The sequence below is a fragment of the Mercenaria mercenaria genome, chromosome 8, assembly GCF_021730395.1.
Source record: "Mercenaria mercenaria strain notata chromosome 8, MADL_Memer_1, whole genome shotgun sequence".
Lineage (NCBI taxonomy): Eukaryota > Metazoa > Mollusca > Bivalvia > Venerida > Veneridae > Mercenaria > Mercenaria mercenaria.
The window spans coordinates 56,695,591-56,767,679 of record NC_069368.1 but is presented as its reverse complement, the minus strand read 5'-3'; the positions used below and the strand labels follow the sequence as shown (position 1 = coordinate 56,767,679).

The 72,089-nt window shown below is 35.5% G+C and overlaps 1 pseudogene; it reads right to left on the bottom strand.

The window, feature by feature from the left end:
- Positions 1–24,289: 24,289 nt before the first annotated feature.
- On the bottom strand, positions 24,290–52,856 carry LOC123565329 (uncharacterized; annotated as a pseudogene).
- Positions 52,857–72,089: the final 19,233 nt, after the last annotated feature.

Here is a 72,089-nt window from a genome sequence, read left to right as displayed (position 1 = left end):
GAGATCCATGTTTGCTCTCCAAAAGATAATAGGTAAGGGTAGATTTCTCGGAAGCAGACCGCCGACTTAGCTCAATAGCGAGAGCGCAGATCTACGGATCACGTGAGTTGAGCCCTGAGCGAGGCGTATGTTCTCCATGACGGTTTGATAAAAGACATTGTGTCTGAAATCATTCGTCCTCCACCTCTGATTCGTGTGGGGAAGTTTGCAGTTACTTGCGGAGAACAGGTTTGTACAGGTACAGAATCCAGGAACACTGGTTGATAACTGCCCGCCGTTACGAAATACTGTTTTAAAACGGCGTTAAAACTAAAACAAACAAACAAAAACAAATTTCTCGGAAGCACAGAGCACCACAAACACAGCCTCAGAGCTGAAGTAATATTTTGTTGTAGCTGTTTACTCTAACAGCATTCACCTTCCTGTTCAGAAATATCTGTTTTCCTGTGACTGTTTACATTATTGCGGAATATATTCATCGTAGAATAGAAAAAGTGGAAACTCCACAGGTCGCTCAACACGACAAAAACGAAAATATTGTAGGCTTGGTTTGATTGAGCCTGTTCAAGGACGGTAGTGGAAATGCGTGCTACCATCCACGCCCTCTAGCCGCGGGTTGAGCAGAACTCAACATTTACACATGCTACAAGTACAAAAACAATTTAGAGACATCCGCAGATGTATTCATACGGCGATGCACATGGAACCTTCAATGATGCACTAGCGTGTAATTCCATGAAAAGCGGCTTTAGGTCATCTCGAATGAAGTCAGCATTTCTTCAAAAGAGAAAGAAGAATCTTTCTTTATGTTGTTGAGAAATTTGGCAATCTTTTTCCAATTCCGTTCATGATTTTCTCTTTCATCAATATGACCATTTTGTGTCAATTCGCCGTAAAACCCAACTCACTCACTTTCATCACTTGGAATGTCATCATGTAGTTGTAAAAATATTTCGGTTTCCAGTAAAGGAGGAATTGGAAAGTTGAATCTGCATATTTCTTTGTGTTTCTTTTTACATGTTCTGCTATGTGGCTGCATGTTCCTGCTTTTTTACCAGCCTTTCAATGTCTTGGTCCCGAAATGTTAAAACCTGATTGACAAGTTATTACTTCTGTCTGATTTTCACAGTTTTCATCAAGCTTTGGTGCATCTTCAAAAAACACAAGGACATATATCAAAGAGGGAACACCATATTCCAAAAACAACCCATAAAAGCTTGTGAATATGAGGTGATACACTCATCTGGAATTCTACCTTTAAGTTATAAAATACCGCATGTGGTTCTGGGACGATCTGTGTATGAAAAGAATTGGAACCTCTGCCTTACCCTTGCATGATCGTAAGAGGCGACTAATAGGGTCTTAACACTTGGTTTTGCTGTAACTCTGTGATTCCAGCATGTATGCAAATTTTGATTCCATACCTCATGTTTTTATTTCGATGTAAATGAGATGTGAAACCAAAATTTTAGTCCTGTTTGGCGCCATATAACCTATATTGTGTTGGTGCGCCGTAATACCCAAATAAATAAATAAATAAGTTGTAGAAATAGTCTTTAACTTTTCCAATAGGGCAAATTGAACTCAACAAAACGCCACTGATAATTTTTTGCACTGGCCGTTGAAAGTATCTAGCACAAGTAACATGGTCCATTCTAATTAAATTACATGTTTCAAACCAGTTGAGACTGTTTAATTCTTCTGCTGTCAAATTTGTTCCATTCACTGTGCTTGAAAGTATTTGCATAAGATGCACCCATCTTGTTTCTGCTGACGAGAATGAGGCAAATCATGTCTGGTTTCCTAAAGAACGGATAATAGCAAAGCAGTCCTTTTTCGTCTTCTCCCAATATGGAAGTGATCCTCTGAGTTCCTTAAAAACTCTGTAACCTTTATCTAAATGACAAATCTTTTCTACATTGTTCTCATTCTTTATATAAGCAGCTGTAAGGTTAGCAACATCTTTTGTCTTGCGCATACAAAGGCTTGCTTTATCTGAGATATGTTGAGCTTGTAATTTCTTAACTTTAAAAAACAAGTTAGGAATGTTTGAAGCTAATCTCTTGTCTGGACGACGAACTTCATAGTTGCATATCTGAAAAAGATAATGGGATCTCACGTTCATTATTGGATGGGCGCTTATGACCACAAAAAATAGTTGGAAATTAAAGTTCCTCAGTGTATTTGTCAAGAAATATATTTATAGGCGACTTTCCTTCTGCATGTGCAAATAACAACAACTGACTTGCATCAGCGCTAATATCTACTGGCTGCATCATGGTATTCAAATTTCCATCAGCTTGATCTTCAACTGAAGTTTCATCCCATTGATCTTGTACAAGTGACAAAGCAGAATCTGTTGGTACTTTGACTCACTGGACTGTGAAAGTTGAACATCTTCAGTGTTGTCTTTATAACTTACTGACTTTTTAATGGTTGCTTCACATAACTTTTATACATTTCTTGTAAAGTTATTAAACAAGTTTTATAATAATGTGAAAGAACTTAATGCTGTGAAGGTTAATTAAGTAAAAGATGTAATCATGTGAATGTACAACATTCTTTAAAGAACGTATTTTAATGAATTGTTATTTTTATAAGATGAATAATACATACTTACAAACCTTGATACTGTATACCTCTGAATTGTTTTTATTTAATTAGCAAAACTGAATTTATAAAGAATAGAGTTATCTATCATTATTCTAAATGTATATGTATGATGTAACAACAGTATGAATGAAACATGAAGACCTTTGAATCAAAATATGTAATTTAAATAACTTATAACAAATCTCTAAATATCTTCTATATCAGAACTGTCAAGCTTGCAAGCTGAAGACTCTGACAATAAAGCTTTTTCTAAAATGTCTGTTTCGTTTTTAATATGTCACTTTCAACTTTCAGTTCCTTATGTTCAACTTTCAGTTCAATATTTTCATTCTTTAACAAAACATTTTCTTTTCGCAGAGTTTGGCAGTTGTTTTCAATGTCAGTAGTTTGTTTTTTTCACAATTTTTTGTCTTTGCATTGAACAGTAGTTTTTCGGTGAAAGCGCAGCCACATCCATATTTGTTTTGTTGATTACTAGACCCATCTTCTTGCTGAAAGCCGTGTTCAGACGCAGCACCTTTTCCACTATTTCATTTCCTTTTTACATATCTTTTTTAGAAAAATCATTTAGAGATTACTTTAAATTGGTTTCAACTGTGCCTTTATGTAAGGAGCAAGCTTCTTGTAAGTCAGCAAGTTTCCTTTTTGCAGGGTTTTCTTCTGCTGAGCGTATCCCTTTTCGTGTTGATTGAGAAAACTGTTAAATTTTAGATGAAGTAGGTGAAGAAATTGCTTTGTTACATGAAGAGGCTGCTATCATAGATGTAGAGGCTGATGTCATAGATGTAGAGTCTGTAGATATGGAGGCTACAATTGCAGATGTTGAGGAACTCATAGTTGTCAGAGATGTATATGTGAAGGAAGGTGTTGTATCTAATCTTTGAACGCCCGCCCGCTTAGCTCAGTAGGGAGAGCGTTGGTCTACGGATCGCAGGGTCGTGAGTTCGATCCCCGGGCGGGGCTTATGTTCTCCGTGACGATTTGATAAAAGACATTTGTGTCTGCAATCTTCGTCCTCCACCTCTGACTCATGTGGGGAAGTTGGCATTTACTTGCGGAGAACAGGTTTGTACTGGTACAGATCCCAGGAACACTGGTTAGGTTAACTGCCCGCCGTTACATGACTGAAATACTGTTGAAAAACGGCGTTAAACCCAAAACAAACAAACAAATCTAATCTTTGAGAAAATAGTGAAGAGTCTGCTGAGGTCTCTATTGTATTGTCAATTGATCTGAAAGTAAATGGAAAAAAGCTGTTACTGAAAGATAACATTATGAGGATCAAAAAAGGCCCTCGATCACTAACCTGAGATAATTCAAAACATTAGTTAAAGGTAGAATGTCAACTGTCTTCTTTATGTGAAAATTACATTTGTAGATGAGTGAAATGATTGGCATATTTGTAATAACAATTATTCCAGATATTAAAATAAATAATCCACAAACTGTGTTTTTATTGATACTGCCATAGCTGAAGAGGCAAAAACAAATACCCTACAGGTAAGGAAAATAAAAGCTTATCTAAGGTTGCTGTCAGAAATACCTTTTTTAATAATCCAATATGAATTACAAGATAGATATAGATTCTAAAACGATGATACATACCTATAAGATACAGCATTTGATACATAAATAATAAAACCAAAAAAAACGCGACAGTATGCAAAACGATTAGCAAAAGGTTAAAAGAATATAAACATTTTTACGTGATATTTTCGGTAAAAGGTGCATAATTGACGAAACAGTATTGCAAGAGTAATGGATGTTGAGTGGTATAATGTGGATGATGATTTGAAAAAAATGAGTGAAAGTGCATCAAAACTTTAAACTGAAATTCTAAGTAAAAAGGGGGAATAATTCATGAAAAAAATGGTGCAAGAGTTATTGCCCTTGTGTCAAATGATGTTGGTAATCATGAGGAATGACTGTTATAGGTTTGAACCAAATCCATTTGGTAATAACAGAGACAGAGTGAAAGCGCATCAAAACTTTAACCTGAAATTGTAAGTCAAAAGGGGGAATACTTAATGAAAAATTGGTGCAAGAGTTATGGCCCTTGTGCCATATGATGTGGGTGATGATGTGGAACAATTGTTTTAAATTTGAATCAAATCCATGTAGTAATAACTGAGATAGAGTGAAAGTACACCAACGCTTGAACCTGAAATTCTAAGTAAAAAGGAGGGATAATTTGTGAAATATTGGTGTGAGAGTTATAACCCTTATGCCAGATAACGTAGGTGATGATGAGGAATAACTATTTTAAGTTTAAAGCAAATCCATCAAGTAATTACAGAGATAAGGAGAAAAAAAAGAGAAAATGTAAAAAAAAAATTAACCAAGGTGGGGACGCGGCAAGACGCCGACGCCGGGGTGAGTTGGATAGCTCTCCATATACTTCGTATAGTCGAGCTAATGATAAAAATTGAAATTAGTTATTCGTTTTTGTTGGATATAAGATATAATAAAATTTCAAATGTGGTGTGAAAAGGTGTAAGAGGTCGCCACATAAAGAATGGAAGTCAGATTTATTGGACCTTATACATGACATTCTCTTATGATCTTTACAACCTGTTGCATCCCTTGATTTGAGGGATCTTTACTAAATCAACAATTCTTCTTTAATTTCCTTGTTAAAAAAAGGGTATTGCTTTGTTGAAATAAAAGGTGGATTATGGACTGGGATTATACGATCATAAATGTTTTCATAAAGTTTCAATTAAATGCTTAAAACTATTTTAAAGATATTACATGTAAAGTTTATGCCACTTTCAATGTAAAAGATGCAAATAACTTTGTCAAGACTAAAGTCAGGAGTCATTTGACCTGATATGTAAACTTGACTTCCCTCAACCTATTTTGAAGTTCAAGTTCAACACTGTCATTTGTTACGGAGATGTTCAAAGAAAACGCCCATTTTTTCACACTATTTTGTCAAAGAGGGGACAATTTAGGCATTTATAGAACTTTGTTTACACTATTATCTCGATTGTTTATTTTTGATTAAACTTCAATTAAATGCATAAAAAGAGTTCAGAAATGTCGAAAGTAATGTCAATTTTGGGAAATTGTCCAAGTTCAAAGAGCAGTCAAAACAAAATTAAGAGTAGTTATGGGATTGTTTTTGAATTTAACTTATGATTCTACAAATATATTCTAAGTTTCAATATGATATCTTTAATAGTTCCCTAGAAGGGACGTGACGTGATGGACAAAGTAATAACCAAACAGTTTTTCCGCCCCTTCATAAAAGAATGAAACAAAACAGTAGAAAAACAAGTTTTGTGTGGGTATAACAAGCACATTTATTATAACTAGCACATTAAATACGTGAGTATGGTGTAGAAAAAAAGCAGAAATAGACAGTGTTTCTCATTCCAGCGTACTGCGTTTGAGAGGAGCATTAAAGCGGTAACCTTGCGTCATGTTTCGGAAAATAGTTTGGCAATGTTTGCACATACAATAGCAGACAAATGTGATGTAAGATGTTGATTAACTACAAGATTTAGCTTTGGTACTAAAATCAATATTATAAGTCATACTTTATGAAGATAAATGCATTTCTCCCTTTCTGATGCGTTCAAGCCATTCATTTTATGGAACTTCATTCAAGCATTGTACTTATATTGCGTCTATACTTAAGCATTCTAGCTTAAATGCAAACAGTTTTATCAAACATTTTGAGTTACTTAAGCCGCGCATTTCTAAATGGATATGGTTAGAATTATTTAGATTTTTTTTCTGTTTCATCCCGTACTTCTGATTGTGCTTGTTACCATAAACTGACAAGACTCATATCAAGTTGCTGTGCCCCCAGTATGAGTGGTGTGGGCATATAGATTTGGTCTTGTCCGTGCATCCGAAACAAGTTCGTGACGCGCCTAGTATTCGACATAAACCTTGCACCCTGAGTCTTAATCATGATATAAACTTGTGCACCTCCTATTTTTCGTCTGGCTTCTCCCCTATTTCCAGTTATGGCCCATGAAATAGTAAAAAAAGCACAGTTCCACCTTGAAACGCGCCTAACTAAAAAGTATTTTATATAAATAAATGAAATCTTGCATGAGTCTTAATCATGATATGAACTCGCGCAGAATCTATTTTCGTCTGACTCCGCCCCCTATTTCCAGAGTTATGGCCCCTGAAATAGTCAAAAATGCACATTTACGTTGTGACGCGCCTAGCTAAAAACGTATTTCATATAAATTGATACAACCTTGCGTGAGTCTTTATCATGACATGAACTTGCGCACTTCCTATTTTTTGTCTGGCTCCGCTCACTATTTCCACAGTTATGGCCCCTGAAATAGTCAAAAATGGACATTTTCATTTAGTGACGTGCATAGCGAAAAAAGTATTTGATGTAAATTCATTAAACCTTGCATGAGTCGTTATCATAATATAAACTTGCACACTTAGAATTCTTTTTGAGATTTTAGCGCTAATTACAGAGATACGGCCCTTGAAATAGCCAACATAGTGGATTTTTGTTTGGTATGCTCATAGCTCAAAACTATATGGCCTAGAATAACGAATCCTATATATAAAATGTTTGTTGAGGCTATACCCCGCTAAGACTGCAAACATTTGAATTATTGTCCCTTATTTGTGACAAATGTACCAGTGGGGGCACACCCTGTGTCCTACATACACATTCCAGTTTTATTCAGCGATGTCTATCTGTTTAAACCAAACTCAACAGTCGGATCTAATGAATAGAACATATTACGTGTGGTATAATACATTAAACTATAAATTACATGTTAAATAAAAAATATTTCATAGACCCTAACTGCTTTCTTTGACAAGATGACTAACTGTTCGGCATTTAAAACTGGTATGCATGACTAATTTTATGACAAACAACATGTTTTTGAGTGTTTAGTTATTTCACGGCTGAACGTTTAACTTCCCTTTGTTTGTCTGACGGGATAGAATATGTTTTTAGCAATTTCCATATTCTACCCATCAACAATATCTGTAATCAAACCCTTTATAATTTGTAGAAGACCTTCTGTTTACTATAACAATAATTTAAAAGACTGGGGTTTTAACATTAGGTGCCAGCGTCATCAATGAAAGGTAGACAATTGAGGTAATAAACACTATTTAGCTTTTTGTCGTAATGTTGACATCCACTTTTCCTATTGTAATTGGAGATTAAGAAACAGGACGAACTGCATTTTAAATCTTAATTTCTGTACAATAAATATTGATTGTATACTTTTAGGAAGTTTGTAAAGGAATAAAATAATATCTACTTAATTGCCTTCTCTCACTGAATAATTTGAAAGTATTATCTGTTCAAGTGACTAGAATGCCTGATATGAGGAACATCGGAAAAAGATGTTTTACAAATGTTTGGCACTTGATTATTACATCACGTATGATACAATTTGATACTTATTTAGTTCTATAGTTTAGTCGATTATGCTAAAAATAATCAGTAAATTCAATATCAAAATGGACATTATTTCACGTTTTATGGTTTTGATGTCACAGGCGCATAAATGAGTTTTTATCTTTCCGTCTACTGGCGCCATAAATACATTTAATATTTATCACAGTCAGTATCGAAATTGTTTGTCTAGGTTCTCGATTACATGAGAGTTTTCCAGACATCTTGTCTAAAAAAGTGTATATTATATATAAAACGTGCAGTACAGCTGCCATTAAGAGATCATCTAATGGAAGGGTGAAAAAAGGTTCTCTTAACACACTTTGTTTCTTAATCGTCACGTAACAGCTACAAAGGGAACTGGAAGAGTAGTCTCTTCATGCAAGTGATCACCTTATAGAGGAGGTCTGTCGGGCAAATTTAGCTATAATAAAACCAGTTTACTTTTTATCAAAGTTATTAGATGCCAAAAGTATCATTGCATTCTTTCGCAATGTGCCAAGACCAAGTCAGCAAAGGACTTGTGTAGCAGAGGATTCTAGATATTTCAATAGAGTTATCTTGAACCTGTGAAAGAAAATCGATATGTAATTGTTTTGCAACATAAAACCAAACATTTTTCTGATACATTTTTGAAAACAGATAAACTAAATACAAATGATGTACAGACTGAACTAAAACGCTGCGTTATAAAAATCATCTATGCATTAATAAGAGCCAGTGTTAAAATGAACTTTAGTGTTACTATATTGTAGATCGTTAACATCGAGATTTTTAAGGATAAATCATTTCTAAACATAAAGAAAGCAAACAAATGTGCATCATTTGCGAAAATTATACAGTTATTCTTATACGAAGCTGTAGAGCGCATACTTGTGCATATTAACCGTAAGATTGACTACACGTGTTTGAGATTCGTTGAATACTACATAATGGACGGTAGTTTAGTTTCAAGTCTTATGCATTGTTTGTCGCAAGTTTTTGTTTCGCACATAATTAAATACTTACTTATATCGTAGGAATTAATGGTACCAGAATTTACAAATGATTCAAACAGATAATGCCTAGATTTGTGTCATATCATGCAAATTGTTTTAATATTTTTAAATTACTACTAAATTTCATTGAGAGTGTGTGAGTTGGGTTTTACGGCAAATCGACAGAAAATTGTCATATATCGCCGAGAAGAAATTATATTGGAAACGCCAACTGTAAATAAAATCTGGAAAGTAGATCCCTCGGAAGCACCGATAACAAGGCAAACAGTGAAAATTGCAGACTCGGTTTGATTGAGCCTGTTCTTGAGCAGTAATGGAAAATGCAACACTGCCCACGCCCTCTAGCACCGGTTTAAGCAGTATTCAATCTTCAAATCTAAATGAGTTGAAATCAATGATCCCGAAGGACCAGAAAATATAACAACACTGAGATGAAGTCGAGGCGACATTTTACGGCCGCAACACAACACTTAACACTCGCTGTTGTGAAGTAAATAAAATCTGGAAAGTAGATCCCTCGGAAGCACCGATAACAAGGCAAACAGTGAAAATTGCAGACTCGGTTTGATCGAGACTGTTCATGAGCAGTAATGGAAAATGCGACACTGCCCACTCCCCCTAGCACCTGCATACCTTAAATCATTTCTAAAAATGTAAAGCATACCTAAAATCATTTATATAAACATGTAAAGCATAAATGTAAAGCATATCTAAAATTATGTAAAACTGTACGTATGTGTTAAAATATCAGCTACAAACATAATAATATAGCAAAAGATGAGAATAAAAATATGAAATGTTCAGATTTCTTGATAAATTCCTATCTGCTTTGAAAACGATAAAATATTTCCGACTGAAACTTTTTCAAATAACTCTATCAAAGATTGAACGTCATAGTATGTACTGCGTTGTGGAGCAAAGTCCACACAGTCGATTAAAACATGTTTAATAGTTAGCGATGTTTGACATTCGGGTTGATCTTCTTTTAAATTATTCAAAAGATAAGAATGAGTCAAACGGGTATGACCTATTCGAGAACGAGACAGAACAACTTCCTCCCTGCGAACAGATCTGTTCCCTTGGTGCCATTCCCCTAGAGAATGTTTAATATCATGAAGTTAATTGAATGAAGCATTGTTCCATGACGATTGCCATTTGGATAAAATGTATTTGCTTATATTTGAACTAAAATCGGTATGTGGTAATTTCAAATTAGATTGTGATAATGAAAGGTATTTCTTTGCTGCAGTATCAGCATCCTCATGTCCATGAATACCAGCATGACTGGGAATCCAACAAAATGTGATAGACTTTTTTAAAGATAGTTTATGAACCCTGAGAAGAATATTTTACTTCAAACTTTTAGGTAACCCGTTGGTGTCGACAGACCGCCTCGGTAGCCTAGTGGTAGAGCGTCCGCTTCGAGTGCGGGAGGTCGTGGGTTCGATCCCCGGCCGCGTCATACCAAAGACGTAAAAATGATACTAGTAGCTTTCTCGCCCGGCGCTCAGCATTAAGAGGATAGTGCTAGGACTGGTCAGCCCGGTGTCAGTATAATGTGACTGGGTGGGGTGTCATGCCACGTGTCTACGGCGTGATATTCCAGTGAGGCAGCGCTATAAAGATGGGCATTGTGCTCACTGCTACAAGTAGACATCGTCGTTTATATGACTGAAAATTGTTGAAAAAACGTTAAGGAGGTAGGTTACCTTAATATTTGTATGTGTGCAAGTTCAACCGGAAGCTAACGTGACGATTTACGACGACGTTTACGACAAACTAAATGTGTTTATATATCCATTCGTCTGAAAAACAAATCAAGAACCTGTCTCCGATCTGATGCTTTATGGTTTAATAATGCAGAAATAATGAATGAATTGCCGGAGAAACGCTTCAAAACAATTTTGCCTTAAAATGACGTCATGACGTTACGTGTCAGTTATCGCGCAAAATTAATAGCTTTTATAAAGAAAGTACGTAATTCTTTGCATTTCCTTTATTTGAACTATTTTCAAACAGCCATTATTTGCTGAAATATTTTTTTAGTCTTTTGCACTGAATAATAATCAATATTTGCTTCTTTCATGTAGTTATATTGAAATGTTCTTCGGAATGTAAGAAAATGGATAATGGAAACCAATGTTATTTGGATTATAGTTTGGTGAAATGTTACTTGTAATGGCCATTTTCAAATAGAAAAAAAACTAGCAGTTTTCTTTGTAATGCCTATTTTTTCAGTTTCCGTTGATAATTAATAACTTATATACTAAAACTAAAATCTAAAATTGTTCAAATTTCAGTAGAAAATTGTGGTTTCTTGAATTGAATTGATGTTACCATGGAAACGAAGCCCGTGACCTATATATCTAAATGTAAAATTCAAAAGCGTTGACACTGGTCTATTTAAGGAACACAGCTTCGGCTTTTTATTTTCATTTCAACAATATCCACGAGAATAATAGCAGCATGCTGAACGATTTTTTCCATGAAAAATGATAGACGAAGGGTACTGCTGTAAGTATTTTAAGCTGTGAAATTTGTTTGAATGAATGCAGATAACACGAAAATATAACTTACGTTAGAAATAATATGTTTTAAAGCTACATTAGCAAGAAAGATAATTCTATTCAATATATTTTTTATAACAAATTACGACAAAAAGCAAGATATAAGCTGTTTTAAATATCTCTGTTGCCATGGTTACTTTAAACTTTAAGAAAAATAGGGTACCATGTAAAGTGCTTGGTATTTTGCTAATAATATTACCCAAATATTCCATGATAGGCATTAACAGAATGGTACTGAAACCGCCGAAAACCCCGTTTTTTATACCTATTTGTTTAAAAATGAGAGAAAATGCGTCACCTTTGAAACACGAGCCCCGCGACATATACAAAGCTCACGCGTATACTAGTAAAATTACTAATATATTTCTACGGATATCAATGAAACTAAAATACACTGAAAAGTGTTAAAAATCCGTATTTTCCTTCTTTCAATATAAAATACCTTAGGAGGGTCATGTTCTTCAAACCTGGATAAAAATTGAACTTTAAGGGACAGAGATAAACGAAATTGAGATTGTAGCAGTTAAAACATCATATTACACGAAATACAGAAAAATGCTGCGGTTCAACTAATTTGAATTTAGTAACAAGGTAGCCTACCTCCTTAAAATAGAAAAAGTGGAAACTCCACAGGTCGCTCAACACAGCAAAAATGAAAATGTTGCAGGCTCGGTTTGATTGAGCCTGTTATGGAAGGTAGTGGAAATGCATTCTACCGTCCACGCCCTCTAGCCCCGAAAACGCGAGCACACACACACACGCACACACACACACACACACACACACACACGGTAGGTGTCTTGTATTTACTGGAACTAGCAAAGGGATTTGAACTTCAGTTTAGTTCTTCTAAACTAAGTATATAAATAGCATGTCAGTGTTCAAATGAGATTTTCAAAATGTTCTTAATATATAAGCTATCAATTAGTGTCCTTCGGTACTGCAAGAGCCGAAATGTTACGTAACTGCAGGGCTCTGAACTTCCTATTGTCTCAATGAAAAGGACTCAAAGGAAAGTTACCGGTTGTGTATCGCTAAAACAATGGCCTAGATAGTCTGACATCCGGAAATAAATCACCGGTGTCATCTGTATTAAGCATATCTTGTCAATAATAATTAGAAAACGAGCAGCACGACAGAAATAAGCTTTACTTTCCAATGCCTCAATGCCTTCCAGGTAAACGTTTGAAATGAACTGGTTCAAATGAGGGATCAGACAGATAATCAGCTTAGTTTGCAATAAATTATGTTTTACAGACAGGTACGGCTATAGAATAAGAATCGGCTTCTGTGTTTTAGCCATTACATTAGAGGATTATTTTATTACATTAACAGTCTTACGTTTAAATCTGATGAATATTGTGTGTTCCAAGAGCATAAATGAAGAAAATGTTTGTCTAAGTATGTTTAAATCTTTATCTAGTAGTGACACATATGGCTCCAGTAAGAGTTACTGTCTATAAAATAAAAATGTCTAATTTGATTTAGGGGTAGACTAAGGACAGTTTTGTAATTCCAGGACCATATCTAAAAGCTGATCCATTGGATTAATATAACGCAAGAAAGCCAAATATAAGCAGAAATTGTTTTCACCGAGCTTGTTCGTGAGAGGCTATTCAGTGCGTAGCTACCATCTAAGTGGGTGCTTTAGATTCATAGAACAAAAAGTAGAACAAAACCAAGAAACATTTGATAGAATCGATTTGATACACAAGAGACAGTCACTTAGTTCTTGGACAGTTGACAAACGAAATAAAACAGAAAACGCTAGAGAACCTAGACACGTATACATACCTTCAATTTGTCTGGAATAAGTGCGTTATATCGATTTAAGGTATTAGATCACTAACAGTAATGTTTACAAAATGGCCTTTGCTTGGTATATTCTGAAAGGTAGCCGTGTTTTGCACTATTCTACAATTTTTAAACAACTTTTACCGTGCCGTTTTTTATAAATTTTGTATAATTATGATATCTCTTCAAGCTCAAGTAGAGACAAATTTCAAAGTGATAGCCACTATCCAAAACGTTTGCAGAGAACTCGTTTTACCAATAATTTTAATTAAAGAAACATCAAACTATTGGTAAACAATTATAAAACACAAAATAAAAATGTCAATATCATTTTTTTCTATGGTGCCTCAAGTAAACGGATTTAATGAGACAGAATTCATACTTCAACATTGACAAAATAAGGTCGAATGCTGTTTCTGTTTTGAATTTTGCTTACTCCATTTAAAATTAACCTTAGGGCAGACGTAAAACCTACCTAAATTTCTTCCACAATATAAAATCTAAGAGTGAAAGCAGATTAGAGACCTTTCACCGCATGTAACTCAATATTTTTAAAGATGTGTAACTCTACCTTTCTGTTTTAGTAGTAAATTCACTTTGAACACCAAGAAAACGCTTATAAGATTCATATTTTTCTATTTTTGTACAAGAAATTAATAATTGGTCTTGAAAGAAGTAAAAACTTACTAGAAAAAAGGAAAATAAGAAGAAAAAATTTTGGTCCCAGTAGGGCTTGAACCTACGCCCCCCCTCCCCCCACCCCCACTAAGAATTGCCGTAAAAGTAGGTTTATGGTAGGAGTTGAATACTCTTCAAAAAGGAGGTTCTCTATTAGCGATCTAATACCTTAATGCAAAGATGATAGTGTTACGGAGCTCTTTGTAAAATAAATTCTATAATTTGTTGGCTTTTTAATTTCGATAATATTTTAATGGCGTTAAAATGTCAAAAATATTTCTGGTGAAGTAAATTAAATACATTTACAGTCAATGTCAAACGGAAAGTGTAACATTTTACACTGAAAAAAAATGTAATTTAGTAGTAAGTATTTGAAACTGTTGCTTATCCTAAACAAGCTCACGTCGAAACGCACGGAGCAGCATGCCTTCATTACGGTCTGTGTTTTGGTAGTAGCAGCACAGACAAACATGATCTACCATCATGCATCAATATACGAGGAGTGTTCGAAAAGTATTCTGTATTTTGGTGACACGCCAATTCAACGAGGAATTTCACGTCGATGTTTATACAGCTGATTACCTCTATTCAATATCTACACAATGGTATATACATGACATTGTATCCATTCTATAGCCGTTTTACCGAGTTGTCGCTATTTCAGTTAGGACAGTCGTTGACCACTCTAGCAAAAATGGTTGGAAAACGAATTCAATTTTCAAGGACTATTGTGCAATTTACACAGACGGTTCAAAAGATGAATCAAAGGTTGGGTGTGCTGCTGTCAGCCACCTTCATCAATCAAAATTACGTTTGCCAAATAATGCAACAATATTTTCAGCCGAGGCAAAAGCTATTGATTTAGCCCTAAATTTTAAATCAAACTATAGTGAAGAAAAATTTATTATCTTTTCCAACTCGCTTTCTGTTTTACAGTGAATTCATAACCGAAATATGGAAAATCCTTTCATTCAAAATATTCTTCTCAGGGTTCATGAACTGTCTTTAAAAGTCTATCATATTTTGGTGGATTCCCAGTCATGCTGGTATTCATGGAAACGAGGATGCTGATACTGCAGCAAATAAATTCCTTTCATTATTTCAATCTAATTTGAAATTACCACGTACCAATTTTAGGCCCAATATAAACAAATACATTTTATCAAAATGGCAATCGTCATGGAACAATGCTTCATTCAATAAACTTCATGATATTAAACTTACTCTAGGGGAATGGCACCAAGGGAACAGGTCTGTTTGCAGGGAGGAAGTTGTTCTGTCTCGTTCTCGAATAGGTCATACCCGTTTGACTCATTCTTATCTTTTGAATAAAGAAGATCAACCCGAATGTGTACCATGTCAAACACCGTTAACTATTAAACTTGTTTTAATCGACTGTATGGACTTTGCTCCACAACGCAGTACATACTATGACGTTCAATCTTTGAAAGAGTTATTTGAAAACGTTTCAGCCGGAAATATTTTATCGTTTTTAAAGCAGATAGGAATTTATCAAAACATCTGACATTCCATATTTTTATTCACACCTTTTGCAATATTATGTTTGCAGCTGATATTTTAACACATACGTATATACATTTTTACATAAATGATTTTAGATATGCTTAACATTTTTACATAAATGAATTAAGATATGCTTTACATTTTTACATAATGTGCTTTACATTTTTACATAAATGAATTTAGATATGCTTTACAATTTTACATAAATGATTTATGGTATTCTTTACAATTGGCGTTTTCAGTAAAACTTCTTATCGGCGATATATGACCATTTTGTGTCGATTCGCTGTAAAACCCAGCTTCACTCACTCACTCACGAATAACAAATACTGAAGAAATTCGGTCATATATAAAAAGTTCGCAGTCAACTCGGTTGTCCTCGAAATAGCTTTTTGTCGAAATAACCCGTGTTTATGGGTCTAGTAAGATGTCTTATGAGAGGGTTCGCAGGTGGAAAAAGAGATCTGATTGTGGTGTAGTCTGTTGAAAATGCCCCAAAACCGGGTCGGCCAAAGACAGCAACGTGTGACCAAAATATTTGAAAATCACAGAAATTCTTCAAAATAATGCTCGATATACTGTACGCGATATTGCACGCATTGTTGGCATTTGACTGTCAACAGTTCATTTTATTTTAAAGAAAATCTTGAAGTTAGAAAGATTTCTGCTAGGTGGGTACCCCATCTTTTGACTCACGACCAAAAAAAGTCTACGTGTTGAAACTGGCAAAAGATTGCTAAAAAAGGTTCCCAAAATACGACAAACAGGTTTTTGCAAATGTTGTTACAGGTGATGAAACCTGGGTGCATTATTTTGTACCTGTCAGAAAGGTTGGGAACAAAATATGGGCCACCAAACATGGCCAAAGGACAATAATTGCAAAACGCACTTTGAGTGCAAAGAAAGTTTTTATGCAATATTTTTCTCCAGCGAAGGTATAGCAGTACAGATTCCAGTAAAAAAGGGTAGAAGTTTGTCTAGTTGGTACTACTGTGACGTTATCTTGGAAAAGTTAAAGAAGTACTACAAGAAACGTCGCCCAGTCACAGGTTTCAAGCATGTTCGACTCTTGCATGACGATGCTCCAGCGCACACCTCTAGTACAGTAACACAGTTTTTGAAGTCGGAGAGAGTTACTGTGCTACCACATCCACCTTATTCCCAAGATCTGGCGCCATGCGACTTCTTTCTGTTTCCAAAACTGAAAAAAACTTCCTTTCTGGTCATAGATATATTGATCGCGACCTGCTCTCGGTTCTGCTGTCCATCAGTACCTCCGTAATATACCAAAATCCGCCTACCCTGACGCTTTACGGAAATGGATCCATATACTAAAATTATGCACATCTCACCACGGGGAATATTTTGAGGGTATGAAATGACAACATGCAAGTTTCCATCAGTTTTCAAGGTTTCAGACCACAATACACAATACTTTCCGAACACTCCTCGTATTGTGTTGAGTACATATTGATGATAACTCATTTTTTAGTTTTAGGATTATAGCGTTTCAATCAGTGCATATAGTTCAGGGCCTATAGACTTACTATATTTCCAAGCCTGAACGCTGATATCTGTGTTCGAATCGTTGCAAAGCTCACGACGCCTGTAGTGTGTAGGTGGGGCACAACATAGTACAGTTTGTTTTATGGTAACTGTGGTCAAGCACCACATACATTGTAAAATTAATGTACATAAGTAAAATGGAATAGTTAGAAAAAGTGACTAAACATGTATTCTATTCGTGACTTACTATTTAAATAAAATTTGATTTGGATACCTTTAGTTACTTAACTTTTACAGTCATCTTGTGTAATTAACAGAAACAGTCCGAATTAAGATATTATTTCAAATAAATGCATTCAGAAGTGTCCCTGTAATTATACTGTTTTACTGAATACTGAAATACTGAAAATGATAAAACGATATCAGATCATCGAACACCAGTAATACGTAAGGAAGGCTGTAAGAATTATTCCATTACCGTCAAACTGTTACGGAATGAAATACAATTAAAGAAGTGTATTAAGCATATAATTACATGTAATTGTAATTCAGATAGACCAATATGTTTGGCCTTTGTACCATAGTGATTCCAAAGCTATTTCTTTGTTAAGAAGGGGCAATATTGGTCACAAATAGCCAATTGTAGAAAACAGTAACACTGACTGTTGTCAATCTGAGGGTTGCATTTTAAGTTAGTTCCTTTCAAATAATTCCTAAATGCCGATTTGATTTTTTTGTTATATTTGTTTCGGTCTGAAAAGAAGCACAGATTTAAGTGGGTTAATACATATCTTTTTTCAGGAAACATATCTGTTTGTTTGTTTCAATTTGAATATTTAAGGGCGCTTAATAGATAGGATCTATGTTTTATAATACTGAAATCCTAGCAGGAATTTAAGATTAATCTAGAATTGAACACCTACACAAGATTTTTTAATGCTTTCTCCCCAAACTTTCATTTTTAGCTCGACTATTCATAGAATAGTAGAGCTATTGGACTCGCCCATGCGTCGGCGTCCGCGTCCGCGTCCCGATTTGGTTAAGTTTTTGTATGTTAGCTGGTATCTCAGCAACCACTTGTGGGAATGGATTGAAACTTCACACACTTATTCACTGTGATAAACTGACTTATATTGCACAGGTTCCATAACTCTGTTTTGCTTTTTTACAAAATTATGCCCCATTTTTGACTTAGAAATTTTTGGTTAAGGTTTTGTATGTAAGCTGGTATCTCTATCTCAGCAACCACTTGTGGGAATGGATTGAAACTTTACACACTTATTCACTGTGATAAACTGACTTACATTGCACAGGTTCCATAACTCTATTTTGCTTTTTTACAAAATTATGCCCCTTTTTTGACTTAGAAATTTTTGGTTAAGGTTTTGTATGTAAGCTTGTGTCTCAGTAACCACTTGTGGGAATGGATTGAAACTTCACACACTTATTAACTGTGATAAACTGACTTACATTGCACAGGTTCCATAACTCTATTTTGCTTTTTTACAAAATTATGCCCCTTTGTCGACTTAGAATTGTTTGGTTAAGGTTTTGTATGTAAGCTGGTATCTCAGTACTCACTAATGGGAATGGATTGAAACTTCACACACTTGTTCACTGTCATGATCTGACATGCATAAAGTAGATCCCATAACTCTATTTTGCTTTTTTACAAAATTATGCCCCTTTTTCAACATAGAAAATTTTGGTTAAGTTTTTGTATGTAAGCTGATATCTCAGTATCCACTAATGGAAAAGGATTGAAACTTCACACACTTGTTCACTGTCATGATATGACATGACAGCTCTTGTTCTTATAGCACTAGTATCATATGAAAAAACAACAAAATACACATATTCACACAATATGGTTTCAAATACATTAATAACAATTGGAAGTTTGTAATGTTCCCGGTGATGTGAAACATAAATTCAAAATATTCATGAAAGATTTCTTATTTTAGTGTTAATAACATGGTAATGAAATGCTTTTTAGTTTGTTTATATAATATTGAATGTGCTAAAGGCGTGTTTATTCTTGTATATTAGTATTTTCTGTCCTGATCATCTACACTTGTTCTTACATGGTATTTATAAAATGTTCTTATTCAATTTACCTTTAGCAAACTATGTATCTTTAAGTCTTTTAAATTACATATCATGAAAGTTTATTGTTTTTTTCGGCTGCATACGTAAAAATGAAGATAAAAAAGAGTAGCCAGATTTTAAGAACACTGCCTCCCTGAATAAAATCCGACAGCAGCGTATGTATGGATGTATAGACGATAGACAATTTCACAACAGTACATTGAAGTAAACAAGGGGACAAACGAATAAAGGTGCACCACAGGGCACTGCTTTTGAACGGTCAGTGGGATGTCATTTCATCATAGATATTGATTCTGTAGCGCATGCAGCGTTCGTCAGTTATCTCTGCTATATATATTTTTAACCTGATTTTCAAAAACCTGGTAATCAGATTAGTGGATGTCGTTGTACGTGTGCCTGTGCGGCGTCAAACTTTGGTCACTTTCACTAAAATAAAAAAAAACAAACTTTCCACTTGATGAGTTCAGTTGGATTGATGTATTCAAATAAACTTGGCCTATAGGTAGCTAAAAGACGGTTAGGTTTGTATAAGGTTTCAGTGGGGTCAAGTTCAGGGTAATCATAGCTTAATTAATCTGCTGTACGCTTTGTGATGTAGAACGGAGGTGTCGCGATTCAGGTTTTTATTAAAGACCTTTTTTGTTGCCATAGGGCCAACGTCAGTTACTGAAAAAGGTGTTATTTTGTCATCACAAAAGTGGTTTCTGTTTTATTATGTTTTATTATTTTAGTTAGGATTTACAAATTATATGAACAACTGCCTTCGGCTCATTAAATAAAAATAGAAAAAATGGTTCCCGCTTATTTAATTGCATATTTAGCTTGGATAAACCTTTTGTCAGCACACTTTGTATGTTAATAGTTTTTATTAAAGACAGAGTTTAGGAATGGTTTTTGGATCACTTGGGTAAACGTCAATTTCACTATTACAAAAAATAGGAAATGGTTTCAGCTCAATACCTTTAGTTAGGAATTAGATAAGTTAATTAATAAAAGTACGGGTCCTAGTAAAACATCATAAGCCCCTTTATAAATGCGTTTATGTCATCAGAAAAAAAGAGGTTATGTGCTGGAACGAATATCCGGGTATTCGTTCAGATGGTTGACCGAATATTCAGATATCAGTTTTGGTATTCGTACACAGGCAATGTCGCCAGATATGAAACCGATATGATAATCATATGATTTTCATATGAGACCTTTCATATGCTAATCATAAAAAAAGAGCCGCATATGATAAGAATATGATATCAGTTTATGATTCTCATATGAATATTATATCAGTTTCATACGAAATGATATGCATATGATTTTCATATGCAAATTGAAAGGCCTAGCGTATGATATGGGTATGAGACCGATATCAAGTTCATATGTTGCCTCCTTTTATATGCTACTTATATGGATTTATCATATGCTGTTCATATGAAATCTCTGCATATGCTATTCATATGCTGCTCTTTTCATAAGCTACTCATATGCCGCTCTTTTCTGAAGATACCCATATGCCGCTCTTTACATGTGCTGTTCATATGTATTTTTCCATATGAAAGTCATATGTAAATTCCTTTCACTAATCACTTCAATGGAATATCCTGTTTGCTATCTCATTATTAGTCAACGGTTGTATCTGGAAAAAGACAACTGCATTGCACTGAAGCAAATTCATCTATATGAAAACAAACACAAGAGAGTGTTCATATACATATTTATTGTAATTTTGAGGTACATTAAAATAGTAATTTGTTCCATTTATTTCTATAAATCAACTTTTTGGTTTAATGTGACTTGTCTATACATTTAATAACACACAGCTTAACATTTGTTTGAGGTATACCAAACGCTTAATTTCATCTTTCTGTAAATCATATGTAGATTACAAAATTGGAACCAGAAGCACAAAGAATGGGTAAATGTAATATGAAAACTGAATGAAAGTTAGTGTTTGTGTTTACTGATACAAGTAGATGTAGCAATGATACTTCCTATATAAAGACAACGCATTCTAAGAGATAGTAATATCCATTCCCCGCCACTGTTACTCATTAATAGTGGAATGGTTGATGGCATTAGGTGGAAGCACTGACACTGCTAAGTGTATTTTATAAATTTTATAATCCATGCACAAGATTCAAAGAAATCCTTCTAGTGGTTTAGCAGAAAAGGAGTGCGACAGGGAATTGAAGGCTCAAACTTTTAAGCTGTGACCTTGACCTTCGGCTGGCATGGGCAAGTTTGGAGTTATGCACATCGTCTTGGTAAGGTGAATATTAAAGGGAAGTAATATTAAAATCCTTCAAGAGATTTAATAGATACACAGCGGATACAAATTGGAAAGCTCAAACCTTTACTTGTGACCTTGGCCTTGAGTCAACATGGCTGATTCATGAGTTTTGCACATTTTCTGGTTGAGGCGATCATTTATTCCAAGTTTTATGGAAATCCTTAAAGGGTGTCGGAGATACAGAGGGGACACCAAATGGAAGGGGCAAACTTTTGACGTAAAATCCTTCAAGTGGTTTAGGAGATACAGAGAAGAAATAAAATTGAAGGCCCCAAATCTTAAGCAGACATGGTCGATTCATACAACGTCTTGATCATTTCACCAAGGTGTTAAGAAAATCCTTCAAAGGGTTTAGGAGACTCAGTGCATACACAGAATGCAAGGCTCAAACTTGTAACCTTCAAATGCGATCTTGTGTTCTGAACATCGTCTTGATGAGGTGATTATTTAACCAAAGTTTCATGAAAATCCTTCAAGGAGACACAATTGTTACAGACTGACAAACAGAGACCATTACTTGTAGTGGGGCATTAATGAATATTACAATTTCAAAGTGTGAACATGGTTCAAATAATACATAACCAAACCATGAAGTAATATCAAATTTCACATTTAATGAAAATTTAAGACATGGAAGTTTGACCATGTCCCAGGTGCATATGGTGATGATACAGATGTGTTGAAAGTTTCAAGGCTTTATCCCGAAAGACTTGTCAAAATGGGGACTGTTACGAAAACCTTAACCAAGGTGTGACGCCGACGCTGACGCCGTGGTGAGTATGATAGCTTTACTTATTCTTCAAACAGTCCTGCTAAAATGCGATGACCTACCATGCATTTTATCAAATTTATTCAACAAGTTGAACAAAGTCAAAGGAGAAAGTGACAAATATAATATTATTTTTATTACATGTAAGCTTTTTCTGCCAAAACATCAAAATTCTACTTTCTTTAACTATTATAAACAAGTCAATCTGACAGTCCCCTATACTTTAAACGACATCAACATCAAGGCTGTATTATAGTGTTTTATCAGTTTTATGTAATGACTTTATTTCACTCTTGCAACATCAAACATATCATCAGTATTTACTCTGAAATCATTAAAGCAGCATGCCTTCAGATTGTTCGACAACAAAAAGAAAAAAAAAATTTTTTTTGATATCTTGAAATGAATGCTATATTTCTTAAGAAGGCTGTAAAACTTTTAAAATTACTGACAAACTTTAAGTTATGGAAACATGAGAATTTGCTGTTTTTACTACTTTTTACGATGAAAATCGAAAAGCATTTGTCAGGCTTTTACTCCAAGTAAACTGTCTCGATTATAAAAATTTATATTTTGAAGTCATTAATGACTACTTCAGCTATAGCGCTATTGGTTAAGTTGACGGGAAAATATCTTTATTGCCGCGGCGGTCCGGGGTTCGATTCCAGGCGCGGTCATCTTTTTTTCTTGATTTGGAACTTTTAAAATATTTAAGAAAAAAAAAAATCATATTTTAATGTTCATTATATGACCAAACTTCAGTTTGAAAGAAAGAATATTTTTTTAGGCAAATCTGGAGGCATGCTGCTTTAATATTCCTTGGGACCTATTTTTTGTATATTTCGTGGTCGAGTCAATCAAAAAAATTTAATCCCAATGAACAAGTAACATTCCCATTCATGTTACGCTCAAAAATTGAAATCCACCAATTTATATCCCCTGGAAATTGCTGTTTTTATCAAAACTACGAAATTCCATGCTCGTGAAATTAAATGATTTTACAGTATTAGGAATTTAATTATTTAAATAATTTTCCTATCAGTAATCTGTCAAATTTGAGAACAGATATGTTTTCCCTAGTTCTGCGGATTTAAACTAGTAGTTCATGAGATATTCTATTTAAATGTATCATTCAAAAATTAACAAGCAAAGCACATTACATTTATCGGAATATCAATGTGATAATTCTCCTGCATCTGTTTTATAGTGGTAGAGATATAAGCAGTGCGATTTACATTGCCAAAAAGTCCAAGTTACAAATATATGCATAAGTCACATAATTTTGATTATGAAACAATTTTCTTTTACTGCATCATTGTCTTTATACTGCGTGAAAATTAATTAGACTCTTTGGTGAAATTATCTGACATATTAGAAAATGTTTATTAGCTGCAGTTTATGTTCATACACAGAGATATTCTGAACATTATCATGCGGAAGTGAATGCACCATAAGAAAAGGCAATATTCTTTAATATAACAATGTAGAACTGTATTTAGACAAATGCCGTGCAATACAATGGCACCTAATTTCTCTACTGCAGTATAAGATATCTGTCACTGATGCATAGACAAGGTTGTACTATAAATGCAACATGTTATAATAAAACACTTTCATTTAAATTTGCATTTACAGAAACCTTCAGTTGTTGTTTCATAACATCTATAAATAACAAGAGTGCCATAATATCACAATGCATGCCCTTCCTAGAAAATGTCTATACACTAGCACCTGTATTTTTCCCAATAGATTTTTTTTGACCAATTATTTATAGTAACAACAAAGGGAAGGTAATCCTAAAAGAAAATCTATATAATGTATGTGCACACAAAACACTTTACCAGGTAGAGATAGATCAAAATACACATAAATATTTGATCACATGCAGAATAATGTTACGATGATGTTTCATAGTACAATGTCAAATTCTTTTTGAAATATCTGCTACACAAACTGTTTTTGCCCTTTCATACATTTCTTTTTTACTGAGAGTACCCATCCCCCCTAAGTCACACATTTTTTTTAAACAATTATTAATGAATTAATTTAATTCTTAGACACTGTTTGGTGAATAGCGATGTACACGTCTTTCATCTTTTTCCTTGAGACGGAGCCACTTGTCTTGTCTGGTGTCTTCTTTGATTTCCTTGTACATTTTCCTAAAGTCTTCCAAAAAGTTTTTATAAGTTGCTTGTTTGTAACATCCTTTCTTGCTGCAAAACGTTCTCTGGAATATAAATATATATATACATGTCATAACCTTTTAGTCGCCTCTTACGATCATGCTATGGTAAGGCAGTGGTTCCAATTCTTTTCATACACAGATCGTCACAGAACCACATGGGGCTTAAAATGGCTAAGTGGTTTAAAAATGTAACACATAATTGTCCTAATTGCTTTTTTAATCCCCCATCACAAGTGTTTGGGGGTTACAGGAATGGTCTCCGTCCGTCCTTCTGTCCTTCCGTCCGTCCATCCTTCAGTCTGTCCGTAACACGTTCTTGTCTGCTCCATATCTCCCCTTGAAGGATTTAGTCAAATGATCACCTCATCAAGACGATGTGCAGAACTTCTGAGGCAGCCTTGTCGGCTCAAGGTCAAGGTCACAATTCGAGGTCAAAGGTTTTAGCCTCCATTTTGTGTCGCTCTATATCTCCTTAACCCCTTGAAGGAATTTTATATAACTTGGGTCAAATAATCACTGTGTCAAGAGAAAGTGCAGAACTCATGAGTCAGCCATGCCGGCTCAAGGTCAAGGTCACAACTTAGGATCAGACGTTTGGGCCTTCCATTTTTTGTTTCCACTCTGTATCTCATAAACCCCTTGAATGATTTTCATCAAACTTGGGTCAAATGATCACCTCATCAAGAGCTCATGTATCAGCCATGTCAACTCAAGGTCAAGGTCACAACCTAAGGTCAAAGGTTTGAGCTATGTATCTCCTAAACCCCTAGAAGGATTTTCATGAAACTTGGGTCAAATGATCAGCTCATCAAGACATTGTGCAGAATTCACGAGTCAGCCATATGAGTTCAAGGTCAAGGTTACAACTAAAGGTCAAAGGTTTACCCTTTTACTACCATAACAGTGGCGGGGGATTTTCTACCATAACAGTGGCATATGTCACCATTAAAGATTTTGCATCAGATAAAATTTAATTTTAAAATGTTATACTGTCTGTTTCGGCATTTTGATGAAATTAAGAGGAATTACTTTAGAGATAGCATTTCAACTTAAGGTTATTAGACTTTACCTAGACTCTTTGTAAATGCATGTTCAATAGAAGTATTGTTATCTACAAAGAATAATACTATATTGAATGGACAGATACTCCAAGTATTAGATATAAATTTGATTAATACAAGTGCTATAACTCAATGTTATATATATAGGTGGTATATAGGTGGTTGCTAATTTGATCTAGATTTTATGTTTATTAACATTAAGTACAATTTTGGTAAGGAGAAAATTTATTGTATTTACTGAACAGACATCAGTAGTTTTTAGAGTAAATCTGTTGATATTATTCAGAACTGACTGGTTATTGTGCTTTAACTAGAGTTTATAGTAATATTTGCACTGATGTACAATTGTTGTCAAAGAAAAATTACAATAGTTATTGGCAACTATCAGTATTGGAAATGTATAAATAGAAGAAACTTAAGTCTGGAAATTCTGGTCCCAACTTGCTGCTTATCGAATTTGACCTCGACTTTGTAGAGGTATTAGTTCTGAGAAATATACTCTAGTTAACTAGTGGACATTGTTTATGAAATAATACATCTCATTTAGTGATTTGTCGCTGAATAAATCATTGTTTGGAGTTCAGAAAAAAAAATTGTCATCAATAGCAGAGAAAGAAAGGTAAAGAACAATATCTACTCCCTTGTGTAGTGTGTCATATCAAGCTTTACAGACAAGCAACAGAAGGTGGTGCTCTTCTTGACAATTTGTAGCACAGTCTTTTTTAGTAACAGCTAATCTCAATGAGTTGACATTCTATTCACTCAGAGCAGCTGTGGTGTTTCAGATTTTGTATTTCAGATCTGCATAACTTGATTAATTCAATATTGCATGTAGTTTCATGACAGCCATACATTGTTTACATTTCAATGGATGTATTCTGTGTACATTTATGTATTCTCAATTCTGATGTTTCTGTTTTAGTTATAAGTTGTCTTTTTCTGTATCATTGCAGTACATGTACTTTATCAGGAATGGCTTGTTGTATTTGTTTTTCGGCGCTATATGACCATTTTGTGTCTATTCGCCGTAAAACCCAACTTACTCACTCACTCACTCACTCACTTACTTGTATTTTGCGTTTGGACGATTTTTAGCTCAAAGAATAGGTAGAACTATTCACACACTTGATCACTGTCAGGATAATACATATAATGCACAGGTGACATAACTCGCCCTTGCATTTTTAGCTCACCAAAGCCAAAGGCTCAGAGTGAGCTATTAGGATCACTCACTGTCCGGCGTCCGTCGTCCGTTGTACGTCGTCCGTAAACTTTTACTTTAAACGACATCTCCTCATAAACCGCTAGGCCACTTTCACCCAAACTTCACAAGAATGATCCTTGGGTGGCCCCCTTTCAAAGTTATTCAAAGAATTGAATTCCATGCAGAACTCTGGTTGCCATGGCAACCGAAAGGAAAAACTTTAAAAATCTTCTTCTCAAAAACAGAAGCCCTAGAGCTTAGATATTTGGTGTGAAGCATTGCCTAGAGGACCTCTACCAAATTTGTTCAAATCATGACCCCGGGGTCAAAATTGACCTCGCCCCAGGGGTGACTCGATTTTACAAAGGAAAATCTTAAAAACTCTTCTTCTCAAAAACCAGAAGCCCTAGAGCTTAGATATTTGACATGCAGCATTGCCTAGTGGATCACTACTAAAATTGTTCAAATCATGACCCCGGGGTCAAAATTGACCCCGCCCCAGGGGTCACTTGATTTTACATAGATTTCTATAGGAAAATCTTCATTTAAAAAAAAATAAACCAGAAGGCCTATAGCTTAGAATTTGTGAAACATTGTAACATTGTCAATAGTGGAAACCTCATTACATAAATCTAATTTTCAAATCAATGCAACACGCCAGTGGTCCAAATTATTAACCCCCCCATTGGGGTAACTGGATTGTACATAGAAAAATCTTCAAAAAATTTCTAAAAATAAACCAGAAGGCCTAGAGCTTAGATATTTGATATGTAGCATTGCCTAGTGGACCTCTACAAACTTTGTTCAAATCTTGACCCCCAGAGTCAAATTGACTCAGCTCTAGGGGTTACTTGATTGTACATAGAAAAATCTTCAAATTTAAAAAAAAACCCCAGAAGGTCTAGATCTCAGGTATTGACATGTAGCATTGCCTAGTGGACCTCTACAAAATTTATTCAAATCTTGACCCCCCCACGGTCAAATTGACCCAGCCCCAGAGGTTACTTGATTGTACATGGGGAAAACTTCATAAATTTGCTAAAAATAAACCAGAAGACCTAGAGTTTAGATATTTAATATGTAACATTGCCTAGTAGACTTCTACAAACTTTGTTGAAATCATGACCCCGGGGTAAAATTGGCCCAGCCCCAGGGGTTACTTGTACATCGGAAAATCTTCCAAAAAATTTCTAAAAACATGTAGCTCATATTTCTCAGGTGAACGATCCAGGGTCATCATGACCCTCTTGTTACAAAATTATCTCCCTTTTTGACTAAGTAGTTTCTGGTCAAGTTTTTCTGTGTAAGCTGGTATCTAACTACCCAATTATGGGAATTGATAAACTTAATACACTTGACCATTGTTATGAACTTAAATGAATTTTACAGGTTCCCCTACCTTGCTTTGCAATTTTACAAAATTATTCTCCCTTTTCAACTTACAGTTTCATTCAACTGACAAGGTTGTTGAATAGTCAAACATTGCTATCCTGTGACATCTCTTGTTTAGGCAAATATAGTTAATATCAACATTACTCCACCACAGTTGTTAGCTCGCTGTTGTATTAAAACTAGTTTCTAGTTTGTAGGACTGTAGGATTAAAGATTAACAGGTTTTGATTCCATGTCCGGTATGTAACTCAACCATTCATAACAGAATATTATAACTATTTCTTGCATAAAGTAGTGTAATGGTCATTGCCCCATTCTGGTCAAAGGCTGACATGATACTAAGAGGAGCTTTTTTTCACATTTAGTGCATTTCTCTGCCACCCATTAGAGAATTATAACATTACTTGACCCAAATGTGAAAATGTATCATGTGCAACACCTAGACACCTTTATTATAGGTCAAGGTCACATTTTGAAGTTATCTTAACAGGTTCTATTTTCCTGTCCTCAATGACCTAACAATTCATCAATGTATTTCAATATAATATTATTCAGTTGTTCCCTGTTATGACTGGACTTGTCATGTACAAAACATTGAAATCATACATATATGTTTTTAGATATTCAATATTACAGATGGATAACTGTCAAAAAAGATTTATTTTCTTGTTAAGTCAGTAACTAGACAGTCCATTAAAAGATTTTAATTTCACATGGCATTATTGTTTCTAATAATGAGAGAATATGTCAAACACAACTTGGAGACGCCACCTTTAAGGTCAGGGTCACACTCAGCTCAGTGGTTAACATAGTATTTACAGGGTCTGTTTTGTGTCTTGTTCATAAATCTGCCATCCATCGTGGGATTACAATATTACTTGATACAAATGTACCCATTAGAGAACACATGATGAACAATAACTCAGACCAAGAACTGAAGGGTCAAGATCACACTTTATCTGTTCTGTTCATTGACTAAACCATTTATCTATGGATGTTAATATTACCTTGCAGAAATATTCCCCTAAAAAGCTGACTTGTTTTGTGCAACATTGAGATTCCTATTACAACAGTCAAGATGGCAGATGTAGGTCGAAGGGTACTCTATTTTAGCTCATCTGAACAGAAGGTTCATGGTGAGCTATTAGTAAAGGCTTGATGGTGCAGCATTCGTAATGTGTTGCACAACATCCACAAATTTTATTATAACATCTTCTCCTCTGAAACTACTGGTCAGAGTAATATCAGATTTGGTCTGTAGCATCCTGATGACGTCCTCTATCAAATTTGTTCAAATGGGGGCATTTAACCCCTTTTATGGGCTGATATAGCTAAAAATAGAAAAACTTTTAAACAACTTCTTCTCATGAACCGCTTGATGGGTCTTCATCAGACTTGGTCTTTAGCATCATATAAAGGTCCTCTTTTAAATTTGTTCAAATGGGGGCACTTTGGCCCCTATTAGAGCCGCTAGAGCTAAAGATAGAAAAACTTTAAAGAACTTCTCCAGAACTGCTTGAAGGATTTCCATCAAACTTGGTCTGAAGCATCATTATTAGCCCTCTTTTAAGTTTGATCAAATTGGGGCATGTGTCCCCTTTCAGGGGCCGCTAGAGCTTGAGCTAGAGCTTTACATATAAAAAGCTTTAAACGACTATTTCAAATGAATCGCTTAATGGATCTTCATTAGACTTCGTCTAGCATTGTTATATGGTCCTTTCCCAAGTTTATTCAAATAGGGGCACTTGGGGCTGAGCTTAAAATAGAAATACCTTAAAACGAGCTCTGCTCATGAACCGCTTAATGGATCTTCATCAAACTTGGTCTGTAGCATCATTATGAGGTCCTCCTTCAATTTTGTTCAAATTAGGGCACTTGGCACCTTTTAGGGGCTGCTATGGCTAAAAATAGAAATACCTTTAAACAACTTCTTATCTTGAAGCGCTTGATTGATCTTTATCAAACTTGGTCTGTAGCATCATTATATGGTCCTCTTCAAATTTTCTTCGAATAGGGGCTGCTAGAGCAATAGAATAGACATACTTTTAAACAACTTCTTCTCATGGACTGTTTTTCATCAAACTTGGTCTGTATCATCATTTAAAGGTCCTGTCTCAATTTCAGTCAAATGGGGGAACTTAGCCCCTTTAAGGAGATGTTAAGGCTAAAAATAGAAATACCTTGAAACAACTTCCCATGAACTGCTTGATGGATCTTCATCAGACTTGGTATGTTACATAGTTATATGGTCCTTTCCCAATTCTGTTCAAATGGGGACACTTAGCCTCTTTTAGGGACCACTTCAGCTAAAAATAGAAATACTTTTAAAAGTCTCTTACTTTAGATCTTTTTATTTTTTAAAAAAAAATTTAATAATTGTCACATGCAAGATCTATTTAGGCCAAAGTCGGCCTCGGGACAGTGACTTAGGCCCACTTGGACCTCTTATTATGCAATATGTTTTATGTCACTGGTAAAATGTCTTTTACCAAAGAAGTATTTATAGAATAACTGTGTTTTAACGTTATTTATATGTAGGAAGAGAATTGTGGATAACACATTTTCCATATTTGGCTTACCAGAACATGAAGTGCTCAAGGTGAGATATTGTTACTGGTCAGTGTCTGGGAGTGTATGTCGTCCATCAAGATTTGCATTATTAACACTCTAGAGGCCACATTTGTGACTCCTCTTTATGAAACGTGGTCAAAATGTTTGTTTTGATGATCTCTAGGTCAAGTTTGAAATTGGGTCATTTTGGGTCTAAAACTAGGCGACTAGGCCGGATCAAAGGAAATCTTGCCAACACAGTTTAAGTTTGAAATTCATGAGAATTCTCCAGAATGTTTGTTGACCTCAAGGTCAAGTTCGAATCTGGGTCATGTAGGATCTAAAACTAAAACCAGTCAGATCAAAGGAAAGCTTGTTAACACTCCAGAGGCCACATTTATGACCCTATCTTCAGGAAGCTCGATCAGAATGTTTCTCCTCATGATGTATAGGTTAAGTTCAAAACTGGGTCATGTGGGATCAAATTTTAGGTCAATAGGCCAGATCAAAGGAAAGTCTTTTTAACACTCTAGAAACCTCATTTTACTATAGGGTTGCTGAAATCTTTATTACACTGCATCTGGTGATTATTATGCCCCCACCAAACATGTTTGGAGGTTGAGGGATGGGGACAGGAGTCAGTTTTGTCGTGTCGCATCCCTTCCAGATATCTATATGCAAGGAAGGGTTTTAATATGACTTTACATTATTATTCCTCAAGACCAGATGACGTGTTGAACACATCACTTATGCCTTATGGTCAATGGTCAAGGTCACAATTCAAGGTCAAAGGTTAGATATTTGGTTATTGCTTCAACCTTCTATGTGCCTGGAAGGGTTTTATTACTAGATGGATTTGATTCAAACTTATAATAAATGTTCAACATCAACATCATATGACAAAGGGGCCATAACTCTTGCACCAATTTTCATAAAAATGCCCCCTTTTACTTAGAATTTGAGGTTAAAGATTTGAAACACTTTCACTATATCTCACTTAAAATAGTTTGTTCCACCTTATCACCCACATCATGTGACACAAGGTGCATAAGTCGACAACAATTTTTCATGAAACATGCCCCCTTTTACTTAGAATTTAAAGGTTTTTTGATGTATTTGAATAAATCTCAGTTATTACGAAATGCATTTGTTTCAAACTTGAAGTAGTTGTTCCACATATGACACAAGGTGTATAGGTGTATAACTCTTGCACCAATATCTCCTGAATTATGCCCTGTTTGCTTAGAATTATACTTATATAGTGTTTTGATAAACTTACCTGTACTTCTCTTATTATTTGACATCTTTTAACACAGACTCAATCTATTGTGCAATATTCATCCACCATTGGAGTCATTAAACACTCAAGTGACAGTTCTTGACAGATTTTAGTGTTTTGGTCAACAGGTGTAACATCATAAAATACAAGTCAAGTTCAAGATTTAAATTCACCTTCTTGTTGCCATGTCTTTCTTATGGTTGCCATTCTTCTGATACAAGACATTATTGTGGGGTATTCGTCACTGCTGTGACATTTCTAGTTTGGATATAAGATGATTCTCCATGGGGACAAACATAGACAGTATATTGTATGGAAATTGTCGATTAAATGATTGTTTTGCAGCAAATAAAATAATTGAGTGAAATTTTTATATATTTTGTTGTTTTTTATATTACACAATCAGTATCAGCTCAATTCGAACTGCTTATAAGAACTAAGAGCGAAGATCTACGGATCGCGGTGTCATGATTTTGATCACCAGGCCAGGCACATATTTTCCGTCACAGTTTGATAAAAGACAATATGTCTGAAATCATTCGTCCTCCGTTCTTGAGAACAGGTTTGTACTGGTACAGAATCCAGTAACGCTTGTTAGGTTAAATGCCAGCCATACAAAACTTAAACATTGATGAAAAACAGCGTTAAACCCAAAACGAGCAATCTTAAATCCTAATCTATAAATATGAGCAAATGAATAAGAAACAAACAAAGACCTGTATTATACAACACTGTCCTGCAAGAAGCATTCTCAAAATGCTTAATAGAGTGACCTTTAAGTTGCATGGCAGGACATGCACTCAAATCCACTTTTACAGAAAACAGTACAAAAGTTCATCCATTAACTTTTACACAATACGGTGAGTCTTTTTTGATTCTTCATTTAATACAAATAAATGTTTTACGTAATCCTTACAGTGCAAAAAACAACGATTTTCAAAACTTGGCCAATGCAGAAATAAACATATTAAGAAATATGCATCAGATCCTCAAAAGCAGTGATTTTCGCAATAGTATTTCCTTTACACATGGATGTTACTATTTCCATATGTAAATCATATGCTCAACAATGAACAATTTTTCATATGTATTTCATATGTTTATTGTGTCATATGAGTATCTTATGAATCCCTTCATATGAATATCATATGAAAGATTACATATGAAAAGCATATGATCGTATATCGATAACATCATAAAGTCTATTATGATTTTCATTATGATACAATAAATTTTTCATTTGTGAAACACATGTGCAAATTGGCTATAGTTTAGAATACCCATAATATAAGCAATTTTAATGTATTTCCTAACATTTACCTAATCCGTTTTTAAGATCAAGCTCATATGAACAATTTCATATTTTTCTTGTTTGGTCAATAGTATATATGGGAAAATACATATGAAGATAGGACTGATCAGATGCCACACAATAAGATGCGTGAAGGTTGCAGAAACTAATTTAAGGGCTTATATCCATAGTTACAAACATTTGGCTTTCATAACCGGGCCCTGTTGTGAAAACCAATTTATCGTAAATATGAGTTGTGTTTTATACTCCCAATATAAAATCAATATAGCGCTGTCTTTTGAATATGCTTAATTGTGATTTCATAATCAAGGCCTGAATGAATAACTGTCTCTGTCAAAATACCTAACTTCAATGCGTCGGTTTATTTATGCTTGGACTCCTTTTATAATACTAACAATACCTGGATGACATTTGGCAGTATATCATGATTGGAACTGGGTATTTACAATTTCAGATAAGCATGTATTTTCCTGATAAGTATTACTTTCTATTTTCCATTGTTCTAATAATAGCCAATTAGTGAGTATGTAATATTTCATTTTGTTGCTGATAAATGGTGTTTAACTTCATTACTGAAACTTCTGAATACGCTATAGCAAAAAATAAAACATTGCTATTGTATGCTTCAGTGAGAGTTATCGAAAAGTCCCTGGTTGGGGTATCCTTACACTTTCAACTTGTAGGCTCCATATACCTAAGTTCAGTATAACCATACGTTTAAGAACATGTTCATTGATTAATTGTCTTCCCTTTCATTTAATGCTTATATCAAGGTATGAAATACAAAATTATCTAGGTTAGTGACAAAAAAATGAGATACCCCTCTCGCATGCGACAGTGTATGTTAAATATCGTACAACTAAGTATATGGATATATGTTTGTTTTACGAGACAGGCAAATATTCTCTCATAGCTATTTTGTCCCCCCTTTGTACATTTACAAATATGCAGATCCTACAAATTAACATGTAGCAACAAAATGTTTTATCAAGCGTACGCTTTTGTCCAAAATCGAAGCATATAATGACAAGCAAAATAGTCAAAACTTTTATCAAATGTATTTATTTTTGTATCAAAAAGGTAGGTACTTTTCGTTCTCTATGATAAAAACCCTACGAAACAGCGCAACCATGACCAGTTCAGCGTATATGTAGAAGAGATCATAGAAACAACGGACGGATTGTTGGACATATATCTTCCAGAATCTCTAAAATTAAATTTGACTGATATTTATCCTTGTTTTTAATGATTTGTTCGATTTAACTAGATTGTGTATTGAACATGTTCTCATACAGACGATTCATGATATAAATTATATGGGATCATTCTTGTAGCGCTGGTCTAGATAGTCTGCATTTCTTTTATTTTCTTTACCAGTACAATAAACTTACCTGATACAGTATAAAATTTCCAATGAATCAGGGATTAGTCGTGCTGGATCAATATGGTTGTTTAACAGTGTAATGCGATTATACCCCATATATGATGCTAATAGTCGCATTCATTCTTAAAAGCATTCGAATTCTAAACGTTCACTCTTAAAGTTTTTTTAGATGAACCAGTGAGGTAGTAAAACGGATTGTAATTGAACTTAAGCGCTGAGCATTATATATAGTTGAAATTACCCGCTTAAGCATAAATTTCCGTTTGACATTGAAATAGAAACCTATAATTATTTATGGCTTACACATTAGGTACCATATCGAAATTTCAATGCAACACGGCCAGTTTAAATGGATTAATATTTCGAATGATAACACAGAGTAATGTTACGAAATCAGTCGGAAAAGGAGCAGAAAGGACAAAAACCTACATATTCGCATCGCTGACCAGGCAACCCTATAAAAATATAAGCCATTGGAAACGACAATGAATCTGTGAAATGTCAACCTGTGAGAATTTTAAATTGTAAGTTCTATTTCTATTAATTGTTTAAGCTACACACTGTCAAATAGTGAAAAAGGGTCACTTTTATGTTGAATACCACGCCTTCTTATTCCATATTATGCGCCTCGTTCGCGTGACGTTCATAAATCAATTGTCTTGTCTGCAAATGATGAAGTGATTTCATGTATTGATTTTTGCACAATTTTAACCAAAACAAGCACAAAACTTTATTGCTAATTTCCTATAAGAATGTCGGTTATCATTTCTTGAAACTGGCCAGACACCATTATCGGTTTTCCAGAGTTTTTAGGCCACCTGAAAGTGACCAAATAGCTATTTGTGTCCTCTCGTCTGCAACAATTTTGCACAGGGTTCATTTATTTATTTATTTTAACCAAACTTGCACACAACTTGTACACCGTAAGATTTGGTTCCTTTCTTGAACTAGGCCAGATCCCATTATGGGTTTCCAGAGTTTTGGCCCCTGAAAGGACCAAATTAGCTATTTTGACCTTGTCTGCACAATAGCAGCTTCATTTATGATTTGAATTTAATCAAACTTGCACAAAACTTGTGTCACCATAAGATCTCGGTTTCTTTCTTGAACTGGCCAGATCCCGTAATGGAGTCCAGAGTTATGGCCCCTGAATGGGCCAAAATTAGCTATTTTGACCTTGTCTGTACAATAGCAGCTTCATTTATGATTTGATTTTAACCAAACTTGCACACAACTTGTATCACCACAAGATCTTGCTTCCTTTCTTGAACTGGCCAGATTCCTTCTTGGGTTCAAGAGTTATGGACCCTTTAAGGTCCAAAATCGGCTATTTTGGCTTTTGCAGCCATATTCTTTATTCTTTATTCTTCTATCTTCACCCCCTTCGTAGGGGTACCGAACTTGGGTTCGTAGGTAAATCCAATTGAATAACTTTTAAGTCCACCACCAGAATATCGATTGTATAAACACTATACAGTACATTTATTACAGGTCACTGTTTGTTTATCAATAGCCGCCCACTGAAAGCACTTAAACTTTACTTTTTGCTTACATTAGTGTGCTTGGCGTGTTGTTGCTGCCGCCCCGTTCTGTGTAGCAAGAGTAACTTAAGAATAGATCTGTTTTTTTTGTTATCCATGATTAAAGCATTTATTTGCTCATAATAAATCTGTCAAAGAAATGGGATATATTGATTTATACTCATGTCAGTCTAAGACATTTACATTTTGATTGAAATGTTTAGTTGAAAGATCAGTCACAATCGGCATTGATAGCCCAGTAACGTTGCAAATGACAGCATTAAGCGGGACAAACGTTTGTATTCCACTTTGTTATGAAAATGTTCCGTGAAATGTCCAAGGAAAGTGAACATCTGAAATTAAAATGATCATAACAAGCAGATAAACATACTGGGTTTTATTTTCCTCTTAAGGCACGCAGTTTATATGTCTGCCCTTTCTTGTTAACGATTTAGTAGATATCTTGAGGACATTTTCTATTTTTTTTTCTATGGACAGATTTCATTTTTTAAATTTTAAACATATTTACTTAATGTGACTCCTGTCATATTTAGCAATCGTAAGCGTATGCCACCATGTTTGTTTTTCATGTTGATGAGTGCATGTCCGGTTTGAAAAAAAAAATGAAAAAAGTACTAAAATATTTGAACCAATAACTGAGGCAAACTAAACAAATTTCATGACAAATTGGTTTCACCTACTTAAATTTTCACTTCGTTACTTAGCATATTAAGTAATTGACACAAGTGATTAGAAACTGGTATAAATTCCAAAATTTACATGATAAAAAATGTTTTCTTTAATTTCGTTATTTAGAAAGTTTCTATGTCACAGAAATTTCAAATTCTTTATCATATATTTTTCACCGGGTAATATTTTTCTCTCTCCTATATAAGTAACTTATGTCATATACGAATTCTTCTGAATATAAAAATATTTTTCTTCAGTCTTGGATTTCGGCGAGGCATACCCACAGTTCCTTGGTTCACCTATTTTCATCGGCTCTCCAATCCTTTTTTTGTTTTTGAAGCCTTCCTCTTTGAAAATCGGTGTTTCAGCACCTTTTGGTCTGGCCGGAAGCGCCGATATCGACAGTTCGACCGTATTAGATGGAGAAAATGTTCCAAAAACAATGAAATAATTTTTTGCCCATTTTAGCTGACGACGGTACTAATACAATCACGTGACGGTGTTGTAATTAAATTTAAAGTCGTCACGTAATAACATCGTTAGAACTGACATATGTCGTTATTATGAATTGCCCGTGATGTGATGGTGTAACATTGTTTTGTGAATTGAAGCGACAAAAATAATGCAAACATCAAAACCCGTGACAGACCCCGTGACAAAACTAGATTTTCCATGATGATAACTTCACAGTCGTCACGGCCGTCGCGGGTTTTAGGAGATCTGACAGTACAATTAGTTAAATCTCAGCGGCAGAAAACGACAACAGTTACAACAACAGTTACTCACTTCCAAATATAATCTTAAGATGAAATGATGGAATAAGTTTGGAAGTAAATGTATGCAATACTGAGTTGGCGAATATCCTTCTGCAGTGAATCGTGTAACGTAACTAAGGGCTAAAATGGTTGGAAAGCTTAAATTCGAATCACGTTATCATTCTAAATTACTGTATACCAGTTTTCCTACTATTCAAATAGTCTAATTTTTACACAACGTCACGATGCATAATTTCGATTTTCAGATGATATAATAAAACATTATGTGAAGAAAAGGCACTGTAATCCAGAAGAATATCAACCAAATCCATTAGTAGATGCGTGCAGGTTAATCAAAGAAACGCCTTTCGACTCCAAATATCGCAATAAAGGGCAGCTGTCTGAAAGGTTTAGTTAGCATTTATGTATATAAAATGTAATAGGTTCATTATAGTCCAGACATACTTGGTAAACTGCATCTTCTTTATTAGGGATATGCATAGGTTTTGTTAGCATGTTTAGTAGATGTGGAAAGACAGTCCTGAATTTTTCAACACACATACTTAAAATGCATATGATATATTCAAATTGACGCACCGTAAAAGATGACAAAATATATTTCCAAACAAAAACATTTCTAGAAATGGCTAATATTGCAATAATAAGCCCTTTGGTGCATGTTTTGCATCTCTGTGATTATGACATCTAATGTTTTACAGAAAGCAAACTATCAATTTATATACAAGATAACACAGTTATGCTTGATGGATCTGACAAATTTTACAGAAAAGACAGTTCTGCCCATTCAGGTGGTCTACTCGTCGCATTTAATATCCAGACGTGTCCAAGAACTATAATATTTACTTCCGGAGTCTTTGTGGGTTGAATTCAGAAATAAAAACGAAACATATCTATTATGTAATATTTATCGCCCACCTAATACCCCTGTACAATTTTGGAATAGATTTAACATTTGCATTGAACAAGCGACAGAATCATGCCATAAAATAATAACAGTAGGTGACATTAATGAAGACCAGTTAAACATGAATAATAACAAATATAGAGATGTTTTAACGTGAAATAATATGGAAAATATCATTTCTGAGCCTACCAGAATAAGTACATACTCAAGAACGTTACTGGACCCCATTGGATTTACAAGAAATATATCATATCTTCACTCCGGTACTTTCAAAACTGACAATCGTATTAGTGATCATTATGGCACCTACGTATATCATAAAGCGAGTGGCGATACCAACGCATCTTACAAAAGACGTGTTTGGAATTGTAATAATGCTAATTACGAGTCGTTAAATGAATCCATACGTAACACTGACTGGTCTTTCCTACGCAATGAAGATATAAATTTGGCTACTTTGAAATTTACCCAAACGTTTCTGGACTTAGTTAATTTAAAATCAAACGTCCCTTATAAATATGTAACCGTTCATCCACGAGACCGACCCTGGTATAATTCTGAAATACGTAAAACATCTAGAAAACGTGATCGTTTAAAACGAATAGCGACAAACTCTAGTAAATCATCTGATTGGATACGTTTCAAACAAAGTTAACAATAGGAATAAACATGCAAAAGAAATGTTCTTTAAGGTTTTAGTAACGTAAGACTTAATTTTGATAGAACTGTAAATTATTCCCAACTATACAGCGCAGAATCCGTGACCAGTATATTCAAGAATGGAGAGAAACCATGCATAACATGCCGAAACTAAACTATTATTGTAAATATAAAAATGATTTTGTTTTTGAAGATTAACTTTGTAATAGTACAAATGATGACTTAAGAAAATATTTCTCTAGATTAAGATTGTCATCTCATAACCTTTGTATAGAAAGTGGCAGATATAATGGTACAGTAAGAGAAAACAGACTATGTATATTGTGCAATCAAAAGGCAGATGAATCGGAATATCATTTTATGTTATGTTGTGACAAATTCAGAACAGTTCGTAGTAAATACTTTAGAAACATATCTTGGCCTTGTATACAGAAATTTAATTCGCTTATGTCGACAAAAAGTAAAGGTTTGCAGATAAAAATATCTAAATATATTAAAGAATGCCTGTTGATAAGAAAAAACGCCCTGAAAAACTTAACTGTTTCTTAAATGTATATTGAATAAATGTGTATACATGTATTAAGTATCCGTTATGATTTGTGTATGTATATGTGTCTTTGCCATAGTATTTTTTTGTTTGTAAATGGCCAAAGGCAAATTGTTTGCTGATTATGCCAATAAACTTGAAACTGAAACTGAAACTTAAATAACATTGTATTTACGCTAAATGATATTAATTCTAATGATCCTCAATCTGACTGAAGTACATCTCCTATTACGCTACGCATAGGATCTGAGAACGACCTATTCATAGCCTCGTTCTGACGACCCTTTCGCTAGCCAATCAGAGCCTAACTTAAAACTGCAAATCTACTGTAGCCGTTGACTTTTGATATTTACATTCTTATGTGTAATGTATTAGATAGCCGGCAGCTCAGTCGGTAGGCCACTTGCTTTGTCCGGTTCGAGCCTAGAATGACTGCACATTTTTCTTACTCTTTGACATTCGAACAAGTCGTCTGATTGGATAAATAAAAATAGCAATACTGAATCCAAAATATACAGTAAGAATGTGAATGGGTCGTTCTCAGATCTCGTTTAGAAGATCAAGTACTTTAGTCAAACTGAATGATCCTGCAATATTGGAAAACCGTTAAAATGCTCGTCAAGAAATTCATCAAAATGTGATTTTATCCCTCCTTTATTAAATGAAAATGGCACGTATTCTTTTACTGATACTGAGAAAGCTAATACTTTAAACGATTATTGTTTCGTCAGTTTCAAATTTGATGATCGCAAGCAAGTTTACAAACTTTTCTAGAAACTGACAACAACTACAAAGTATCACAGTACTGACAAGAACATTGATGTCCTATCTAACCTTAACATAATTTAAGCAAACACGCCAGATGAATAATCATCGCATGTAAGGAACACGTGAACAGTTGCTAGGGGGCGTGGCAATGTTGCATTTTCCATTTCTGTCTGAACAACTCAATCAAACCGAGTCTGCAATTTTTTGGTGTTCGAGGGATCTACTTTCCAGATTTTTTACTTCACAACAGCGGATGTTAAGTGCTGTGTGGCGGCGTGAAATCGCCCCGACTTCATCTCAGTGTTGTTATATTTCTGGTCCTTCGGATCATTGATTTCAACTCATTTAGATTGAAGATTGATACTGCTTAAGCGGTGCTAGGGGCGTGGAAGTGTTGCATTTCCATTACTGCTCATGAACAGACTCGATCAAACGAGTCTGCAATTTCACTGTTTGCATTGTTTTTGGTGCTTCCGAGGGATCTACTTTCCAGATTTTATTGTGTACCATTAACTATTATCACATACTCGTTTCTATTCCCCGTTAAGTTACACTGGTACCGGAAACGTCAATATTTTTCCATATACTGACGCCTGAATTTCATATCGGGTGTGTGACGTAATTCAGTGCGTGTTGTTGTACTATTTTTTTCTATTTAGTTCAGTATTGTCAGTCCTGTTCAGGCTATTGAACATATTTATATATTTACAATATTTATACGTGTAGAGCGTATGTAATAAAAGGTATATCTTTGCATGGGAAATATGCACTCGTTCTTCAGCGCAGAATATTGCGCTCCAAAAGTCGCGCAATATTTCCACTGAAGAACTCGTGCATATTTCGCGATACAAAGCTAATAATCTATAATTATTATACCCCTACAAAACGAAGTTTCTTGAGGGGGGGGGGGGGGGGGGGGTATATAGGAGTGAGCTCGGCGTCGGCGGTCAATCGGTCGGTCCGTTGGTTTTCATGGTTTCCGGATGATAACTCATGAAAGGCTTGACCGATTTAAATAATTTTAGTACACAGATGTAACATCAGAAAATACAGGTTAAGTTTGAATTTGGGGTCAGTAGGTCAAAGGGACTAGGATCAGGAAACTTAATCTGGAGGTTGGTCATGTCAAGCAGAAGACCCGTATTGATTTTGTTCAAAAGGTCAAAGATCATTTTAACATTTAACGGCCAATAACTTGAGAACGGTTGGGACGAGGATCATGAAACTTTTTAGGGAGGTTGATTATGACTAGCAGATGGCCTCTATTGATTTTGTGGTCAGTAGGTCAAAGGTCAGTCAAGTTCGGCTTTGACATTGGCTTAGTTCTGTGACAAGGCCATATTGTGGGGGTATAATTCGTCACTCCTGTGACAACTCTAGTTTTCAATAGGTCAATTCAGGAAAATATATATCCGGATTTGTGGAAAGGTGCACATGTAATGCCTCTTTGTAAAAAGGGTGATAAAAATATTGCATCAAACTACCGTCCTATATATCTTATAAGTTGCATGGGTAAAGTCATGGAACGAGTAGTGTTCAAATATATATACAACTACTTACACGCAAATGATCTTATATATGATAAACAGTCAGGTTGTCTTCCAGGCCATTCGACGGTCTACCAGTTAATTGATATATATAATCAAATTTGTTCGGCTTTTGATGGACGAAAATCTACTTGTATTATATTCTGCGACATAAATAAACTTTTGATAGGGTATGGTATTCAGGGCTCACTTTCAAACTTAGACAATGTGGTATAAACGGAAACATAATAAACCGGATCACTAGTTATCTGAACAATCGAAGCCAAAAAGTCTTTATTGGATCTTCCTATACTTGTGAAACACAAGTAAATGCAGGAGTGCCTCAAGGATCAGTATTAGGGCCTTTGTGTTTTCTAATTTTCGTAAACGACATTATCTATCTTCCGTATAGTCAAACCCCTGCTGGGGACCTAGACTTTGCGCGTCAACTAGCAAAAATGTTAAAATGAGTAAAAAGTAGTATTAAAAAGAAAGAAGGAGAATGTAGGGGTAATACACGTTTTTTTTTGTGTATTAACGTCTGCAGAAGCCCGCGGGATTGTTTGTGACCGAGACCGAAGGTCGAGGTCACAAACATATCCCAAGGGCTTCCGCAGGCGTTAATACACAAAACAAACGTGTATTGTCGCTATTCTTGCATAAAAAAACATTACACGACGACTAAATGCATTGTTTTCATATGTGATGACTTGACGATTCCGGTACATTTTTTATTTACCATTCTTGTTGTTCTTGGAAACGGTAAACATGTTTTAAATATCCATTACCGGGGCACACATAACAAAAACACTACTAAAACGTGATTTGAAGATTTTTGAGCATCTTATTTTTATTTCTAGTTATTACAAACGTTACATTACACATAATTTTGCATATAACTAAAAAATTTGATAAACAGGAACACAATTATTTTAAGAATAACAACTTTACATTCGAATTATTTTGAGTACGAACAGACAGAGTACGGATGAGTACGATGCTAGTGACTAGCTTTCGAGGTTTATTATATGAATTCTGCGAACAATCAGGTAAAAACAAACCGACTGATACTAACAAAAATCATTAATATAATACCTAAAAACGGGCAATAGCACAAGTTACACGCGATACTTATTTATTCACAGTTATTTACAATAACTGAACAGACGCTTTGTAAAGGGAGTAAACTCTAAGAGAAGCTAGTGCGAACATTGATGGGGGCAGTACGTTTGGGGTTGGAAACTGATACAGCTAAACATACTATGGATTACATTGTATCTATAATGCTACAAGAAGAGGTTATTATGGAAGAAACAAGATGCAGATGCCAAATATCAGTCTGCGCAGGAATACATACATACGCCCCTGGCAAAGCATTTCAAAAATAAAAATCATGTATTAACAGCACGTGAATTGCCTTGTTTGCACACGATTTTTCCCCCGTTTATACATGAGCGGAGCCAGTGAAAAAAGTAGTTTTTATGCAAGGATGGTTAAAATAGGGCACGTGTATTTAAGGTGAGATGTGCTCAATCTGGCTTACAGCCTGACAGAACACTGGCCCAGACGAGTTGACAACATCTGAGGGCAAGGCATTCCAATGATATACTGTTCTAGGGAAGAATGAAAATTTATGATAGTTGGATGAGGGTGAAACTTAAACGAATGCCTGGGAATGAGTGGTTCTGGAAGATCTAGTGTTGGGTGTTAGGTAGTCCGGTAGTGGGATGGCGACCTGGTAATACAAGATGTTATAAAACATAACCAGGCGCTGGTCAATGCGACGGAGTGCAAGGCGTCGCCAATTTAGGGAAGTCGGCATGTTGTCTACACTGGATGTACGGCCGTAATCGCGCTTGGCCCAGCGTGCAGCCCTGCGCTGCACAGACTGAAACTGATCAATAAGTGTTTCAGAGTGGGGGGACCACACAGTGGAACTGTACTCCAGCTGGGGCCGTACAAGTGTTTTGTATGCTTGTGATTTTAACCCTTCTGAGTGCACTTTGATGTTACGTCTTAGGAAACCAAATGTTTGATTTGCTTTTTTGGTGATGTTATCAATGTGGTCATTCCATGTAAGGTTGTGTGATATAGTTATGCCAAGGTATTTTGCAGATGGTACTGTTTGTAAGATGGTTTTGTGTAAAAGGTACTGTGTTGGTATAGGTGTTTTACGCTTAGTGATCTGTAATACTTGGCATTTAGACGGATTGAATTTCATGTCCCATTTTGTTTACCAGAATTCCAGTTGCTGTAAGTCTCGCTGTAGTAGGCTTGAATGGGAAGAGACAGTCAGAGAAAGGTAGATGGCCGTGTCATCGGCAAAAAGGCGAACTTTAGAGTGTTTAACAAAGTCAGGTAGATCGTTGATATAGATAAGAAATAAGAGAGGCCCGAGGACCGAACCCTGGGGAACACCTAAGGAGACTGGTATGGTGCCTGATGTGGACCCGTTAACTACCACTGACTGTGACCTGTTATCAAGGAAAGCTTTAATCCCTTTAAGAGTATGACCCCTTACACTATAGAAATGCAGCATGTAGAGTAGTTTTTCATGGTTGACCATTTCGAACGCCTTTGAAAAGTCAAGGAGTATGAGGTCAACTTGAAATTTCAGGTTCAAGAATTGAAGGATATCCTCTACTAACATTAGTAACTGTGTTTGACAAGACCTTTATTCTTGGAAACCATGCTGCAATTCATAGAACATATTGTTCTTTGTGACGTGTTTTGTTATGCTAGAGCATACAATGTGTTCCAGGGTTTTACACAAGATACAGGTAAGAGATATTGGGCGATAGTTGGCTGGGTCTGACCTAGAGCCTTCCTTAAAGATGGGAGCGACATTCGCCATATTCCATATATCTGGCAGAGAACTGGACTGCAGGGATTTTTGGAAGAGTTTTGTAAGGATAGGGGAGATCACTTGGCTAATATTCTTAAGTACGACCGGTCTTATTTGGTCGGGCCCTGCAACTTTATGGGGATTAAGGTTGCTAAGAGGTTTTTCGATACCTTGTGTTGAAATTTCAATATCAGGCATAGGTTTGTGTGGGCTGTACGTTTCTTTTCCTGGGATCTCTTTACCTGTATCTGCGATATCCTGGACATTACCGAGTCTCTTTTAAGTATATCTCGGCTGTATGCTGACGACAGTTCACTCGCCGTTAGTTCTGACAATGTTGAATACATCGAAACAATACTAAACCATGATTTACATATGATATCAAATGGGGCTCAAAAATGGCTAGTAAATTTTAATTCCTCTAAAACAGAAGTAATGTTTTTTACTCTTGCCAAAATAAACAATATTGCTAGACCCGCCTTACTTTTTGACAATGTTCACCTCAGCTATGTTCAAACACACAAACATCTTGGATGTTACGTTTTGTGATGATGGCACTTGGCATACACATATTTCAAACATACCTTCTTCAGCATCTCAAGTATTAGGGACAATGAAATTTTTAAAATTTAAATTTAAAAGAGCAACTCTCAATCAAATCTACATCTCCTACGTAAGGCCAATTTTACAGTATGCTTCTATTATTTAGGATAATTGTACAGCATACGAAAAAGAATTGCTTGAGAAAATCCAAAATGATTCTGCTAGAACAGTAACCGATTTAACAAGATCTGTTTCCATAAATACTAGTAACCTGATAAATAAAATTGGCTGGGTTTCGTTATCCGATAGACGTAAATTACAAAAACTAGTTCTTATTTTCAAATACAAAAATGGCGATTAACCGAGCTATTTAAATGAACTTTTACCTGATATGGTTAGTAACACGAATTCATACAACTTGAGAAATCATTTCGATTACGCAACTGTTGCCCGTCGTCTTGAAATTTATTCCAAATTAGTACTGCCATCATCTATTAAGGTTTGGAATGATTTAGATATAGAAACTCGAAATTCAGAAACTCTCGCCTCATTTAAAAGAAAGCTGTTAAAACTATTGAACACAACCGTTTTCCCTACACATTTTCTTGTACGTGACCGCTTCCTGCAAGTGCATCATGCCCGAATACGAAACAATTGCAGTAGCTTAAATAACGACTTATTCAACAATCATCTACGAGGTAATCCACAATGTACGTGCGGCAATTTGTGTGAAGATGCTGAACATTTCTTCTTTCGCTGTCCGTATATATATATATATATATATAAACCAAAGACTCCAACTGTTTACCAATACTAGACAATATCATCCTCTTAACTGTAAAATATTGCTTTTTGGTTTTGATTTTTTAACCGATGAAGAAAATTCTACTCTAAGTCCAGCGATTGATTAAATTAACTAGACGCTTTGAAACGTCCAATAACTAAATGTTGTTTATGTACTTTATCATAATTGTAAGTACTTCGTCGCTGATCTCAATCATAACAGTAAATTCCGGGGCACACGAGGCACGAGAATCGAGGTTGATCAGGTTTCAAAATCTTTAGTTTTTTTTTCTTCAGCTTTTTGTCATTCTTTATTGAACTAGACATTTTTGTTTTGTATATTTTTTGTATCATCATTCTCTGTATAACAATATATGTTTATACTAAATTCTAGATCCATCTTTTACCTTAATCTACTCTTGGGGAAGGGCCGTCGCTAATGTTGGGAAAACTTGTGGCCCAACCCTTTAGCTTCTGATTTCAATGTATACATTAACATGCTTTTCTAATTCTCATTAATCTATGTTAAATTAACGCATGTGTTTATTTGTATTATAAACATGTATCGTTTGCAATAAAATATGTTTAAACAATCTCTTTTTTAAAAACTTAAATAAGTAGCCTGCTACGTTCTTGCCAGCTTTACGGCTGATTAATTTTGTTTTTGTAGGGTTTAATTTCACACCGACACAATAATTGTGACAAGCCATGACAAAATGGTCTCAAATGAACATTTTTATGGAAATTGAGTTTTTCACTTATTCTGAACTGTAGATGTGTCCTTAACATAAGTTCAAAATTTTAGACCTTAATGTTAAAAATTACCAAAGTTACAGCATTGTTTTTGACAGCAACTCTCTATCACAAACTTGCATTTTTTTTTTGTTTAAAAATAATAATAAAGAAAAAAATCATGTACTTACATCATTTAATAATATTTAAATTTCATATTTTTCCATCAGTTTCAAATATATTTAACACAATTAGCACTGATGATAATGTTAACAAACTATGAATATGCTATTTCATATGGAAAAAAAAATATCAAAATTCAAGTTTCCATAGCAACAAAACATCAAAATTGCTAAAAAATCAAGTCAACAGAGACTTCAGCCTACATCTGGTGCTAAAACAAGGTAAATTAAATCATTCCACTGTTGTACCAGTATATTAGTTCCCTAGAATTAAAAGAACTTGTATATTTCTGATTTATGTTTATCCAAATAATATCTAAAGGCCATTCCATAAATATTAAATACTTAAATGCATCAATCTACTTCAAATGTATGACACATTGCTCAATGACAATGTCAATTAAAAATCAAATGTATCAGTGTTGATTTTACAAAAATAAAGTGTTTACATGTTATTCAAAGTTATTTTACTCTAATATGAAAGCACACATACTTAATACTTAAGTTTTGTTTCCATGGCAACAACACTTTTTTGTAAAATGACGAATCTATTTTTATAAAGGATTCTCTGATTTTACATACTTTTTCAAGTAACATATCATTTCAAACATATTCATTCTGGAGGGTAGTTTTTTCACCTTAGTTGCATTAAATATTTCCACATTGTATATATTCCCAGTGGCTATCATTCACTAAAATATTAAATACTTAGATGATTACTTCAAAGGTAGAACATCTCATAAAATATCTTTAACTTCACTTTATATATTACATAAATTGTGTATGTAGAACTACATTCATAATTAACTGCCATGCATTAATAGTCCATTGTTTAATAATCTACTAGTGTTCTAGAGGAAGAACATATTTATACTGTGTTCTGTGGTACACATTAACTTGTAAATTCAATTGTTAACATAAACAATATGAAGTATTTGTTCATATTTTCAAATATTAAATTTAGGTCTTTAACCTTTAAAAAAGTACAAAACACATTCAAATTAATTACTGAACGTTTCAGAAAACACATTGAGCTGATATTTCTCTGTATATATTAAAATGTTTTACACATTTTTCATTCACTTCTCGTTTTAAACGCCTGAGTTTTAACTTTTGACGGTTTTGGTACTGCTGGCTTTGGGCACATACTGCTGTTGTTGCAAAGTGGTGCTATCTCATTATATAAGTACCACTGCCTACAGACATCCAGCTCAGGAATAGTAAAACGATTAGGAAATTTTCCTGCGATATCAAAGCCCTGCCTAAGGATATCAATATCTGTCGCACCGCTGAAGTTGTAATCCTTCACAAATACAACACCGGATCATTACAGAGTGAGTGAGTGAGTTGGGTTTTACGGCGAATCGACACAAAATGGTCATATATCGCCGAGAAGAAGTCATATTGCAAACGCCAACTGCAAAGCCTAAACATAGATGTAAAAATGTAAAGCATACCTAAAAACATCCATGTAAAAATGTAAAGAACGCTATGAATAATGTAAAACATATCTAAAAGCATCCATGTAAAAATGTAAAGCATATCTAAAAGCAGTAATTGAAAAATGTATGTACGTGTGTGTTAAAATATCAGCTGCAAACATAATAATATTGCAAGATGTAAATAAAAATAAGAAGTGTTAGATCTTTTGATATATTCCTATCTGCTTTAAAAACGATAAAATATTTCCGACTGGAACGTTGTCAAATAATTCTCTCAAAGATTGAACGTCATAATATGTACTGCGTTGTGTAGCAAAGTCCACACAGTCGATTAAAATGTGTTTAATAGTTAGCGGTGTTTGACATGGCTTACATTCGGGTTGATCTTCTTTATTCAAAAGGTAAGAGTGAGTCAAACGGGTATGACCTATTCGACAGAGAGAAAGAACAACTTCCTCCCTGCAGACAGATCTGTTCCCTTGGTGCCATTCCCCTAGAGTAGGTTTGATATCATGCAGTTTATTGAATGAAGCACGGTTCCATGACGATTGCCATTTAGATAAAATGTATTTGTTTATATTGGGCCTAAAATCGGTATGTGGTAATTTCAAATCAGATTGTGATAATAAAAGGGATTTCTTTGCTGCAATATCAGCATCCTCGTTTCCATGAATACCAACATGACTAGGAATCCAACAAAATATGATAAACTTTTTTAAAGATAGTTCATGAAGCCTGAGAAGAATATTTTGAATGAATGGATTTTCCATATTTCGGTTATGAATTGACTGTAAAACAGAAAGCGAGTCGGAAAAGATAATAAATTTGTCTGCACTATTTCTTGATATAAAATTTTGCGCTAAATCAATAGCTTTGGCCTCGGCTGAAAATATTGTTGCATTATTTGGCAAACGTAATTTTGATTGATGAAGGAGGCTGACAGCAGCACAGCCAACCTTTGATTCATCTTTTGAACCGTCTGTGTAAATTGCAAAATAGTCCTTGTAAGTTGATTTGATTTCATGATATTTTGACTTGAATATTTCAGGGTTTGTTTCAGATTTTCTAAAGGCAGTTTTCAAATCGAAAAGAACTGTAGGGATATGAAGGGTCCATGGTGGTGTATCTGGAATTGAATTTTCTTTAATACCATCGAATTCAAAGTCAGTTTCATTCATAGAAGATTGTATGCGAAATCCAAACGGTTTGATTTGTTTTGGTTTTTCCTTATATGAATCGGAGTACTTTGGTTTAAAAATAATTTCATGTGCAGGATTGGATTTGTTGGCAGCCACTCTTAAAGCATATTGCAGTGAAAGTTTTTCTCGGCGTGTGTAAAGAGATGGTTCGTTTGCTTCAGCATATAAACTTTCAACTGGCGATGTTCGGAATGCACCAATAGCAATACGAAGACCTTGATTATGTATGGCATTCTGTAATGTAATGATAAATGTATCAAATATTAAAGACAAGACATTCTCGTATTTGTTTTCCATGCTGAATAGCAGTTCATAAGACAAGCCGCCTTTACTATTACACTTATTTACAATTGGATTTTTAGTGCAATGGCAACATCTTTTCATGAAAAGATTTAGCAACATATTATACTCAGTAAAGGGCAATAATTTTGGAATATTTCATTTCAACAAATAATTTTTAAACCTGGTTTTGAAAATGAAGTAAATGACAATTATGTTATTTCTGTTGTCTGTTGTAGTCTGCTGTAGTGAGCAAGACAATGTCATCAATTTGACTGTTTGGTGTATGCATTTCAATGTGTCCAGTTATGTCTGGTCACTAGTGGTCAGTACTTTTACATGCTTGAAGCAGTCTTGTTTTCATAATTAAGACATAAATACAGGCAACAATTTCTACGAGTGTCATGCATTTATCTCAGTAACAGTCACACTTAAGGATTTAAGGTTTTTACAATGTGTCACTTAAAGTTTTACACTGAGTAATTGATTCAACGTGTAATAAATAACACTCTTAACATAATTGCTCTAGTCTCTACAAATTATATCAAATACTTATATATAACCCTACCTAAAATGATGATACTTTTTCAAATGTGGTACTGGTTTGAAAAACTGCTTCAGGAACTCTGCCTAGTCATAACATACCACTGGTTTGGTTAGGTCCTCTACTAGCTGGGGAATGTTGTGTCCACCACGAGAAGAATCAGAGACGGTCTTAGAAATGTCTTCTAACGTTTCCGCTGTTGAGTGACGCCAACGTACCTAAATGGTTTGAAAGGTTCTTAGTCTATGCAGTACAAACTGTTTTAAAAGACCTCCTAAGGGATGAGAAAATAATGGTCTCTAAACTTAAAATACATATAAATGCAACATAACTGGTTCTTAAAGTAAGAGTGGTCTCGATGCAAGCTATCTCTTAAAAGTCATGAGTTTTGCAGCAAGGTTTATGAATACTTGGTTATGACACAAAAACACATTCTTGCTATTAAAAGATGCTCAAGAATAATATATGAAAATATGTTCCTGAAAGCCTGATTCATTTCTGATGTCTACATTCTTTCAGTTTAGGAATGTAACAGCGGATGCATGAAATAAAAGTTTAGTAGGATAACAACTAATACTTCCAAAGGCCAAAGTGCCAGTCAGTACTGAATTTTGTATGCCCAGCTTCCATCAGGCTGTACTCCAAGGCATCATGTAAACCCATCATCAAACGCCACATTCCATAACTAAAATAAAGGTGTATTGAAATAGTTATTTCTTAGAAAAAAAAAGGTTTTATTTATTTTAGTACCCCAGGGTCCTCATTACATAACAGAACATCACTTTAAACAACAAAATGCTACACATTTGAATTTGTTACATATACAGCTAAATCTTTATACTGTGTACTACTAAGTATGTAATAAACAAACATATATGAGCCGGAAACCTGTGACTTTTCAAAATGAAGTGTCAGAAGATTATGTGATATTAAATTGTTTAACATCAAACTGTGACAGTGTACTTGATAATGATATTTATTTATTCATTAAAAATTCTTACCTTATTACCACATTGTTTTTATTTTGTCCAGTACAGTTGTCCGTATGTAGTGACACATTCTTCTCTCCATAGCCATGATGCTGGAAGTGATGGTGGACCATGGATACTACACTATTTGCACCCCTACCAACAGCAGCACTGTACTTCTCATCCACTAAGTAGAAAATCTGAGAGCCTTAAAAACAAGAACAGTGTCTATAAGAAATGCATTCAAGTTCTCATTAAACATGAAATTAATCCACACTGAACAAAACTATCATTTCTCATAGATAATGCTTCACAACAGCTTGCAAATGAAATTGAATGCTTAGATAACCTGACTTACTTTAGATAACTTCACTCATCGCTAAATTTCAGTAAAATTATCACTGTAAATTCCAATATAAAGTTTAAGAAATATACTCTTAAAGCCTGAAGCTTTGATTCCTGGGGTCATGACCTGCTTGAAGAATGTGAACTCATTGTATTTTAGATTAGTGATTTGGAATTTCATATGAAACTGATACTGACAAAAAGCATTTTAGGATACTGATACCATAGCAAGTGTAAACACTAACTTTAAAATCCTATACCTGAAAGATACTGATATTGACTGTGAACACTAACTTTAAAATCATATACCTGAAGATTCACAGCAAACTCCAAAGCAACCACATTTACAAAGTCCCTACTTGCTGAGCATAGTGAGGGTAAAACACCTGTTGGACATAGTCAAAACTGTAGTGTATCTGTAAATCTCTAACTGCTGGATGTTGTCCTGAAAAAAATACAAACACAGTTTTTATTGAGTACTTGCACAATTATAATTGAAAAAAAAAAAAGAAATATATACTTTTTAATTTATTACCAATAGTGAAAATGAAAAAAAAAATGCATGTATAATTTATCCTCCTTACACATGTTACACTTCACTGCTAAAGATAAGCCTTTTAAGAGGTCTATATTAATTGGTATTACAACAAAAATTGACTGTGACGCTTTAATACATCACTTTTTTTTCTTGTTTTACTGTACTATATATATATATTTTTTTTCAGCTGTCATATATGTGCATAATTGTTGTGTAACTATACGCATCTGTGACAGATAAAAAAATGTACAACATCTACCTCTGTTTTTTTCTTCAGCAGACAGGTCTGCATATTGTTGTTTTGTACTTTTGACTTGAAGTCTCTGGCATTTTACTTTATCTATGTGATCTTGATAAACATGCAGTTTTTCTAACTTCTGTTCCTCTGTAAGATTTCCACTGTTTCTGATACTTTGTACATACTTCTTAAGACAGAGATCAGTTGATGGTTTCATAATGAGCAAATAGGGACATTGTTCCAGCCAGATTTTTTTAAATTCTGACAGGCAGACTTTCCTGAATGCATTTTCCTCTGCTGCAGCACAGTAAAGTGCATGAATATCCGCCTTGTTTCTGTCTGACGGGAGTAGTATATATTTTTTGTTTCTAAAATTAGACTTCTCCCTGGTAGTGGTAAGCCATTTTGTGCTCCATAGGAAACAAGAAACTGCTTTATGTTCTGTGTGTCAGCTAGAGTGAGAGCATGTTTAGGGGACTTGACAACATTACCATGAACACGTGCACTCAAGCCGTCTGTGTCAATTGACCTTGCTATTCGATCGACAGTCTTATGGAAGACACCGTGTGCAAAAGCACAAGTTTCTCGACATATTTTTTGGCCATGAAAGTAATAATTTTGTCTGTTTTTCTCTCTAATTTTGGACTTTTTGTGCTTTCTCCGGTATTCCTATTGTGATACAACTGAACCTTTATAATCATGTCAAGTTCATCTCTGGATTTTTCTAAGCAAGACTGGCAGTACGATAAACACTTACCAATACAATCACAATTCCGCCCTGCACTTTAAATATCCGCGTATCTGAGAGCAATTATTGCATGTATTTCTTTGACCCAGTTTCTAGAGATAGTACCTAAGTTTTTCAAATCATAGGTTTGAAGTTAAAACGCTTTGAAATGAAAACAAATGTCCATATATTTCTCAAAAACAGAAATATAGACAATATTTTAACCAGAAGTGTGGAGTTATGAGCATTTAATATTTTCATGTTAACGAAAATTTTGTGATCAAGGAAATGTAACTCTTCTTTAACATGGAGAGCATACACATCAAAGGGACATAATATAGTGAATATTTTCTAATTGGGTGCATTTGATTTAACATTCAACTTTGATCTGGATTGCTAAATAATAATCCATGATACTGTGTGCTAAAAATTTAGAACATCTGGAACAGTCTATTAACAGCAAAACTATGCTTTAGCAGAATGCAAATAGTTAAGCTCTAACTGGGACTCGAACCAGGACCTCTCACACCTAAGGCAGACACTCTACACTTCCCTATAACAGCAGTAGCTAATAGTTATGCAGTTTAATTGCTGGATTACATTGCGTGAACTGGAACAATAATCGGTGAACTCCGGATTATCGGCGTATTCGCTTTGTTACCTTACGACAATTTTTGTGTAAAGAAAAAATATTATCTAATGCTGCCAAAGTCATAATCGGTCAAATCTGCCCAATTTCTCTGACGTGTTGTTCAGGGTATGAACTTACTAACTGGTAGTACCAGTGAAATATTACTTACACTGAATTTTTTATTTGCCCTTTTTGCAGCTGTCGAACGGCAAAGACGGTCAGCTTTGTCCAAATATAAGTAATTATTTTACCAGTTTTGAGAGGATTTCAATTGATGGGAAATTACAGTTACAAACTAAATACCTTTCTGCAACACACAGAGTCATTAGCATTCACTGTCAATCAGTATTATGACTAAGATCGACTGTCATTCATTCATTTCAAAGTTTCATAGACAGAGTCCGTTGTTTACATTTACATCGTAACCGGTGCACTTGTAAAAATCACTTTAGTTTGAAAAATCAAAGTATGCGAAGAGCTATGGTACGGTCTCTACAGTTTCATACATGTATACACATTGTTAATGGCGTGTTGATTTCAAAGGGAAATAAATCGATAGTTACCCATTATTTGTAATATTTCAGTGCTAGTGCGATTACTTAATCTTGAAACGTTTAAACTTTAAACCTGTCGTCCGAATTCATTAATTTTAACACCAAAAGCTGTCGTTTAAAAAACAAATTAACGAGAACAAGTATCCAATTAAATGACGTCAACTTCAATGTCATTTTACCGAAATCGAGACTACGCTTCCCTCTTTGATTGCGTCTGACGGAAGAGGGGGAGGACTCTATGATGAGCAGTTTTTAAATCCTACCAGGACTGAACTGTTTTGATATTTGTCTTCTGGCCTGTTTCGTCGGGCCCTTAAGGGTGTTTCTCTTGTTGCTCTGTCTTCTGAAAAGGCATTGAGTACATACGTTTTTGGTTCTTAAGGTTTGTGTATGTGTGTTTGGTGCACGCGTCTGCGTGCTGGGGGTTTCGTTTTGAGGAGGCTACGTTTTTGGTGCGTGGCATTCCCTGTTTGATATTTTTCTTTGTTTTTTATATATTTATACACGAGCATTTTTGTGTTTTACATGCCATGCCTTTTTGTTTCCATTACGTGTGTAAGAGATTCACCTGGAGGGGATTACTTTTATTTACACTGTCCCATGTCTTTGGAACATGGTGGGGGTAAGAGTGAAGTGCACCATAAACCAGTTTAAGCTCCCCAGTGGTGTTTTTGCCACTGACCGTTCCAAGGCGGTGCCCCACTGTGTTCCTTTGTTTGTTCGTTTCGTCTTATGTGTTGGCTTTGTGTGCGTGTGTGTTGTTCGTTTTGTCCTTATGTGTTGGCTTTGGGTGTGTGTGTGTATGTGTGTGTGGTGCGCGCGTCTGCGTGCTGGGGGTTTCGTTTTGGGGAGGCTGCGTTTTTGGTGCGTGGCATTCCCTGTTTGATATTTTTCTTTGTTTTTTTTTGTGTCATTTGGGATAAAATGTCTTGGCGGGACACAATTGATCATACGGCAACTTCCCAGCTTTGATGGAGGAGGAAGATCTCAGGTGCCCCTACGTGTAGTATTTCATCTTCTTCAAGCCAACTGGCTTCCTCACATGAAGAATGCAACGTCCCGAGTGAGACTCAAACCCAAATTGGTGAGAGGCGAATCATTCGAAGACAGCGATCCTAACCATTCGGCCATTGACACCCCCTACCCCCCTCACCACCAACCAAACGTACTGCTTTAGAAATCAGTGAACATATTCTTAAATAGCGCATAGAAGGAGTTCTTTATTTTAACTGATGAATAAAGTTTTATAAATATTAAAGTTTGCAAACAGTATAATATTCGCCATAGTGACTTTATTGCCAGTATTTTATTTTTGTTACATCAATGTAACCTGACCAAATAGTTTAAAGTTTACACTTTAAGACCGTTGCAAACGAAATTGTTTTCTAGATGGGTATCGTCAATCGTATACTGGAATGAACACAAAAGTTTAATATGGAAAAGTTAAATGTTTTATATCCTTATTACCAAAATATATTTAAAACGAACAAAATATGCACGAAGTAGTAAACTGTTGTAACTTTACATTTTAAGTGAAAAAAAAAGAAAGAATTGTAGATCTGTTTTTAGATAGGTAGTATTTCCTCTTTCGAGTTTCATGTCAAGTGGCATTACGCCTTCGTGTCTCATATTACCGTCTTTTTGATGCAAATGCTCTGGGAAATCTGTCTCTTATAGTATTTGAGCATTTGCAGCATATACATTTTGTTAGATTTAAATGTGTCTTGGTTTGCTGCATCATTTATCTTTTCGTTTACGTAATGCACATTTAACTTACTCTAAGACAAAATGTGTTCTATAATAACTTGATCTAGTTGCTCCTAGGACGACCCATTGCCATACAAACATGGTTGCAAGTTTCCAAATGGGTTTTTACGTAAGTAAAATGAATGATTTGGTAAGTTATGACCATCTTTCCTTCCATGTTTTTTTTTTATATTCGTGTTTTCTTTAGAGATGGGAACAAGAAACTAACTTTTTAAATAAACATGGGCAAATAATTATAGATTGAATTGCCTGTATAAAAGACGATATAAATAGAAAAAGTGGAAACTCCACAGGTCGCTCAACACAACAAAAACGAAAATGTTGCGGGCTCGGTTTGATTGAGCCTGTTCATGGATGGTAGTGTAAATGCATGCTACCGTCCACGCCCTCTAGCCCCGGCTTGAGCAGAACTCAACATTTACACATGTTAAAAGTACAAAAAACAATTTAGAGACATCCGCAGATGTGTTCATACGGCGGTGCACATGGAACCTTCAATGCTACACTAGTGTGTAATTCCATGAAAAGCGGCGTATGGTCCCCAGTCAAAATAAAGGGTTTGCCCTAAACGAGAAATCAATGAGCAGAACTAAACAACCTGGAATTTAGAAAGGGGATCTGAGATTATGGAGCTTGCATATCACAGGAACTGCCTAAAGACAAAATTAAAAAGCAGGCGCCATATCAAAGGGGTGATTATACAATACCCAAAGCTATAAAAGCGGGAGTAATGGAACCACCCAGGCCGAAATGCTAATGATAATATATAAGTCTACTTCAAGTTTAAGTTAAGTTTGTACTTCAGATGATAAATGTTACAAAAATAATACGAAGTATACCAGGTCAATTAATACCGTTTGCAAAAGTCTAATATTTGACAAATCCTGGAATTTTCTTCCATATGATTACGTTTTGCTTTTTCTAAGAACGTTCATATTGTAGTGAACGGGTATCCAACCCACGTTTTTGCATAGCGCCGGTTCTATTTTTATTGCTGTACATGTTCCATGTAAGGGTATCTGTTTAAATCATATTGCATTTTAAGTAATTGATTACCATTTTCATCTTTATGGACCTAGAACCTTTTTAAAATCATTGTTGTATCGTACATTTTTGATAATTGTTTCAATGTTAATTCAGGAAGTGTTTTGTGTCAGCCATTTATATCCGGTGCACGTTCTACCTTTTATGACGTAAAAAAACAAAGAAAAATATCAAACAGGGAGTGCCACGCACCAAAAGCGCAGCCTCCTCAAAACGAACCCTCCAGCACGCAAACGCGTGCACCACACACACACTCAAAGCTTACACATCAGGACAAAACGAACAACACACACACACGCACGCACGCACACACACACACACACACACACACTCAAAGCCAACACATAAGGACAAGACGAACAATAAGCATACACACACGCGCGCACACAAAGTCAACACACAAGGACAAAACGAACAAACAAAGGAACACAGCGGGGCACCGCCTTGGAACGGTCAGTGGCAAAAACACCACTGGGGAGCTTAAACCGATTCAATCAAACCGAGTCTGCAATTTTCACTGTTTGCATTGTTTTCGGTGCTTCCGAGGGATCTACTTTCCAGATTTTATTTACTTCACAACAGCGGGTCTTAAGTGCTGTGTGGCGGCCGTAAACAGTCGCCCCGACTTCATCCCAGTGTTGTTATACTTTCTGGTCCTTCGGGATCATTGATTTCAACTAATTTAGATTTGAAGATTGAATACTGCTTAAACCGGTGCTAGGGGGCGTGGGCAGTGTTGCATTTTCCATTACTGCTCATGAACAGATTCAATCAAACCGAATCTGCAATTTTCACTGTTTGCATTGTTTTCGGTGCTTCCGAGGGATCTACTTTCCAGATTTTATTCAATAGCCTGCTTTTCTTCATTTGCGAACGCTAAGGGCACCTTCCTTGGTCTTTGCTTCACTGGGGGCGCATCTCCGGTATCTATACTATGTTCAGTCAGGTGAGTAAGCCCTATGTCCCAATCATTTTTGGAGAAGACATCCCGATGACGAACAAGCAGCTCTGCAACCTTTGCATATTCAAACGCTTCAAGTCCCATGCATGACGACTCATATAAATAAAATCTGGAAAGTAGAGGACAAGCGCGAAAAATCCAAAGTGTAACGGTCAGGTGGAACAGTGGAACCGGTCTCTTATTAAGATGGTCAAGGCGTACATAAGCGACCAGACCGAATGGGACTTGTACCTCGGGTGCATAGTCGGAGCGTATCGTGCAACACCTCACGAATCGACGGAAATGTCGCCAAATCTTCTAGTATTGGGCCGCGAGACAAGGATGCCTTCAAAACTGATATTCAGTAGTATTGCCAGCGGAGATAAGGAAATTACCTCATATGGTTACTATGTCGACGAGTTAAAGGACAAGGTGCAGAAGGCACATGCAGTCGCAAGAAAGTATTTAAAGAGACCGGAGCAAGGAACTGTATGATGCTAAGGTGGCAATTAACAAGTACAAGGAGGGAGACATAGTGTTGCTCCTACATGAAACACCGGAAGCCCGGTTCAGCCCCAAAGCTAGAGCGAAACTACACGGGCCCTTTTATCGTCAAGACTGAGCTGTCACAGGTCACTTTTGTAGTACAGCTTGACAAAGACGGATACAGCAAGGTTGTGCATCATGACAACCTAAAGCCTATGAAGGGGGTAAACCCCCGAGATGGACCATCATGATGCAGAAGAAAGCGGCACAGGGACATGTTGATTAAGCAGCAGTCATGATTATATTTGTATACTGTTGTATTTATGTTTTATTGTATTCTAGGTTATTTTTCTGATGACTGTCTATTTCAAGATGACGATGCTCCAGAATAGTAAACAGTAGAACAATGTGTATATAGTGAGAAAATAAATCATCTAATGTTAATAACGAATAAGAGGCCAAAATGTTTGTTGTTTATCTTTTATCGCCTGTTTTCTTACAGAGAACAAGAAGTCAGACCGGCAGTTTTGATGTTTGGAGAAACAGGTCGCGTGAGTATACGAGTCAAGCAGAATCAATCGTTTCCGCGAGGCTAACGGATCCTGTGACCTCCCATTTGCTAAACGCATTCAAAACAGTATTCTTACCATGCGTTTTGTTCTTTTATTTTCTTTAGATGGCACATCAACAACTGATTCATGCAGCTAACCGTAGAGGGCGAGCCTACAGATGCCTCCATTGTCCCAAGACTGGACGGCCTGAATTTGTGGCGGAGAAGGGGTGTGTTGAGGCCAACGTATATAAGCATCACGTGCAGTTAGATCGTGTTCCATATAGCTGGAGCAGCTGCCTGTTTCATTGCGTTACTGAGGAACAATACACGAGACACCTTAAGTCATACTCATGGCATAACCAGAGGGGAAATGCCGAGGACCTACCCATGGTCAGTCAAAGTCCATACTTCATAGGGGAGGATGACATGCAGGTTCTGACCAAGGAGGAGTCTGTATGGCACTTCCTGAAGAGGAGTAGGAGTATAGCGACTAGCCCGTAGCCAGTGGAGACGGGAGACATACTGTAAACTGCAGTGAAACAGTCATTACTTGCACTGCTACCGCCGTATCTACTGGACTATGAGGATCTGGGATCAGAGGATGGGAGTGAAGGTGGGAAACAGCAGCAGGGTGACCATGACAACGTTCTGATTGAGATTTATGACGTAAAGCAGCAACAAGAACAGGATACGAGCATACTTGATGAGGTTACCGGCATTCTGCATGGAGAATTGGGGGTTCTTGACTTGAGCGTGGGGAGTGTGGAGAAAGGAAAAGATGAGAACGTCGACACGCACAAGGAGGCTCTAGACCTTAGGATCGTAATGTAGACTGTTAAAGCAGGAGTCACCACCCAGGAGGAGACCAATGCAGAGGCTGAGAGTGAGGAAGGAGCGGCCGAAGAGGACATCCCACCAGAACTCTCGGGGAAGGTCACAAGAAGAGACAAGGTCCCAGTCGGACGGATACGTAGGCGGGCTAGGCGAGTTTCGTATTCTACGTCGTCTGACTCATCAGACTAGTCAGTGTTCTCAGCCAGTTCCACCCAGAGACAGCTTATAGAGTCACTGTCGAGTCTGGTGAAGCAGTCAAATGACATGGTAAATCGGTCGGTCAACCGCACAGTTGAGATGGTGAAGATGTTGACAGATACGGTGAAGGAACAGAATAAAGCTCTTGAACGGTTTGTCGAAAGGTTAGATAGGATGGACGGGACTAATGTCACCAGGGATGCGGAAATACAGACGGTTGAACGTGAGGATATGGACGGGACAGGGAACGGAGTAGAGACAGATGGGTTAGACGACACAGGAGTAGGAGTGACCACGGACGAGACAGAAGCAGGAGGCACAGGCGGAGTTCAGACAGAGGCAGGACGAACAGGCGAAATACCGACAGAAGCAGGACGAACAGGCGGAGCACGGACAGGAGTAGGACGGACAGCAGGCAAGAGGACAGGAAGAGCGACACGGATAGACGGAGTAGCGTTGAGATAAGAACAGACAGACGGCCGAATGACAGAGATGAAGAACGACACAGGTTTAGTAGGACGAGGAACGAGAGGGAGTAGGAGCTTTGTCGCATTGTTAAACCTTACATTTTCGGCACACGAACCTTCCATTTATTCTGAATTGTATTTGTATTGTAATAATTGCATATGTAGGTGTTACAGATTTATGATACACTTCGAATGTACTAAAAAACAAAGAAAAATATCAAACAGGGAATGCCACGCACCAAAAACGCAGCCTCCTCAAAACAAAACCCCCAGCACGCAGACGCGTGCACCACACACACATACACACCCAAAGCCAACACATAAGGACAAAACGAACAACACACACGCACACAAAGCCAACACATAAGACGAAACGAACAAACAAAGGAACACAGTGGGGCACCGCCTTGGAACGGTCAGTGGCAAAAACACCACTGGGGAGCTTAAACCGGTTTATGGTGCACCTAACCTCACTCTTGCCCCCACCATGTTCCAAAGACATGGGACAGTGTAAATAAAAGTAATCCCCTCCAGGTGAATCTCTTACACACGTAATGGAAACAAAAAGGCATGGCATGTAAAACACAAAAATGCTCGTGTATAAATATATAAAAAGCAAACCTTAAGAACCAAAAACGTATGTACTCAATGCCTTTTCAGAAGACAGAGCAACAAGAGAAACACCCTTAAGGGCCCGACGGAACAGGCCAGAAGACAAATATCAAAACAGTTCAGTCCTGGTAGGATTTAAAAACTGCTTATCATACAGTCCTCCCCCTCTTCCGTCAGACGCAATCAAAGAGGGAAGCGTAGTGTCCAACTGTAAACGGGTTGAACAATAAACATGCGGTATGTCTCAAAACAGTTGGGTCGTAACCTCTTTTAATAAAACGTTTGATAATCTTTCCAAGTACATTTGGAAAATTACCGTGACCCAAGATCTTACGAAGTTTGTAAACCACATCCCCATAAAAAACGGGTTTAGAAATACCTTTTCGCAGAAGTGTCTTTAAATTACTATTGAATTTTAAAACTAAATCAGAATTACGATAATAAAATTTAGCAAAATATTTACTCAATTTGTAATAACGGTAGCCTTGCTGAAGAATAAAATCTGGAAAGTAGAAGTTTACCTGTAATATATTGATTACGTTCATTGAAATGCTTGACATGACTACACGCTCTGGCAAACCGAATTAATTGAGAAATATATACCCCATAAGATGTAGCCTGAGGTACATCCCCATCCAAGCTTTGAGAAACTGTCATGTACAAATTGTAATTTTACTTTTTTTTTACCAAAGTAAGCTTGTCTATAGTCATAAAGGGTGGTTATTTTTCATTTTTGTTAAAGAATGTTTTCATTTGTTATGATCTAGTGGCAGATGGAACTTTGCCACTTTAGGCGGGGGGTACCCCACCCACTTTTTTGCATAGCGCCGGTTCTATTTTTATTGCTGTACATGTTCCACGTAAAGTTATCTGTTCAAATCATATTGCATTTAAAGTAATTGATTACCATTTTCATCTTTATGGACCTAGAACCTTTTTAAAATCATTGTTGTATCGTACATTTTTGATAATTGTTTCAGTGTTAATTCAGGAAGTGTTTTGTTCAGCCATTTATATCCGGTGCACGTTCTACTTTTTATGACGTCACTTATCGAGCAGGTACACACGGCGCTTTTAACCGTGAAGTTTTTAGGCGCTAAATTTTAAATTGTTGTAAACTGTTAAAATGTGATTGAGGCCGTTATTTTTATGCTTCAGCGCTAGTTTATTGTTAAAAATAATTAACGTAACATTCGTGTGCCGTAATATTGTATTTTATTGTTGTATCCTTGTGCATACGTCAATGTGTTCATCTGCACGCAGTTGTGTGCAACCCTTGGGCGTCCTGCACAATTTGTTTGCATGCCCGCAAGCGTTCGTGTGCAGTGGGCAGTGGGCATATATATACCCGTGACTGACCTCTGTCCGGGGACCTCCATCTTTATTTTGAAAGCATTCAGTTGCATAATTGTAGAATCTTAGATTTTTGAATTCTATTTAATTCTCTTATTATCAATAGGAAAAAGGGATCCAGTAAAGGTAGATCAATTTTATTTAGTACGTTCGTCGCTGTTTAAGTAAAGTTTAGCAGATTTTCATCAGTTTTCCGCACTTAGAAAATTTTGTGATAAATATTTATAATGGATCTAGCTCTAGACTTTTATAGCAATTTCTAAGTTTTTCTATTCAACTGAAAGTACATTTTGATTTAGGAATTTTCCTAGGTGATTTTTCGGGTCGGTCACAGGTAGCCCCGCTCGCGCATTTTCTATTTTTGATCACCACGGAACCTGTTTGATTATTCTAGTATTGCATATTATTATTATTCAGAATCTGATTGATTATTCATTATTTCTTCGAATTTTCAAGTCATTCGTGTTAGGGCAATTTTAAAATAAAAGCTGTAGTTTTTAGAACGTCTTATTTGTTTTTTCCCACTAATACGTGTGGTTTAGGTATTTTTTTATTATTTCTGGAAGTCCAAAACACAATCCTAAGAATACTGTAGTCCGGGAAGGTATTTACAGTTGAGCACTGGTAGATTAGCATACGCCTCTAAAGACCGTGTATTGTCGTTTGTTGATCTGCCAAGTAGCCTCCCCCTTTGGTCCTTCCTCAGTGACCTCTAGTTTCCTGAACTCACCTGACTTTTTAACACTACCAAGTGGCCAACTAGTGTACTCCCCGGCTCGCAACAATATCATATAAAAGAATAGACTGTACCATTACGATAGGGAAACGAGGAAAAAATTAAATGTCTCCTCAGCCCAATAAAGCAACTGTCATGTTTTCGTACATCCATTCTATTAAACAACTTTTTAACAGAAAGAACTTTTAACGAAGCTGACCCCTTTTAATGATTTATTTACAGGTATGAAGACAGTCACAGCAGAAAGTATCCGGAAGCAAATACCAGTAAGGGCATAAATTGTGAATAAAGCAAATTGAAAGGAGGATAAATAACCGGAGAAGTAAGTAGCATAACGATAACTATAAATGCGGTTTCCTAGAGACAGGAAACGGCAACTTAGAATTTTCTTCGCTGGATGTAGCAGTACCAAAGAACTTAAGTATTCGAAATATAAAATTATCTGTCAAAAGAAGAAGATGATGAAGAAGATCCATTTGGAAGCATAGATATTAACCAAGTAATTAGTAACCAAGTAACCAATAGCAAACTTCGGTTTAACTGAGTCTGTTCCTGTGAGGTAATTATATGTGCAACGCCCCTTACGACCCCTAGCACCGGCTTAAGCGGACATCTATCACCCATAAACATTGAATGAGCTCCATGATCACAAAGGACCAGAACCTTTAACAGCGTTCAGCCCGGCAACATTTAGAAGCTGAGAACTACTAAATGTAAACAGATTAAGCCAGTTTCCTGTTGTCAATACATTTAATATTTACAACGAATATTTTACGGAAAATATTTATACTGAATAACAGCACTAGAAATCACTAAATGAAAGGATGGTCGATTTCTAATTTTTCGGCGCAACTGTATCAAGATCGTTTTCATGACCTACAATGAAGTCAGTCACGTTTTAAGTTGGCAGATCAGATCCATGGCTCGGTAACGTACCAAAGGTATTTTAGCTATACAAAAGCTTTATACAACAGTTTTGCTAATTGGGTGAAATTGTTCAGTGCTTTCACTCTTGTGTCTTTTGTAACGTTGTGTGAAATGAGTGTTCATCTTGAATGATACTGTTTACAGTGTTAATGGTATGTGCCTGACAGTGTATTTGATATAAGGCAAATATATCGGTATGTCTAAATAAAAATATATAAAATCCCGCTGAAATACTGATTACTCATTAATTTGCATAAAGGGCTGTGTATGGTCGTGTGAATAGTGCATTTTGCATGTTACATTAACAGGTGTGGTTTTCAGGCGCCAGTGATTTAACTCTGTCAGATGGGCTCCTGGTGACGATCTCTTCTATTGTGTGTAATAAACCATAGCCATTTTCTTGCAATATTTTTCCCGTTTATGTTCAGCTGCAGACAGGAACCACTTCAGATGATTTTAATCCTAAATTCAGCACCCCTGGAGTAAGTCTGATAGGTATGACTGGAACCAAAATATGTATCCCGTGTCTGGATGATTTGTGGATGAATTGTTTTGTTTACACCAGCTGTTTCAGTCAAGCTCAAGTTGTTCGAGGGAAAACACTTATTTATACATATTCATTTTCCAACTACACTGCGCCGACCATCCTTTGTTAAATATATTTCTTGTTTTAACCATTACATGATAACATGCAATTCAGCTTAACACCCTTTGTATAGAGGCAGTTTCTGCAAACACGGTAAATCAGGCAATCACGCAGACAAATGTCTTGATAGATAATGACATCATACAACCTAGGTTAATTTACTGTAAACACAGCTATATTTATTAAATCAAGTTTACCTAAAATAAATAATCCAGTCACCAGCATGATGTACCTGGGAAAGTACATTCAGAGTACGTTTTGCCTCAGTTACTTATGAAAAGGTGTTTAAGGTTATTGCTGTATGAAAATACATTTATTTAAAATGCTTCACGTTAGGGGAGATCAATCGGGGCATTTTTTAAAAAAATAACTCTTATTAAGGCGAATCTTGAAATTATAAGCAAATTTATTCTTGGTTTAAAGGGAAAGACAATGTTGTTCTTATGAAAAGGTGTTTATGGTTATTGCTGTATGAAAATATGTTTATTTAAAATTCTGCACGTAAGGGGAGATCAATCGGGGCATTTTTAAAACAGAATAACTCTCATTGAGGCGAATCTTGAAAATTATAAGCAAATTTATTCTTGTTTTAAAGGGAAAGGCAATGTTGTTCTTATGAAAAGGTGTTTATGGTTATTGCTGTATGAAAATATGTTTATTTAAAATTCTGCACGTAAGGGGAGATCAATCGGGGCATTTTTAAAACAAAATAACTCTCACTGAGGCGAATCATGAAAATTATAAACAAATATATTCTTGTTTTAAAGGAAAAGGCAATGTTGTTCTTATGTTAAGTCCGTCTACTAGAATTTATTGAATCATTTAAAGGAGTGAGTGAATTTTCAAAATCGGCTTAAAAGTGAGTAAGTTATGAGCATTTAAATATTTGGTCAAACTGACGGCCATTTTGTTTACATGGCAACAAAAAACAAAATGGCGAATTTATTACATTTCTAGATGCATGTCTGAACTGTATTTACCTATTTACGTAAAACATTTTTTCTATCTTTCTAAGCTATAATGAAAGAATTTACCAAGTTTTACATCTTACACTCAAAAAACGCATGAAAGTAATCTATTTAAGAGGTTAATTGCTAAATAAAGATTTCAGTGTGTAAATGACGTCACAAACATACTAAAATGGCTGCCTCCATGATCAGCAATTTTCTTAAATTTCAAACTGCCATATCTTTTTCAACAATTATCCGATTTTAAAAATTCTTTCAGCGTTATGAAAGGCTTGAGGGTGGCTTTCATATAGAATTAACTCATTGTCAGGCTTTCCTTGCCCTTTAAAATATTCAGAAATGCCAATAATCAAGTTTAACACCATTTATTAGTAACGACTTGAAATAATATGTGCTCACTAATGATCAAATTACTAGAGAAAGTGCACACTTTCACGAAAATGACTTGTTATTTATAACAGAAACACAGTTGGAAACAGTTTGTCAACTCTATCCAGGTATTGTCATTTTATTGAAAGTATTTAAGGATCAAAACATATTACATAGTATTCTGACCTTGCTCAGTTTATACAGGAAGGCTGTCGTTTTATCAGAACTATTAAAATTGTGAATGCCTGTTTAATATAGGGATATTGTTGACTTTTAGAAGTTTTTTAAAGCCAAGACTTCATCCAACATCTGCAATTTGAAATTAATCATTTTTCAACGGTACTACCTACTAGGCTTGTCATATTTATATGTTTTCGTTCACCGTTCTAGCGTTATTTATTCAGTGTGCATTTAAAAAGGTTCATTGCAGATTATGTCGATATCTGTTTGAATAAATTAATAAAACCAAGGATGTGAATATATATAACAGAAGCCAACTGCAGATTTATTTGATGAATTAAAAACACAATTGCTATTATATAATGAAATTCCATCACTCTGAAAATGTTTTCAATGCCTTTCATTGCATATTTAAATATCATTATGATGGAATATATTTAAGAACTTGAAGTTTTTATTCGAATGCTTCATGCCAAATACTCAGTATTAAATGCTAAACGCAAAATATTTTTTTGTTAATTCCAAATATTTTTATCTAAATGTTGCATACCAAATGTTATATTCTAAATGTCAAGTGCAAAATATCAAATATCAAATGTTTATTAATATTGCAAATGAGAATATGTGTTGTCAAAATCTTTAATTTGCTGCTCTCAGGATTGTACAATTAATTAGAAATAATAACTATCACGTTCTACAGGTCATACGAACATGGGACTGAAACTGTTTCCTCTAAAAAGGATACATTCACCCACAGATATTTGAATAATCGCATAACAATAAGCATTTGGCATTTATCGTTCAACCCTCTGTAGTTATTATCATTTACAACATGTCTGTTTCCATTTAAGATACAATATTTGACATTAAGATATTTCGCAGTTAGCATTTAATATTATGCTGCATTTACAATTTGGAAATTACCTGGCCTTCCTTGATTTCAAGTAATCGTTCATGTTACATACAATTCACTGAAACCAAAATTTAGTTAGAAAACCCCTTTTCCTCTATGCCCATAAAAGATCTGCTATTAAAGAGGATTTCATGGGGGATCAGTTTAAACATTCCACATCAAGAGTTCAATGCAAATGTCTCGACACCATGCGTTTACATTATAACCTTATTTGTTGCAAAATATGCGTAAGGGTTGATAGCTTACGTCATTGTCGTTCATATACGTACAACATTGCACGTATAATGTAGACTTCAACCATTTTGTATGATTAGAGAAACAAACTGTTTCCTCAGTATTCATGTTTTGTGGGAGACAACATCATCGATTTAAGAGAATGTTTCGCCTGTTCATAGACATATTTCCGAGGCTGTATAGTTGATATATTACAGCACTAAATTGAAACACGCAATTTCAATTCATTTGTTGTGTTTACTTTAAAGTTTGTCGGAACATTAAGTTAGTGTTAGACAATATCGGAAATGCAGGCAATTTACTTAAAAGGAAAGCATCTATTCCATTTATTTTTTACTGTTTTCATTGCCAACGGTGAAATACTTGAGTCTATTAATGCTATACCGCCATTGTTATCGCTGCACAGTGAGTTGGTCTACAGGCAAATCACATGTTCTATCATCCCGAACTGTCAACTTTATCTCGTAATTGGAAATGTTTTATACATTAGGTTTGATGTATCTCAGCACTTCCGTTACGAGATAAAGTTTTTCTTCCTTCCTACTTGCAATTTCAAAGAAACATTTTAGTATTATAGAGGAAACAGCCATTCCTGTAAACTAGGTCGATATTCTAGCATTAAACTGTTTAAAACCAGTTTCGGGGACTATAGATGACACTTTTCTGCACAAATGTTCCAAATATAAGACAAAGTGTGATGCGCAATGCACATTATGCAATGTCAAGGTCACACTTGGACGTCAAGGAAAATAGTTTTTACCTGTTTCGTCACATCTCTGACATATACTTAGTATTAGGGATTTAATATCACTTTCACAAATATTCTGCATAATGAGAAACACATCATGCGCAACACCCAGACCGCTAGCTCAAAGGTTAAGGTCGTACTGGGTGTTCAAATTTTAATTATTTTGGTCCAGTCAATAACTCTGCCATCCATTAAGGGCTTTTAATATTATTTGGCACAACTGTTTCCCATAAGGAGAGGACCTGTCAAGTACAATCTCCTAGGCTACACTCTGTCAACCTTGAGAAAAACCCTACCCAGAACCTTTAAACTTGGTAGCATTATTGGGCTTATAAAGTAGGTGACCCCTATAGTTTATTGGGTCAGTAAGTTAAAGGTCAAGGCCACAGGGGCCTGAACCATGAGAAGGTTGAGTACCACTCGACATAGCTACCTTTAAACTTTAATAGCATGATTGGGCTTATGAAGTTAGGGGTCAAAGTTTAAGGTCACATAGACCTGAACCTTGAACTCGGATTCCTCCTAATAACTAGAGAATCACTTGACTCAGACCTTTTGAACTTATCGTGATTTGGTGTATGAAGTTGATAAACCCTATCTCCATTTACTACGTTTAAAGTAAGGTGCCCACCATTTTCTGAAAACCGGCCATCGCTATGCGGTGCCCCATCGTGTAGTTTTTTCCTGTATGTTGTTTGCTTTGCCCCCTTCCCCCCACCCCACCTCCCTCGTGTGTGTGCGTGTCAAGCGCTGCTGTGGTTTGTGGTGAGGGCATACTGCGTTTTCTGGAATGTGACTTTCCCTGTTGAATATTTATCCTTGCTTTTTTTTCACTTCCTCCAGCACCCCACTCCTTTCTCTTCTTTGTATTTTGCATAAATTATAATTAAATTGTCCTTGTTGTTGGATTTGTGAAGCAACCTGTCCGCTTTATCTTTGCACTACGATTCCTGTTTGTTGCGGGAATACTTTGCGATGGATATCTCCCTGGCTATGTATAGGGTGCTCACCACAGATATGCGAAATATTGTTTCTTTTGCAATGCACAATTATTTTTGGGATAAAAGTTTTAAAAAATAATCTGACAGTTTAACTGGGAAAGCACAAACCCATCTGTATTGCATGAATGCGTTAGTACAAATACAACGCATTGTTTTTTTTTTGTTGTTGTTGTTTTTAAAATATTTTACAGATCAATAAATTAAACATGCAAGTGACGGTATTAAAATGATTTCATGTCTTAACGCGTGACATTAAATCGCCCCTACTGGATGTACGCATGTATTAAGTGTATATTGTACTGACTAAAGGTTAGGGTTAGGTTTAATAGGGTATACTCAATGCGTGCGTACACGCAATGCGGGAGATTTAACCTCAATTTAATGGAGCCATACATTAAGGCTCATTTTCATGTCCTTTACTTGAAATACGGTCAAAGAAATATGACACTGTGACATGATCTACAATATAGGTCATCCAAATATAATTTAAGAAAATTCTGAGGTTCCGACTGCAGTGTTCATACAGTCTGTTGTAACATCATCCTAATTGGACATTTCCTGATTTACATCGCTTCTTTTACAGAGAATGTTTATAGAGATTTTATCAACTAAAGCAATCTGCAAATGTCGTGTAAAGGCAGCTTCATGGAATTTTGGCTCGTGGAAGACAGTGTATATGTATGTGTAAATAAATTCCCGCTTATAAATATTCGTGATAGATTGCACATTTCATTAATACTCTCATTGACCGACTCAATCAAATCGAGTTTGCTATATTTATTTTTAATTGCTTTATTATGCTTCTTTCGGGCCTTCTCATTAATCTTATTCTTAATTAGAGAACATTGCTTTACAACTGGACAAGAACAAAATAAAAGCCTCCTGTGAACTTTCTAGGATATTTGCATGATGTAAATAATTCTGTTTTATCTTTAAACGTCGTTCCCTAGCCTCTGTCAAACTGCCAGAACAATTATTGGGCAGGCAAGGATTGCCTTTTTAGCTCGACTATTCATAGAATAGTAGAGCTATTGGACTCGCCCATGCGTTGGCGTCGGCGTCCGCGTCCCGATTTGGTTAAGTTTTTGTATGTAAGCTGGTATCTCAACAACCACTTGTGGGAATGGATTGAAACTTCACACACTTATTCACTGTGATAAACTGACTTACATTGCACAGGTTCCATAACTCTATTTTGCTTTTTTACAGAATTATGTCCCTTTTTTGACTTAGAAATTTTTGGTTAAGGTTTTGTATGTAAGCTGGTATCTCAGTAACCACTTTCGGGAATGGATTGAAACTTGACACACTTATTTACTGTGATAAACTGAATTACATTGCACAGGTTCCATAACTCTATTTTGTTTTTTTACAAAATTATGCCCCTTTTTCGACTAAGAATGTTTTGGTTAAGGTTTTGTATGTAAGCTGGTACCTCAGTACTCACTAATTGGAATGGATTGAAACTTCACACACTTGTTCACTGTCATAATCTGACATGCACAAAGCGGGTCCCATAATTTTAATTTGCTTTTTTACAAAATTATGCCCCTTTTTCAACATAGAAATTTTTGGTTAAGTTTTTGTATGCAAGCTGGTATCTCAGTATCCACTAATGGGAAAGGATTGAAACTTCACACACTTGTTCACTGTCATGATATGACATGCAGTGCAAAGGGTCAAAAACTCAACTTTGCATTTTACAAAATTATGCCCCTTTTTAAACTTAGGAGTTTTGGGTTAAATTCTTATATGTAAGCTGGTATCTCAGTACCCACTAATGGGAATGGATTGAAACTTCACACACTTGTCCACTGTCATGAGCTGATAAGCACTATGCAGGTTCCATAACCCTATTCTGCTTTTTTAAAATTATGCCCCTTTTTTGACTTTCGTATTCATTCAATCGACAAGGCTGTTGAATAGACGAGCGTTGCTGTCCTCCGACAGCTCTTGTTAATGAATGTAATGGTTAGATAAAATGATATTTGATTCAGTTAGTAATAGTTCATAAGATTTATCGTAAGTAGTATTTGCTTTAGTTGCGTGCATATTAGGACCCGTATACAATTTCAAAAGTAATGTAAAGAGAAGTAATAACTTGGAATTATTCAATATATTTACTTGAATGAACATAATATACAACTATCATCATTATTTGCCCATAAGTTAAAATATATACAATCCAAAAATGAGTTGAGAACATCCGAATTAAATTAAAACGTAAGTATTTGGAGTCATATTAAAATTCAAATACATGCAATAACTACACGCAAACAATAATTATTTTTTATTTAAAACATCATATTCCTTGTTTTGGACTGCCAAGTTAGAAAAATAACTCTGATTTCATATACCTATGTTTGAGTAAGATGATTGAGATGTATACATCTTATTGCATTTAACCTTAATCCTGCTTAATTTCTTAAATGGACTAGTACATCATTCAGTTTGGGCAGAACCATTTACTATTCAAAGGGGTTTTCACTGAAAATTTACTGACTGAATAGCGAAGAGTGCAGACTAGGATTTTGCCTTTGCGACCAGTGCAGACCAAGATGC